Raw genomic sequence first — 72,089 nt, forward strand, 5'->3', positions numbered from 1 at the left:
GGAGTCCCAGATGGCACCCCAGCCTAACAGACTGGCGTCGGTCGTTACAATGATCCACTCCGGTCTGCGGAAGCACATTCCCTGAGACAGGTGATCCTGAGACAACCACCAGAGAAGAGAATCTCTGGTCTTTTGGTCCAGTTGGATTTGAGGAGACAAATCTGCATAATCCCCATTCCACTGTTTGAGCATGCACAATTGCAGTGGCCTGAGATTAATTCGAGCAAAAGGGACTACGTCCATAGCTGCTACCATTAAGCCGATTACCTCCATGCACTGAGCTACAGATGGCCGAGGAATGGAATGAAGAGCTCGGCAAGTAGTTAAAAGCTTTAACCTTCTGACCTCCATCAGAAATATTTTCATTTCTACCGAGTCTATTAGTGTTCCCAGGAAGGGAACCCTTGTGAGCGGGGACAGAGAACTTTTTTCGGTGTTCACCTTCCACCCGTGAGACCTTAGAAAGGCCAGAACAATCTCCGTATGAGCCTTGGCTCTGGGAAAAGACGACGCCTGTATTAAGATGTCGTCCAGATAAGGTGCTACTGCAATGCCCCGCGGTCTTAGTACCGCTAGAAGGGACCCTAGCACCTTTGTGAAAATTCTGGGAGCGGTGGCCAACCCGAAGGGAAGGGCCACAAACTGGTAATGCTTGTCCAGAAAGGCGAACCTTAGGAACTGATGGTGATCTTTGTGGATAGGAATATGAAGGTACGCATCCTTTAGATCCACGGTAGTCATATATTGACCTTTCTGGATCATCGGTAAGATTGTCCGAATGGTCTCCATTTTGAATGATGGAACTCTGAGGAATTTGTTTAGAATTTTTAGATCCAGGATTGGCCTGAAAGTTCCTTCCTTTTTGGGAACCACAAACAGGTTTGAGTAAAAACCCAGACCTTGTTCTGTAATTGGAACTGGATATATCACTCCCATCTTGAGTAGATCTTCTACACAGCGTAAGAACGCCTCTTTCTTTGTCTGGTCTGTAGACAGACGAGAAATGTGGAACCTTCCCCTTGGAGGAGAGTCCTTGAATTCTAGAAGATATCCCTGAGCAACGATCTCTAATGCTCAGGGATCGGGAACATCTCTTGCCCAAGCCTGAGCAAAGAGAGAGAGTCTGCCCCTACCAGATCCGGTCCCAGATCGGGGGCTACCCCTTCATGCTGTCTTAGTAGCAGCCGCAGGCTTTTTGGCCTGTTTACCCTTGTTCCAGCCCTGCAAAGGCTTCCAGGTTGCCTTGGGCTGTGAAGCGTTACCCTCTTGCTTTGCGGTTGCAGAGGTTGAAGCAGGACCGCTCCTGAAGTTGCGAAAGGAACGAAAATTAGCATTGTTTTTAGCCTTAAAAGGCCTATCTTGCGGGAGGGCATGGCCCTTTCCCTCAGTGATATCCGAAATAATCTCTTTCAACTCGGGCCCGAAAAGGGTCTTTCCCTTGAAAGGAATATTTAGTAATTTTGTTTTGGACGATACGTCGGCCAACCATGACTTGAGCCAAAGTGCTCTGCACGCCATAATGGCAAAACCAGAATTTTTCGCCGCTAACTTAGCTAATTGCAAAGCGGCATCAGTGATAAAAGAATTAGCCAGTTTTAGAGCATTAATTCTATCCATGACCTCGTCATATGAAGTCTCCCTCTGGAGCGAATCCTCCAGCGCCTCAAACCAAAAAGCCGCTACAGTAGTTACAGGAATAATGCAGGCAATAGGTTGGAGAAGGAAACCTTGTTGAACAAATATTTTCTTTAGTAAACCTTCCAATTTTTTATCCATAGGATCTTTGAAAGCACAACTGTCTTCAATTGGTATGGTTGTGCGCTTGGCTAGTGTTGAAACTGCCCCCTCTACCTTAGGGACCGTCTGCCACGCGTCCCGCCTGGGATCAGTTATGGGGAACATTTTCTTAAAGATAGGGGGGGGAACAAAAGGTACACCTGGTCTCTCCCACTCCCTAGCAACAATATCCGCCACCCTCATAGGGATTGGAAACGCATCAGTGTATACAGGGACTTCTAGATATTTGTCCATTTTACACAATTTCTCTGGGACCACCATAGGGTCACAATCATCCAGAGTTGATAAAACCTCCCTAAGCAATACGCGGAGGTGTTCCAATTTAAATTTAAACAATAGTGAATCTGATTCTGCCCGCTGAGAAACTTTTCCTGAGTCAGAAATTTCTCCCTCAGACATTACATCCCTCGCCCCTACTTCAGACTGTTGTGAGGGTACATCAGATAAACCTCCCAAAGCTTCCGACTGCTCCTCATCTGTTCTTAAAACAGAGCTATTGCGCTTTTTAGGGAAAACTGGCAGTTTGGATAGAAAGGCCGCAAGGGAATTATCCATGACTGTCGCTAGTTGTTGCAATGTAATAGGTGCCAAAGCACTAGAGGTACTAGGTATCGCTTGAGCAGGCGTAACTGGTGATGACACATGGGGAGAGGAAGGTGGACTATCCTCATTACCTTCAGTCAAAGAATCATCTAGGGCTATATTTTTAAGTGACACAATATGATCTTTAAAGTGTATAGACACATTAGTGCACTTGGGGTTCCACCATGGCTTCTGAACACATAGAGCAAGGCTTTTCCTTAGTGTCAGACATGTTTAACAGATTAGTATTATACACAAGCAGGCTTGGAAAAACACTTTATCAAGTAAAAAACACAACTTGCAATAAATGGTACTGTGCCTTTAAGAAAATAAAAGCGCACACAATTTTACAAAACGGTGAAATATGAACCAAATCTTTTGAAATTTATGTATGTGCCTAATGCTTAGATATGATTGCACAGCAAGTTTCAGCCTGATTAACCCTTTAATGCCCAAACCGGAGCCGCCTAAAGCAAACAACCGTTTAATAAACTACAGCACCTTGCCACAGCAGCCTGCTGTGGCCCTACCTTCCCTTAAGGATTGGATTTGAGAAAAGCAAGCCTCCTGAAGTCCTCAAGCAGTCTCTGGACCCATGTGAAGCAGCATGCAAAGAAATCTGTCTGAATAAACTGCGTAACTGAGGCGCTAAATTAGGCCCCTCCCACTCCAGAGCTGTGGGGCCTTCAGAACCCAATTTAGGTGACTACAAATAATGCCATGTGGAATAAAACCCCAAATAAACACACCAAATGTGCTTTAAAAGTGTCAAAAAATGAGTATTTTGTCAAATAAAATAATCGATTGCCCTGTAAAAGTGTTAACCAGTCTATTGAGCCCTCTTAAATAAGCCTCTAGTTCTATACTAAGTCTCAGAACATGGCTTACCCTTCCCACATGGGGATTCTTGTCAGTCTTCTAGCATTACCTTGTCTTGACTAGAAAAAAATGACTGAAACATACCTCAAAACAGTTAAGCCTGCAAACTGTTCCCCCAACTGAAGTTTTCTGGTACTCCTCAGTCCTGTGTGGGAACAGCAATGGATTTTAGTTACAACATGCTAAAATCATTTTCCTCTCAGCAGAATTCTTCATCACATTTCTGCCAGAGAGTAAATAGCACAAACCGTTACTATTTTAAAATAACAAACTTTTGATTGAAGATATAAAACTACAAATCTAACACCACATTCACTTTACCCTCCCGTGGAGATGCCCTATCTGTTAGAGCGGCAAAGAGAATGACTGGGGGGTGGAGCTAGAGGGGGAGCTATATGGACAGCTTTGCTGTGTGCTCTCTTTGCCACTTCCTGTAGGGAATGAGAATATCCCACAAGTAAGGATGAATCCGTGGACTGGATACACCTTGCAAGAGAAAAAGGGATTATCTATCTTTTTAAACAACAAAAATTCTGGTGTTGACTGTCCCTTTAAGTACTATAGAGAGGTATAATCTATCGCACACACACACACACACAACCCCCTCCCCAGCACTTGATATATACAGATGCTAAAATCTAAGTTTAACATTCTAATTTATTTTCTCACTCAGGTTTTACCTATACAAATATATAATAATAATAATATAGAAAGGTTATATACAGATATATAATATTATAGATAGATTCCCTCTGCCTCACACACACACAGCCCCTCCCCTGCCCTTTATATACAGATATATAATATTATAGAGAGGTTCCCTCTGTATCACACACACAGCCCCCTCTCCAGTGCTTTATATACAGATATATAATATTATAGATAGATTCCCTCTGTATCACACACAGCCCCCTCTCCAGTACTTTATATACAGATATATAATATTATAGATAGATTCCCTCTGTATCACACACACACAGCCCCCTCTCCAGTGCTTTATATACAGATATATAATATTATAGATTCCCTCTGTATCACACACATAGCCCCTCTCCAGTGCTTTATATACAGATATATAATATTATAGAGAGATTCCCTCTGTATCACACACACAGCCCCCTCCCCAGTGCTTTATATACAGATATATAATATTATAGATATATTCTCTCTGTATCACACACACAGCCCCCTCTCCAGTGCTTTATATACAGATATATAATATTATAGATATATTCCCTCTGTATTACAGACACAGCCCCCTCTCCAGTGCTTTATATACATATATATAATATTATAAGAGAGGTTCCCTCTGTAGTACAGACACAGCTCCCTCTCCAGTGCTTTATATACAGATATATAATATTATAGAGAGATTCCCTCTGTATCACACACACACACAAAGCCCCCTCTCCAGTACCTTATATACAGATATATAATATTATAGATAGGTTCCCTCTGTATCACACACACAGCCCCGTCTCGGAGTGATTTATATACAGATATATAATATTATAGATAGATTCCCTCTGTATCACACACACAGCCCCTCTTCAGTGCTTTATATACAGATATATAATATTATAGATAGATTCCCTCTGTATCACACACACAGCCCCCTCTCCAGTGCTTTATATACAGATATATAATATTATAGAGGTTCCCTCTGTATCACACACACACACAGGCCCCTCTCCAGTGCTTTATATACAGATATATAATATTTTAGATTCCCTCTGTATCACACACACAGCCCCCTCTCCAGTGCTTTATATACAGATATATAATATTATAGATAGATTCCCTCTGTATCACACACACAGCTCCCTCTCCAGTGATTTATATACAGATATATAATATTATAGAGAGGTCCCTTCTGCCTCACACAAACAGCCCCTCCTCAGTACCTTATATAGATATATAATATTATAGAGAAGCAAATTATCGAGCCCAAAATACTATAGAAGGTTCCCTTTGCCTCCCACACAGCCCCTCTCCAGTACCTTATATACAGATATATAATAATATTATAGAGAGATTCCATCTGTATCACACACACAGCCCCTCTCCAGTACTTTATATACAGATATATAATATTATAGATAGATTCCCTCTGTATCACACACACACAGCCCCCTCTCCAGTGCTTTATATACATATATATAATATTATAGATTCCCTCTGTATCACACACACAGCCCCCTCTCCAGTACTTTATATACAGATATATAATATTATAGATAGATTCCCTCTGTATCACACACACAGCCCCCTCTCCAGTGCTTTATATACAGATATATAATAATATAGATTCCCTCTGTATCACACACACAGCCCCCTCTCCAGTGCTTTATATACAGATATATAATATTATAGGTAGATTCCCTCTGTATCACACACACAGCCCCCTCTCCAGTGCTTTATATACAGATATATACTATTATAGATAGATTCCCTCTGTATCACACACACACACACACAGCCCCCTCTCCAGTGCTTTATATACAGATATAGAATATTATAGATTCCCTCTGTATCACACACACAGCCCCTCTCCAGTGCTTTATATACAGATATATAATATTATAGATAGATTCCCTCTGTATCACACACATACAGCCCCCTCTCTAATGCTTTATATACAGATATTTAATATTATAGATTCCCTCTGTATCACTCACACACAGCCCCTCTCCAGTGCTTTATATACAGATATATAATATTATAGATTCCCTCTGTATCACACACACAGCCCCCTCTCCAGTGCTTTATATACAGATATATAATATTATATAGATAGATTCCCTCTGTATCACACACACAGCCTCCTTTCCAGTGCTTTATATACAGATATATAATATTATAGAGAGATTCCCTCTGTATCACTCACACACAGCCCCTCTCCAGTGCTTTATATACAGATATATAATATTATAGATTCCCTCTGTATCACACACACACAGTTCCCTCTCCAGTGCTTTATATACAGATATATAATATTATAGAGAGATTCCCTCTGTATCACACACACAGCCCCCTCTCCAGTACTTTATATACAGATAAATAATATTATAGATAGATTCCCTCTGTATCACACACACAGCCCCCTCTCCAGTACTTTATATACAGATATATAATATTATAGATTCCCTCTGTATCACACACACAGCCCCCTCTCCAGTACTTTATATACAGATATATAATATTATAGATAGATTCCCTCTGTATCACACACACAGCCTTCTCTCCAGTGCTTTATATACAGATATATAATATTATAGATAGATTCCCTCTGTATCACACACACACACAGCCCCTCCCCAGTGCTTTATATACAGATATATAATATTATAGATTCCCTCTGTATCACACACACAGCCTCCTCTCCAGTGCTTTATATACAGATATATAATATTATAGAGAGATTCCCTCTGTATCACACACACAGCTCCTCTCCAGTGCTTTATATACAGATATATAATATTATAGAGAGATTCCCTCTGTATCACACACACAGCTCCTCTCCAGTGCTTTATATACAGATATATAATATTATAGAGAGATTCCCTCTGTATCACACACACAGCTCCTCTCCAGTGCTTTATATATAGACTAGTCCTAAAGCCCGTGTACACAGGCCAATTTTTTTAAGTACCGCGGTTCCAACCTTCTCTCTCCCCCTTTCTTTTGCGCTCTCTCCCCCCTCTTTTGTGCTCTCTCCCCCCTCTTTTGAGCTCTCTATCCCCTCTTTTGCGCTCTCTCCCCCCTCTCTTTTGCTCTCTCTTTCCCCCCTCTTTTGCGCTCTCTCCCCCTTCTCTTTTGCGCTCTCTCTCCCCATCTTTGAAGCTCTCTCCCCATCTTTGACGCTCTCTCTCTCCCCCCTCTCTTTTGAGCTCTCTCTCCCCCTCTTTTGTGCTCTCTCTCCCCCTCGTTTGTGCTCTCTCCTCTCTCTTTTGCTCTCTCTCTTCCCTCCTCTTTTTGCTCTCTCCCCCCCCCCCTCTTTTGCTGTCTCTCTTTTGCTCTCTCAATGCCCCTCTTTTGCTGTCTCTCTCCCCTCTCTCTTTTGCTGTCTCTCCCCCTCTCTTTATCCCCCCTCTTTAGAGCTCTCTATCTCGACTCTCACGGCGCATCCGACCCCGCCCATGCCCAGCCCCGCCCACGCCAGTCTGGCCACGCCCACTCAACGCCAGATGCCAGGTGAGGTAGGCCAGTTGTGTTTGTCTTCACGCGCAGTCTCTACTGCGCATGACAGCTTCTGACAAACACACTTGGCCTTTTATTATATAGGATATATAATATTATAGAGAGGTTAACTCTGTATCACACACACACACACACAGCCCCTCTCCAGTACCTTATATACAGATATATAATATTATAGAGTTTCCCTCTGTATCACACACACACAGCCCCCTCTCCAGTGCTTTATATACAGATATATAATATTATAGATAGATTCCCTCTGTATCATACACACAGCCCCCTCTCTAGTGCTTTATATACAGATTTATAATATTATAGATAGATTCCCTCTGTATCACACACACAGCCCCCTCTCCAGTGCTTTATATACAGATATATAATATATAGAGAGATTCCCTCTGTATCACACACACAGCCCCCTCTCCAGTGCTTTATATACAGATATACTGTATAATATTATAGATAGATCCCCTCTGTATCACACACACAGCCCCCTCTCCAGTGCTTTATATACAGATATATAATATTATAGAGAGATTCCCTCTGTATCACACACACACACAGTCCCTCTCCAGTGCTTTATATACAGATATATAATATTATAGAGAGATTCACTCTGTATCACACACAGACCCCTCCTCTGCACCTTATATACAGACATGGGTCAACAACCTTGGCTCTCCTGATGTTTTAGAACTACATTTCCCATGATGCAAAGACATTCTTTAGGCTGTCTGAGCATCATGGGAAATGTAGTTCCAGAACATCTGGCGAGCCAAGGTTGCTGACCCATGCATACAGATATATAAAATTATAGATTCCCTCTGTATCACACACTCAGCCTCCTCTCCAGTACCTTATATACAGATATATAACATTATAGATAGATTCCCTCTGTATCACACACACAGCCTCCTCCCCAGTACTTTATATACAGAAATATAATATTATAGATAGATTCCCTCTGTATCACACACACAGCCCCCTCTCTCCAGTACTTTATATACAGATATATAATATTATAGATAGATTCCCTCTGTATCACTCACACACAGCCCCCTCTCTCCAGTACTTTATATACAGATATATAATATTATAGATATATTCCCACTGCATCACACACAGCCCCCTCTCCAGTACCTTATATACATAATATTATAGATTCCCTCTATATTACACACACAGCCACTCTCCAGTGCTTTATATACAGATATATAATATTATAGATTCACTTTGTATCACATATACACAGCCCCTACCCTGTACCTTATATACAGATATAATATTATACAGTAGGTACTTACAGGGTCTCCCAGCAGTGTGTGCCTGTACTGTAGATACTGACAGGGTCTCAGCAGTGTGTGCCTGTACAGTAGGTACTTACAGGGTCTCCCAGCAGTATATGCCTGTACTGTAGGCACTGACAGGGTCTCTCAGCAGTGTGTGTCTGTACAGTAGGCACTGACAGGGTCTCAGCAGTGTGTGTCTGTACAGTAGGTACTGACAGGGTCTCAGCAGTGTGTGTCTGTACAGTAGGTACTGACAGGGTCTCAGCAGTGTGTGTCTGTACAGTAGGTACTGACAGGGTCTTTCAGCAGTGTGTCTGTAGTGTAGGTACTAACGGGGTCTCTCAGCAGTGTGTGCCTGTACTGTAGGCACTGACAGGGTCTCTCAGCAGTGTGTGCTTGTACAGTAGGTACTTACAGGGTCTCTCAGCAGTGTGTGTCTGTACTGTAGGTACTGACAGGGTCTCTCAGTAGTGTGTGCCTGTACAGTAGGTACTGACAGGGTCTCTCAGCAGTGTGTGTTTGTACAGTAGGTACTTACAGGGTCTCTCAGCAGTGTGTGTCTGTACTGTAGGTACTGACAGGGTCTCTCAGTAGTGTGTGCCTGTACAGTAGGTACTGACAGGGTCTCTCAGTAGTGTGTGCCTGTACAGTATGTACTGACAGGGTCTCTCAGTAGTGTGTGCCTGTACTGCAGGAAGAGGATGTAGAGGAGGGGTGGTATGTAGAATCAAGAAACAAAAGAGGGAAAGAAAGGCACTGCTAAAAGCACATGAACAAAAAAATATTTAATATCTCACAGAAAGATCTCACCAAAAATGAAGAAATGTTGAGTAAGGGACTTTCAATTTCCCCAGATATAGCTCAAAATGATTTTGAGCTGTATATAGAAACCAAGAGACTTATCAGAAAACTAACCCTTTGCTAGACATTATAAACTGCAAAGTGAACCAACGGAAAGCAGTGAGGTCATAGTAGAAGGGGATTAATCTTTAGTTATTATTGAGAGTTTGGAAACTGAGGGAAATATTGAAGAAGGAGAGAGGGATATAGCCCTCATTAATATTTTACAGGAGTTAGGCCAAAAATATAACTATGAATCATAGCTCACTGAAAAGAAATTTGTCATTTTATCCCGTACAGTCAAAATGAAACTCTATTCTAGAATTCTATCAGCCAATCGGAATTAAGGTAGAAAAAATCCTATTGGCTGATGCAATCAGCCAATAGGATTAAGCTCAATGGAACAGCCAATAGAATGCGAGCTCAATAGAACTTCCAATAGGATTTTTTCTACCTTAATTCTGATTGGCTGATAGAATTCTATCAGCCAATCGGAATCTAAGGGACGCCATCTTTGATGACGTCATTTAAAGGAACCGTCATTCAGTAAGAAGACTCTGGATGAAGAGGATGCTCCGCGTCGGATGTCTTGAAGATGGAGCCGTTACGCATCGGATGGATGAAGATAGAAAATGCCGTCTGGATGAAGACTTCTGCCCGTCTGGAGGACCACTTCGCCCGGCATGGATGAAGACTTCTCCCGGCTTCATTGAGGACTTCGGCCCGGTTGGATGAAGACTTATGCCGCTTCCTTAAGGATGGATGTCCGGTCTTCAGAACAGTAAGTCGATCTTCAGGGGGGCTAGTGTTAGGTTTTTTTAAGGGTGTATTGGGTGGGTTTTATTTTTAGATTAGGGTTTGGGCCGCAATAGAGCTAAATGCCCTTTAAGGGCAATGCCCATCCAAATGCCCTTTTCAGGGCAATGGGGAGCTTAGCTTTTTTTAGTTAGTATTTTATTTGGGGGGTTGGTTGTGTGGGTGGTGGGTTTTACTGTTTGGGGGATTGTTTGTATTTTTTTTACAGGTAATAGAGCTGATTACTTTGGGGCAATGCCCTGCAAAAGGCCCTTTTATGGGCTATTGGTAGTTTAGTTTAGGCTAGTGGGTTTTTTATTTTGGGGGGGCTTTTTATTTTAATAGGGCTATTAGATTAGGTGTAATTAGTTTAAATATTTTGTAATTTGTTTTTTATTTTCTGTAATTTAGTGTTTGTTTTTTTGTGCTTTAAATAATTGTATATAATTTAGTTAATTGTATTTGATTTAGGTAATTGATTTAATTATAGTGTAGTGTTAGTGTAACTTAGGTTAGGTTTTATTTTACAGGTAAATTTGTATTTATTTTAACTAGGTAGTTAGTAAATAGTTAATAACTATTTAGTAACTATTCTAACTAGTTAAAATAAATACAAACTTGCCTGTAAAATAAAAAATAAACCCTAAGCTAGAATTATTTAGGTAATGATAGTAATTTTATTTAGATTTATTTAAATTATATTTCAATTAGGGGGTGTTAGGGTTAGACTTAGGTTTAGGGGTTAATAAATTTAATATAGTGGCAGCGAAGTTGGGGGAGGCAGATTAGGGGTTAATAAGTATAATGTAGGTGGTGGCGGTGTAGGGGGCGGCAGATTAGGGGTTAAGGACATAATGTAGGTGGCGGTGGGCTACGGGAGCGGCAGGATAGGGGTTAATAAGTTCATTAATAGGGTTTAGGGTTTAATAAGTGTATTAGAGTGGCGGTGGGCTCCGGGAGCGGCGGTTTAGGGTTTAATAACTTTATTTAGTTGCGGCAGGGTCCGTGAGCAGCGGGATAGGGGTTAAACGGTTTAGTATAGTGGCGGCGTTTAGTGAAAGTATACCAATAAAGCTGTGAAAAAGCCGGAGCAGCGAGATCGATGACTGTCAGTTAACAACAGTCCGCTGCTCATTGCCCCGTACTTGGTGCAAGGCTTTTTGACAGCCTTTTTGGTAACTTTGGAGAACGTATTCAGGTCCGCGGCAAGCGATGTTAGGCGATGTTAGGCAAGCGTATTGGTGCCGTCAAATGCAAGTAAGTTGACGGCTTGATATGTAGGTTTCTATGGCTTCACATTGAAGCCCGGCATTTGTTTATGTAATTCCAATAATTTGTTAAATTATTGGAATTACATAAATTCAGGAAAGTTAGTTTGATCTTACAGGGCTCACTCCAGTAATTGTTGAAGTTAGTACTCGTAATACGTGTGTTTAAGCACCTCCTTACACACTAATATTTTAGTGCAAGCTTGGTTAACAATCTCTTTATATAGATGACAGACCTTAGCTACAATTTTATCCAAATTGTTATCCAATTTTATCATAGTATTTTTTTTATCAGATCTCATGGCACTACTTTAGAAATGTGTTAATGGGCAATATGATACCAATCTAGAATCTGTTGGCACTCTACAAATAACCGATAATAATAATAATAATAATAATAACAGCTCCAGTAATCAAAATTCTTGTTAAGGAATAATAATAAAATTCAATGGCAGATAGATTTTGATACAGTTAAGCACATGAATATAGATATTATAGCACACTAATTCTCTATTATTTTAATTTTCTCATCCCATATTTTAAAGGGACAGTCTACTCCAGAATTTGTATTGTTTAAAAAATAAATAGATAATCCCTTTATTACCTATTCCCCAGTTTTGCATAACCAACAATTATAATAATATAGATTTTACCTCTGTGATTACCTTGTATCTAAGCCTCTGCAGACTGCCCCCTTATCTCAGTTCTTTTGACAGACTTGCATTTAAAGGGACACTGAACCCCAATTTTTTTCTTTTGTGATTCGGATAGAGTATGCAATTTTAAGAAATTTTCTAATTTACTCCTATTATCAAATTTTCTTCATTTTCTTGGTATCTTTATTTAAAAAGCAAGAATGTAAGTTAAGATGCCGGTCCATTTTGACAATCATTGTCACAATACAGATATGGCATCGGGTAAGGACATTTCTGACTGTACCTGATCCTTGCTGCCAGTTGTTTGAACTACCTAAGCTTACTACTGTCAACGATGCCTTTATTAGTTAGATGTTTTCTACCTCAAGTTCTAGAGTAGCACCCGATTACAAGACTCAGACTAAACAAAATAGGCATGGGGAAATCCTCTCTCAGCATGGGAACCCTTACACAGTTATTCTACAGAGTCTGCACATACTAGTTTATAAATATGCAGATGCCCTATCTCTGTTTTTGTTCTTTTTTTTGTTTTCAAGGTTTACTTCTGCTGACATGCTTATGTCAGTCATTTCAAGCTACACACTCAGCAATCTACTCTGTGACTAACCTCGATTAGTTAAACATTCAAGTTTGTCCATCCTATGGCTCTGGAGAATCGGAGTGGGCTATAGTTTACCGGACACTAGTTTTGGGTTGTGTCAGGTGAACTTTATTATTCCAGCAGGAAGACATGTTAAAATGACTGCTAAATGTGTAGGGTACACTGCTAGTTGCAGACAGTTCCCCCCTCTATGTTATGCGTATTATTGATTTACTACATGTGTTGTTCTTTTTCTCTAATTTTTCACAGGTTATTTTATGTTTATCAGTCCTGCAGGCTGCTAGTCTATTCTATGATAACCTTTATATTGATTGGTGCTCTGATATATCATTGGCGACATGTCTGTATTACCTAGTTAGAAAATGTTTGCTTCTCTGTTTGTGAACATATTAATATCTGTGCATACAGTCTATTTTACTATACAAAAATTGCTGAGAATTCCGCTAGGCTTATTAATAACAAAGTTCTCTCATAAAAAATAGGTACTGTTGAATGTACATTATATTTTGTCTGATATTTTGGCCTTCTAGATAACTCAGATTGTGGGCTCATATATTGCACGGGCCAATACCTTGCATTGAACAATGCCCTGTTATGCTCCAATATTAATTTTATCCTTTTATTACTTTATAGTTAACGAGCATTATGGTTGATGTTATAGGATAGTATATTCATATATATTATTGGCTTATACAGATTACTCTGATAGAGGACGGTACATTTTTGAGATCCAATACGCTTTCTAGATGTCACCATAGCCTAACTCACGATACCTAAGAGGCCATTTTCAAAATAATGTGTTATTTCTCCCTGAAACATATACATGTGTTAATGGTGGAAGTTTATTTGCTGAAGGATAGGTGAAGTGACACAATGTTAATTCTATCTAGGTCTGAACACGTGAACCGCCTTGTTGCGTGGCATAGGGCCCATGTCCACGCGATGGGGGGGTTTGACTTAAGTATAGACGACATTCACATACTTCACCATAGCTCAAGCACAATAGTATCTGAATTTATAATTTCCCTGCAAATGTGTTTTATTGGATGTTACAATTGTACCCCCATCAAGTTCCTTAGACTGTTTAATTGTTAATATGTATGTATACCCAATGATCTTGTTGCTCTTAGCTCTCTATGTTTATTAACTCTTAAGATATGTAAATTGTTATTTAATGCCTGGCTGGCTGGCTCCGGTTTTCCCCCCCTAAGGGGTTTCCCCTTAGTAGTAGTTTAATTATTAAACATGGGAACACTGATTCCATTGAAAACCTCCCACTTATTATTCTTAAAGATGTGACAAGACAGCGGCTAATGATATTTTCCCCCCCTATTTGGTTTCAATCTGATAACTTATCTATCTATAAGCCTGAGGACCCAAAAAGAGTCCTATATGTTTGGTTTCAATCTGATAACTTATCTATCTATAAGCCTGAGGACCCAAAAAGAGTCCTATATGTTAAAGAACTAAAAAACCTGAGGCCAGCTGTTACGTTTCTTTTGACCACATAGAAATTACTACACTCCATGCAATATTTTTGTACCGATTTTAGGTATGGTTTGTTATGCTTAATGTATTGGAGGAGATGTATACTCTGGATAATTGTCCTTACGGGCTAAGGACATATGGTTGTGGTTGTATGGTTATGCACTGTATTGTTTCTTTTTTTTGCCTCAATAAAAATATTTAAAAATAAAAAAAAAAGATGCCGGTCCATTTTGGTGAACAACCAGGGTTGTTCTTGCTGATTGGTGGATAAATTCACCCACCAATAAACAAGTGCTGTCCAGGGGGGCTGAACCAAAAAATAGCTTAGATGCCTTCTTTTTCAAAGAAAGATAGCAAAAGAACAAAGAAAAAATGTTAATAGGAGTAAATTAGAAAGTTGCTTAAAATTGCCTAATCTATCTGAATCATTAAAGAATAAATGTGGGTTCAGTGTCCCTTTAAGCCAATCAGTGCTGGCTCATAAATAACTCCACGGGAGTGAGCACAATGTTATCAATAGGGAACACAAAGTAAATTGGAAAGTTGTTTAAAATTGCAAGCCCTGTCTTAATCATGAAAGTTAAATTTTGACTAGGCTGTCCCTTTAAGTTTAAGTTTTAAATAAAAGTTACGTTTTAATTTGTTCTGCCATTACTAGACTGGGCAGTGAGTGCCATACTGCATTCTTCAGTGGATATTCTCACTTTCTTTTCCATGCAATACTTTAATTTGTCTGGGCATTTTATCTAAACTCTCTTTCTCTCTCTATATATATACAGATATACTTGGCGTCTGCCCACCCCCTCTACAAACTATATGTATATATATAATATATGTGTGTGTATATATATATATATATATATATATATACACACACAGCTATTCATAGCCTCCACCCTAACACTATACACAGCTACACACACCCTCTAGACCCCACATCCATCACGACAAGGAAGTTGGTTTCTTATTCAAGCTGTTTCTTATTCGTGAAATTCTGTTTCTTATTCATGGAAGTTGGTTTCTTATTCAATTTTTTTGTCAGACTGCTTTAAATTGACTTTAAAATAAAAATATAGGTTTTATTAAAATAATAATATGATTCATATAATGTAGTTACACAGAGGTGGAATCTCTTTATATAACAATTAGATATACAAACTGTAAAAAAGGGCATTCGTTGGCACCAATACAAATATTACTATTTAGAATAAGTAACAGATATTTTCAAAGGGTTAATAACCATTGGGCCACTGATTTCACTATGAATATATACAGGGCAGATCCCCTTCCATGACATGCAATTGTTTTTAGCCTGGCCCAATGGTGTTTTTGGCACAGAAATTGATGCCAACCCTGGCATAGATAACATAATTCTCATTTTTGAATAAGTAACAGGTATTTTCAAAGGGTTAATAACCATTGGGCCACTGATTTCACTATGAATATCTACAGGGTAGATGCCCCTCCATGCCATGCAATTGATTTTAGCCTGGCCCAATGGTGTTTTTGGAACAGAAATTGATGCCAACCCTGGCATAGGTGACATAATTCTCATTTTTGAATAAGTAACAGATACTTTCAAAGGGTTAATAACAATTGGGCCACTGATTTCACTATGAATATATACAGGGCAGATCCCCCTCCATGCCATGCAATTGTTTTTAGCCTGGCCCAATGGTGTTTTTGGCACAGAAATTGATGCCAACCCTGGCATAGATAACATATTTCTCATTTTTGAATAAGTAACAGATACTTTCAAAGGGTTAATAACCATTGGGCCACTGATTTCACTATGAATATATACAGGGTAGATCCCCCTCCATGCCATGCAATTGTTTTTAGCCTGGCCCAATGGTGTTTTTGGCACGGAAATTGATGCCAACCCTGGCATAGGTGACATCATTCTAACTTTTGAAAAAGTAACAGATATTTTCAAAGGGTTAATAACCATTGGGCCACTGATTTTACTATGAATATCTACAGGGTAGATGCCCCTCCATGCCATGCAATTGTTTTTATCCTGGCCCAATGGTGTTTTTGGCAAATAAATTGATGCCAACCCTGGCATAGGTGACATAATTCTCATTTTTGAATAAGTAACAGATATTTTCAAAGGGTTAATAACCATTGTGCCACTGATTTCACTATGAATATATACAGGGTAGATCCCCCACCATGCCATGCAATTGTTTTCAGCCTGGCCCAATGGTGTTTTTGGCACAGAAATTGATGCCAACCCTGGCATAAGTGACATAATTCTCATTTTGAATAAGTAACAGATATTTTCAAAGGGTTAATAACCATTGGGCCACTGATTTCACTATGAATATATACAGGGCAGATCCCCTTCCATTACATGCAATTGTTTTTAGCCTGGCCCAATGGTGTTTTTGGCACAGAAATTGATGCCAACCCTGGCATAGATAACATAATTCTCATTTTTGAATAAGTAACAAATATTTTCAAAGGGTTAATAACCATTGGGCCACTGATTTCACTATGAATATCTACAGGGTAGATGCCCCTCCATGCCATGCAATTGATTTTAGCCTGGCCCAATGGTGTTTTTGGAACAGAAATTGATGCCAACCCTGGCATAGGTGACATAATTCTCATTTTTGAATAAGTAGCAGATACTTTCAAAGGGTTAATAACAATTGGGCCACTGATTTCACTATGAATATATACAGGGCAGATCCCCCTCCATGCCATGCAATTGTTTTTAGCCTGGCCCAATGGTGTTTTTGGCACAGAAATTGATGCCAACCCTGGCATAGATAACATATTTCTCATTTTTGAATAAGTAACAGATACTTTCAAAGGGTTAATAACCATTGGGCCACTGATTTCACTATGAATATATACAGGGTAGATCCCCCTCCATGCCATGCAATTGTTTTTAGACTGGCCCAATGGTGTTTTTGGCACAGAAATTGATGCCAACCCTGGCATAGGTGACATCATTCTAACTTTTGAAAAAGTAACAGATATTTTCAAAGGGTTAATAACCATGGGCCACTGATTTCACTATGAATATATACAGGGTAGATCCCCCTCCATGCCATGCAATTGTTTTTAGCCTGGCCCAATGGTGTTTTTGGCACGGAAATTGATGCCAACCCTGGCATAGGTGACATCATTCTAACTTTTGAAAAAGTAACAGATATTTTCAAAGGGTTAATAACCATTGGGCCACTGATTTTACTATGAATATCTACAGGGTAGATGCCCCTCCATGCCATGCAATTGTTTTTATCCTGGCCCAATGGTGTTTTTGGCACATAAATTGATGCCAACCCTGTCATAGGTGACATAATTCTCATTTTTTAATAAGTAACAGATACTTTCAAAGGGTTAATAACCATTGGGCCACTGATTTCACTATGAATATCTACAGGGTAGATGCCCCTCCATGCCATGCAATTGATTTTAGTCTGGCCCAATGGTGTTTTTGGAACAGAAATTGATGCCAACCCTGGCATAGGTGACATAATTCTCATTTTTGAATAAGTAGCAGATACTTTCAAAGGGTTAATAACAATTGGGCCACTGATTTCACTATGAATATATACAGGGCAGATCCCCCTCCATGCCATGCAATTGTTTTTAGCCTGGCCCAATGGTGTTTTTGGCACAGAAATTGATGCCAACCCTGGCATAGATAACATATTTCTCATTTTTGAATAAGTAACAGATGCTTTCAAAGGGTTAATAACCATTGGGCCACTGATTTCACTATGAATATATACAGGGTAGATCCCCCTCCATGCCATGCAATTGTTTTTAGACTGGCCCAATGGTGTTTTTGGCACAGAAATTGATGCCAACCCTGGCATAGGTGACATCATTCTAACTTTTGAAAAAGTAACAGATATTTTCAAAGGGTTAATAACCATTGGGCCACTGATTTTACTATGAATATCTACAGGGTAGATGCCCCTCCATGCCATGCAATTGTTTTTATCCTGGCCCAATGGTGTTTTTGGCAAATAAATTGATGCCAACCCTGGCATAGGTGACATAATTCTCATTTTTGAATAAGTAACAGATATTTTCAAAGGGTTAATAACCATTGTGCCACTGATTTCACTATGAATATATACAGGGCAGATCCCCTTCCATGACATGCAATTGTTTTTAGCCTGGCCCAATTGTGTTTCGGGCACAGAAATTGATGCCAACACTGGCATAGGTGACATAATTCTCATTTTTGAATAAGTAACAGATATTTTCAAAGGGTTAATAACCATTGGGCCACTGATTTCAATATAAATATATACAGGTTAGATCTTCCTCCATGACATGCAATTCTTTTTGGCCTGGCCCAATGGTGTTTCGGGCACAGAAATTGATGCCAACACTGGCATAGGTGACATAATTCTCATTTTTGAATAAGTAACAGATATTTTCAAAGGGTTAATAACCATTGTGCCACTGATTTCACTATGAATATATACAGGGCAGATCCCCTTCCATGACATGCAATTGTTTTTAGCCTGGCCCAATTGTGTTTCGGGCACAGAAATTGATGCCAACACTGGCATAGGTGACATAATTCTCATTTTTGAATAAGTAACAGATATTTTCAAAGGGTTAATAACCATTGGGCCACTGATTTCACTATGAATATATACAGGGCAGATCCCCTTCCATGACATGCAATTGTTTTTAGCCTGGACCAATTGTGTTTCGGGCACAGAAATTGATGCCAACACTGGCATAGGTGACATAATTCTCATTTTTGAATAAGTAACAGATATTTTCAAAGGGTTAATATCCATCGGGCCACTGATTTAACTATGCATATATACAGGGTAGATCCCCCTCCATGACATGCAATTGTTTTTAGCCTGGCCCAATACTGTTTCGGGCACAGAAATTGATGCCAACCCTGGCATTGGTGTTGTAATTCTCATTTTTGAATAAGTAACTGATATTTTCAAAGGATTAATAACCATTGGGCCACTGATTTCACTTTGAATATATACAGGGCAGATCCCCTTCCATGCCATGCAATTGTTTTTAGCCTGGCACAATTGTGTTTTGGCACAGAAATTGATGCCAACCCTGGCATAGGTGACATAATTCTCATTTTTGAATAAGTAACAGATAATTTCAAAGGGTTAATAACCATGGGCCACTGATTTCACTTTGAATATATACAGGGTAGACCCCCTTCCATGCCATGCAGTTATTTTTTGCCTGGCCCAATAGTGTTTTGGGCACAGAAATTGATGCCAACCCTGGCATAGGTGACATAATTCTCATTTTTGAATATGTAACAGATATTTTCAAAGTGTTAATAACCATTGAGCCACTGATTTCACTATGAATATACACAGGGTAGATCCTCCTCCATGACATGCAATTGTTTTTAGCCTGGCCCAATGGTGTTTTGGGCACAGAAATTGATGCCAACACTGGCATAGATAATATAATTCTCATTTTTGAATAAGTAACATATTTTCAAAGGGTTAATAACCATTGGGCCACTCATTTCACTGTGAATATATACAGGGTAGATCCCCCTCCATGCCATGCAATTGTTTTTAGCCTGGCCCAATGGTGTTTTTGGCACAGAAATTGATGCCAACCCTGGCATAGATAATACAATTCTCATTTTTGAATAAGTAACAGATACTTTCAAAGGGTTAATAACCTTTGGGCCACTGATTTCACTATGAATATATACAGGGCAGATCCCCTTCCATGACATGCAATTGTTTTTAGCCTGGCCCAATTGTGTTTCGGGCACAGAAATTTATGCCAACACTGGTATAGGTGACATAATAATCATTTTTGAATAAGTAACAGATATTTTCAAAGGGTTAATAACCATTGGGCCACTGATTTCACTATGAATTTATACAGTGTAGATCCCCCTCCATGTCATGCAATTGTTTTTAGCCTGGCCAAATGGTGTTTTTGGCACAGAAATTGATGCCAACCCTGGCATAGGTGACGTATTTCTCGTTTTGAATAAGTAACAGATATTTTCAAAGGGTTAATAACCATTGGGCCACTGATTTCAATATAAATATATACAGATTAGATCTCCCTCAATGACATGCAATTGTTTTTATCCGGACCCAATGGTGTTTTGGGCACAGAAATTTATGCCAACACTGGCATATGTGCTCTAATTCTCATTTTTGAATAAGTAACAGATATTTTCAAAGGGTTAATAACCATTGGGCCACTGATTTCACTATGCATATATACAGGGCAGATCCCCCTCCATGACATGAAATTGTTTTTAGCCTGGCCCAATGGTGTTTCGGGCACAGAAATTGATGCCAACACTGGCATAGGTGACATAATTCTCATTTTTGAATAAGTAACAGATATTTTCAAAGGGTTAATAAACATTGGGCCACTGATTTCACTATGAATATATACAGGGTAGATCCCCCTCCATGCCATGCAATTATTTTTAGCCTGGCCCAATGGTTTTTTTGGCACAGAAATTGATGCCAACCCTGGCATAGATAACATAATTCTCATTTTTGAATAAGTAACATATATTTTCGAAGGGTTTATAATTAGAATTAGAGCACCTATGCCAGTGTTGGCATCAATTTCTGTGCCAAAAAAACACCATTGGGCCAGGATAAAAACAATTGCATGGCATGGAGGGGGATCTACCCTGTATATATTCATAGTGAAATCAGTGGCCCAATGGTTATTAACCCTTTGAAAATATCTGTTACTTATTAAAAAATGAGAATTAGAGCACCTATGCCAGTGTTTGCATCAATTTCTGTGCCCAAGACACCATTGGGCCAGGCTAAAAACAATTGCATGTCATGGAGGGAGATCTAACCTGTATATATTTATATTGAAATCAGTGGCCCAATGGTTATTAACCCTTTAAAAATATCTGTTACTTATTCAAAAATGAGAATTATGTCACCTATGCCAGTGTTGGCATCAATTTCTGTGCCCAAAACACCATTGGGCCAGGCTAAAAGCAATTGCATGTCATGGAGGGAGATCTAACCTGTATATATTTATATTGAAATCAGTGGCCCAATGGTTACTAACCCTTTGAAAATATCTGTTACTTATTAAAAAATGAGAAATACAACACCAATGCCAGGGTTGGCATCAATTTATGTGCCAAAAACACCATTGGGCCAGGCTAAAAACAATTGCATGGCATGGAGGGGGATCTACCCTGTATATATGCATAGTGAAATCAGTGGCCCAATGGTTATTAACCCTTTGAAAATATGTTACTTATTCAAAAATGAGAATTAGAGCACCTATACCAGTGTTGGCATCAAATTCTGTGCCCAAAACACCATTGGGCCAGGCTAAAAACAATTGCATGTCATGAAGGAGGATCTACCCTGTGTATATTCATAGTGAAATCAGTGGCTCAATGGTTATTAACCCTTTGAAAATATCTGTTACATATTCGAAAATGAGAATTATGTCACCTATGCCAGGGTTGGCATCAATTTCTGTGCCCAAAACGCTATTGGGCCAGGCAAAAAATAACTGCATGGCATGGAGGGGGGGGGGGTCTACCCTGTATATATTCAAAGTGAAATCAGTGGCCCATGGTTATTAACCCTTTGAAATTATATGTTACTTATTCAAAAATGAGAATTATGTCACCTATGCCAGGGTTGGCATCAATTTCTGTGCCAAAACTCCATTGTGCCAGGCTACAAACAATTGCATGGCATGGAAGGGGATCTGACCTGTATATATTCAAAGTGAAATCAGTGGCCCAATGGTTATTAACCCTTTGAAAATATCTGTTACTTATTAAAAAATGAGAATTAGAGCGCCTATGCCAGGGCTGGCATCAATTTCTGTGCCCAAAACACCATTGGGCCAGGCTAAAAACAATTGCATGTCATGGAGGGAGATCTAACCTGTATATATTTATATTGAAATCAGTGGCCCAATGGTTATTAACCCTTTGAAAATATCTGTTACTTATTCAAAACGAGAAATATGTCACCTATGCCAGGGTTGGCATCAATTTCTGTGCCAAAAACACCATTGGGCCAGGCTAAAAACAATTGCATGACATGGAGGGGGATCTACCCTGTATAAATTCATAGTGAAATCAGTGGCCCAATGGTTATTAACCCTTTGAAAATATCTATTACTTATTCAAAAATGAGAATTATGTCACCTATGCCAGTGTTGGCATCAATTTCTGTGCCTGAAACACAATTGGGCCAGGCTAAAAACAATTGCATGTCATGGAAGGGGATCTACCCTGTATATATTCATAGTGAAATCAGTGACCCAATGGTTATTAACCCTTTGAAAATATCTGTTACTTATTCAAAAATGAGAATTATGTCACTTATGCCAGGGTTGGCATAAATTTCTGTGCCAAAAACACCATTGGGCCAGGCTAAAAACAATTGCATGGCATGGAGGGGCATCTACCCTGTAGATATACATAGTGAAATCAGTGGCCCAATGGTTATTAACCCTTTGAAAATATCTGTTACTTATTCAAAAATGAGAATTATGTTATCTATGCCAGGGTTGGCATCCATTTCTGTGCCAAAAACACCATTGGGCCAGGCTAAAAACAATTGCATGGCATGGAGGGGGATCTGCCCTGTATATATTCATAGTGAAATCAGTGGCCCAATGGTTATTAACCCTTTGAAAGTATCTGTTACTTATTCAAAAATGAGAATTATGTTATCTATGCCAGGGTTGGCATCAATTTCTGTGCCAAAAACACCATTGGGCCAGGCTAAAAACAATTGCATGGCATGAAGGGGGATCTACCCTGTAGATATTCATAGTGAAATCAGTGGCCCAATGGTTATTAACCTTTGAAAATATCTGTTACTTATTCAAAAATGAGAATTATGTTATCTATGCCAGTGTTGGCATCAATTTCTGTGCCCAAAACACCATTGGGCCAGGCTAAAAACAATTGCATGTCATGGAGGGAGATCTAACCTGTATATATTTATATTGAAATCAGTGGCCCAATGGTTATTAACCCTTTGAAAATATCTGTTACTTATTCAAAACGAGAAATATGTCACCTATGCCAGGGTTGGCATCAATTTATGTGCCAAAAACACCATTGGGCCAGGCTAAAAACAATTGCATGGCATGGAGGGGGATCTGCCCTGTATATATTCATAGTGAAATCAGTGGCCCAATGGTTATTAACCCTTTGAAAATATCTGTTACTTATTCAAAACGAGAAATATGTCACCTATGCCAGGGTTGGCATCAATTTCTGTGCCAAAAACACCATTGGGCCAGGCTAAAAACAATTGCATGGCATGGAGGGGGATCTGCCCTGTATATATTCATAGTGAAATCAGTGGCCCAATGGTTATTAACCCTTTGAAAGTATCTGTTACTTATTCAAAAATGAGAATTATGTCACCTATGCCAGGGTTGGCATCAATTTATGTGCCAAAACACCATTGGGCCAGGCTAAAAACAATTGCATTGCATGGAGGGGGATCTACCCTGTAGATATTCATAGTGAAATCAGTGGCCCAATGGTTATTAACCCTTTGAAAGTATCTGTTACTTATTCAAAAATGAGAATTATGTTATCTATGCCAGGGTTGGCATCAATTTCTGTGCCAAAAACACCATTGGGCCAGGCTATAAACAATTGCATGGCATGGAGGGGGATCTACCCTGTAGATATTCATAGTGAAATCAGTGGCCCAATGGTTATTAACCCTTTTAAAGTATCTGTTACTTATTCAAAAATGAGAATTATGTCACCTATGCCGGGGTTGGCATCAATTTATGTGCCAAAAACACCATTGGGCCAGGCTAAAAACAATTGCATGGCATGGAGGGGGATCTACCCTGTAGATATTCATAGTGAAATCAGTGGCCCAATGGTTATTAACCTTTGAAAATATCTGTTACTTATTCAAAAATGAGAATTATGTTATCTATGCCAGTGTTGGCATCAATTTCTGTGCCCAAAACACCATTGGGCCAGGCTAAAAACAATCGCATGTCATGGAGGGAGATCTACCCTGTATATATTTATATTGAAATCAGTGGCCCAATGGTTATTAACCCTTTGAAAATATCTGTTACTTATTCAAAAATGAGAATTATGTCACCTATGCCAGTGTTGGCATCAATTTCTGTGCCCGAAACACAATTGGGCCAGGCTAAAAACAATTGCATGTCATGGAAGGGGATCTGCCCTGTATATATTCATAGTGAAATCAGTGGCTCAATGGTTATTAACCCTTTGAAAATATCTGTTACATATTCGAAAATGAGAATTATGTCACCTATGCCAGGGTTGGCATCCATTTCTGTGCCCAAAACACTATTGGGCCAGGCAAAAAATAACTGCATGGCATGGAGGGGGGGGGGGGGTCTACCCTGTATATATTCAAAGTGAAATCAGTGGCCCATGGTTATTAACCCTTTGAAATTATATGTTACTTATTCAAAAATGAGAATTATGTCACCTATGCCAGGGTTGGCATCAATTTCTGTGCCAAAACTCCATTGTGCCAGGCTACAAACAATTGCATGGCATGGAAGGGGATCTGACCTGTATATATTCAAAGTGAAATCAGTGGCCCAATGGTTATTAACCCTTTGAAAATATCTGTTACTTATTAAAAAATGAGAATTAGAGCGCCTATGCCAGGGCTGGCATCAATTTCTGTGCCCAAAACACCATTGGGCCAGGCTAAAAACAATTGCATGTCATGGAGGGAGATCTAACCTGTATATATTTATATTGAAATCAGTGGCCCAATGGTTATTAACCCTTTGAAAATATCTGTTACTTATTCAAAACGAGAAATATGTCACCTATGCCAGGGTTGGCATCAATTTCTGTGCCAAAAACACCATTGGGCCAGGCTAAAAACAATTGCATGACATGGAGGGGGATCTACCCTGTATAAATTCATAGTGAAATCAGTGGCCCAATGGTTATTAACCCTTTGAAAATATCTATTACTTATTCAAAAATGAGAATTATGTCACCTATGCCAGTGTTGGCATCAATTTCTGTGCCTGAAACACAATTGGGCCAGGCTAAAAACAATTGCATGTCATGGAAGGGGATCTACCCTGTATATATTCATAGTGAAATCAGTGGCCCAATGGTTATTAACCCTTTGAAAATATCTGTTACTTATTAAAAAATGAGAATTATGTCACTTATGCCAGGGTTGGCATAAATTTCTGTGCCAAAAACACCATTGGGCCAGGCTAAAAACAATTGCATGGCATGGAGGGGCATCTACCCTGTAGATATACATAGTGAAATCAGTGGCCCAATGGTTATTAACCCTTTGAAAATATCTGTTACTTATTCAAAAATGAGAATTATGTTATCTATGCCAGGGTTGGCATCCATTTCTGTGCCAAAAACACCATTGGGCCAGGCTAAAAACAATTGCATGGCATGGAGGGGGATCTGCCCTGTATATATTCATAGTGAAATCAGTGGCCCAATGGTTATTAACCCTTTGAAAGTATCTGTTACTTATTCAAAAATGAGAATTATGTTATCTATGCCAGGGTTGGCATCAATTTCTGTGCCAAAAACACCATTGGGCCAGGCTAAAAACAATTGCATGGCATGGAGGGGGATCTACCCTGTAGATATTCATAGTGAAATCAGTGGCCCAATGGTTATTAACCTTTGAAAATATCTGTTACTTATTCAAAAATGAGAATTATGTTATCTATGCCAGTGTTGGCATCAATTTCTGTGCCCAAAACACCATTGGGCCAGGCTAAAAACAATTGCATGTCATGGAGGGAGATCTAACCTGTATATATTTATATTGAAATCAGTGGCCCAATGGTTATTAACCCTTTGAAAATATCTGTTACTTATTCAAAACGAGAAATATGTCACCTATGCCAGGGTTGGCATCAATTTCTGTGCCAAAAACACCATTGGGCCAGGCTAAAAACAATTGCATGGCATGGAGGGGGATCTGCCCTGTATATATTCATAGTGAAATCAGTGGCCCAATGGTTATTAACCCTTTGAAAATATCTGTTACTTATTCAAAACGAGAAATATGTCACCTATGCCAGGGTTGGCATCAATTTCTGTGCCAAAAACACCATTGGGCCAGGCTAAAAACAATTGCATGGCATGGAGGGGGATCTGCCCTGTATATATTCATAGTGAAATCAGTGGCCCAATGGTTATTAACCCTTTGAAAGTATCTGTTACTTATTCAAAAATGAGAATTATGTCACCTATGCCAGGGTTGGCATCAATTTATGTGCCAAAACACCATTGGGCCAGGCTAAAAACAATTGCATGGCATGGAGGGGGATCTACCCTGTAGATATTCATAGTGAAATCAGTGGCCCAATGGTTATTAACCCTTTGAAAGTATCTGTTACTTATTCAAAAATGAGAATTATGTTATCTATGCCAGGGTTGGCATCAATTTCTGTGCCAAAAACACCATTGGGCCAGGCTATAAACAATTGCATGGCATGGAGGGGGATCTACCCTGTAGATATTCATAGTGAAATCAGTGGCCCAATGGTTATTAACCCTTTTAAAGTATCTGTTACTTATTCAAAAATGAGAATTATGTCACCTATGCCGGGGTTGGCATCAATTTATGTGCCAAAAACACCATTGGGCCAGGCTAAAAACAATTGCATGGCATGGAGGGGGATCTACCCTGTAGATATTCATAGTGAAATCAGTGGCCCAATGGTTATTAACCTTTGAAAATATCTGTTACTTATTCAAAAATGAGAATTATGTTATCTATGCCAGTGTTGGCATCAATTTCTGTGCCCAAAACACCATTGGGCCAGGCTAAAAACAATCGCATGTCATGGAGGGAGATCTACCCTGTATATATTTATATTGAAATCAGTGGCCCAATGGTTATTAACCCTTTGAAAATATCTGTTACTTATTCAAAAATGAGAATTATGTCACCTATGCCAGTGTTGGCATCAATTTCTGTGCCCGAAACACAATTGGGCCAGGCTAAAAACAATTGCATGTCATGGAAGGGGATCTGCCCTGTATATATTCATAGTGAAATCAGTGGCCCAATGGTTATTAACCCTTTGAAAATATATGTTACTTATTCAAAAATGAGAATTATGTCACTTATGCCAGGGTTGGCATCAATTTCTGTGCCAAAAACACCATTGGGCCAGGCTAAAAACAATTGCATGGCATGGAGGGGCATCTACCCTGTAGATATTCATAGTGAAATCAGTGGCCCAATGGTTATTAACCCTTTGAAAATATCTGCTACTTATTAAAAAATGAGAATTATGTTATCTATGCCAGGGTTGGCATCAATTTCTGTGCCAAAAACACCATTGGGCCAGGCTAAAAACAATTGCATGGCATGGAGGGGGATCTACCCTGTATATATTCATAGTGAAATCAGTGGCCCAATGGTTATTAACCCTTTGAAAATATCTGTTACTTATTCAAAATAGTAATATTTGTAGTGGTGCCAACGTATGCCCTTTTTTCAAGTTTGTATATCTAATTGTTATATAAAGAGATTCCACCTCTGTGTAACTACATTATATGAATCATATTATTATTTTAATAAAACCTATTTTTTTTATTTTAAAGTCAATTTAAAGCAGTCTGACAAAAAAATTGAATAAGAAACCAACTTCCATGAATAAGAAACAGAATTTCACGAATAAGAAACAGCTTGAATAAGAAACCAACTTCCTTGTCGTGATGTGGGGTCTAGAGGGTGTGTGTAGCTGTGTATAGTGTTAGGGTGGAGGCTATGAATAGCTGTGTGTGTATATATATATATATATATATATATATATATATATATATATATATATATATATACACACACATATATTATATAAAATATTTAAAAAAAAAAAAAAAGAAACAGCTTGAATAAGAAACCAACTTCCTTTTCGTACATCCATCTATTAATACATTAATAGATTTATATTTACACTATAAATATACACATCACAAAATTGTGCAGTTTAATAAGATAGTCACCCACCTTCTAACTACACAGAATTCTCTCCCACACTCCATAGCTGATAATACAAGGTTATAGCACACGGCATTTTAATAGCAACATCTACCTTACCTAACACACATTCACGTTACATAATCATAGCAACCGTAACAGCGTCAGCTAATTCCCATCCAGCTAAAGCACTTGTGACGTCAGCAACACGTGTGAATGTTTCTCCGTCGTATTTGATCGCAGCAGACATGTGACTCACGGGTCCTTTTGCTGAATTGGAACTAGCCGCCACCCATTGTTTGGCGCTGTGTCGCGCCTCCTTGCTCCTGTAATTGTTTCTTATGTTTGGATCACCACAGTCACGAGACTAGCGTGACATCACAAGTCATTTAGCCGGATTGGAACAAGCAAGTGTGTGTGTAGGCTCCTGCTTTTGTTGATAAGTTTTGTTGTAAGCCTGTGTAAAGGGTATATTTGTCTGGGTTGTTTGTGTTGGGAGGTATTTATCTATATATGTGTGTGCATAGACAAATACCAGACAAATGTGTGTATAGAGGTGTATGCGTCTAGAGATCTGTGCTTGTATATAGACCGTGTATGTGTCTAGAGGTGTATGTGTCTAGAGGTGTATGTGTCTAGAGGTGTATGTGTCTAGAGATCTGTGTGTGTATATAGAGGTGTATGTGTCTAGAGATCTGTGTGTGTATATAGAGGTGTATGTGTCTAGAGATCTGTGTGTGTGTATATAGAGGTGTATGTGTCTAGAGATCTGTGTGTGTGTATATAGAGGTGTATGTGTCTAGAGATCTGTGTGTGTGTATATAGAGGTGTATGTGTCTAGAGATCTGTGTGTGTGTATATAGAGGTGTTTGTGTCTAGAGATCTGTGTGTGTATATAGAGGTGTATGTGTCTAGAGATCTGTGTGTGTGTATATAGAGGTGTGTGTGTATATAGAGGTGTATGTGTCTAGAGATCTGTGTGTGTATATAGAGGTGTATGTGTCTAGAGATCTGTGTGTGTATATAGAGGTGTATGTGTCTAGAGATCTGTGTGTGTATATAGAGGTGTATGTGTCTAGAGATCTGTGTGTGTATATAGAGGTGTATGTGTCTAGAGATCTGTGTGTGTATATAGAGGTGTATGTGTCTAGAGATCTGTGTGTGTGTATATAGAGGTGTATGTGTCTAGAGATCTGTGTGTGTGTATATAGAGGTGTATGTGTCTAGAGATCTGTGTGTGTGTATATAGAGGTGTATGTGTCTAGAGATCTGTGTGTGTGTATATAGAGGTGTATGTGTCTAGAGATCTGTGTGTGTGTGTGTGTATATAGAGGTGTATGTGTCTAGAGATCTGTGTGTGTGTATATAGAGGTGTTTGTGTCTAGAGATCTGTGTGTGTGTATATAGAGGTGTATGTGTCTAGAGATCTGTGTGTGTATAGAGGTGTATGTGTCTAGAGATCTGTGTGTGTGTATATAGAGGTGTATGTGTCTAGAGATCTGTGTGTGTGTATATAGAGGTGTATGTGTCTAGAGATCTGTGTGTGTGTATATAGAGGTGTATGTGTCTAGAGATGTGTGTGTGTGTATATAGAGGTGTATGTGTCTAGAGATCTGTGTGTGTGTATATAGAGGTGTATGTGTCTAGAGATCTGTGTGTGTGTATATAGAGGTGTATGTGTCTAGAGATCTGTGTGTGTGTATATAGAGGTGTATGTGTCTAGAGATCTGTGTGTGTGTATATAGAGGTGTATGTGTCTAGAGATCTGTGTGTGTGTATATAGAGGTGTATGTGTCTAGAGATCTGTGTGTGTGTATATAGAGGTGTATGTGTCTAGAGATCTGTGTGTGTGTATATAGAGGTGTATGTGTCTAGAGATCTGTGTGTGTGTATATAGAGGTGTATGTGTCTAGAGATCTGTGTGTGTGTATATAGAGGTGTATGTGTCTAGAGATCTGTGTGTGTGTATATAGAGGTGTATGTGTCTAGAGATCTGTGTGTGTGTATATAGAGGTGTATGTGTCTAGAGATCTGTGTGTGTGTATATAGAGGTGTATGTGTCTAGAGATCTGTGTGTGTGTATATAGAGGTGTATGTGTCTAGAGATCTGTGTGTGTGTATATAGAGGTGTATGTGTCTAGAGATCTGTGTGTGTGTATATAGAGGTGTATGTGTCTAGAGATCTGTGTGTGTGTATATAGAGGTGTATGTGTCTAGAGATCTGTGTGTGTATATAGAGGTGTATGTGTCTAGAGATCTGTGTGTGTATATAGAGGTGTATGTGTCTAGAGATCTGTGTGTGTGTATAGAGGTGTATGTGTCTAGAGATCTGTGTGTGTATATAGAGGTGTATGTGTCTAGAGATCTGTGTGTGTGTATATAGAGGTGTGTGTGTATATAGAGGTGTATGTGTCTAGAGATCTGTGTGTGTATATAGAGGTGTATGTGTCTAGAGATCTGTGTGTGTATAGAGGTGTATGTGTCTAGAGATCTGTGTGTGTGTATAGAGGTGTATGTGTCTAGTGATCTGTGTGTGTATATAGAGGTGTATGTGTCTAGAGATCTGTGTGTGTATATAGAGGTGTATGTGTCTAGAGAGCTGTGTGTGTATATAGAGGTGTATGTGTCTAGAGATCAGTGTGTGTGTGTATATAGAGGTGTATGTGTCTAGAGATCTGTGTGTGTATATAGGGGTGTATGTGTCTAGTGATCTGTGTGTGTATATAGAGGTGTGTGTATAGAGGTGTATGTGTCTAGAGATCTGTGTGTGTGTATAGAGGTGTATGTGTCTAGAGATCTGTGTGTGTGTATAGAGGTGTATGTGTCTAGAGATCTGTGTGTGTGTATATAGAGGTGTATGTGTCTAGAGATCTGTGTGTGTGTATATAGAGGTGTATGTGTCTAGAGATCTGTGTGTGTGTATATAGAGGTGTATGTGTCTAGAGATCTGTGTGTGTGTATAGAGGTGTATGTGTCTAGAGATCTGTGTGTGTATATAGAGGTGTATGTGTCTAGAGATCTGTGTGTGTGTATAGAGGTGTATGTGTCTAGAGATCTGTGTGTGTATATAGAGGTGTATGTGTCTAGAGATCTGTGTGTGTGTATATAGAGGTGTATGTGTCTAGAGATCTGTGTGTATAGGGGTGTATGTGTCTAGAGATCTGTGTGTGTATAGGGGTGTATGTGTCTAGAGATCTGTGTGTGTATATAGAGGTGTATGTGTCTAGAGATCTGTGTGTGTATATAGGTGTATGTGTCTATAGGTCGGTGTATGTGTCTAGAGATCTGTGTGTGTATATAGAGGTGTATGTGTCTAGAGATCTGTGTGTGTATATAGAGGTGTATGTGTCTAGAGATCTGTGTGTGTATAGAGGTGTATGTGTCTAGAGATCTGTGTGTGTGTATATAGAGGTGTATGTGTCTAGAGATCTGTGTGTGTATAGGGGTGTATGTGTCTATAGGTCTGTGTGTGTATATAGAGGTGTATGTGTCTATAGGTCTGTGTTTGTATATAGAGGTGTATGTGTCTAGAGAGCTGTGTGTGTATATAGAGGTGTATGTGTCTAGAGATCTGTGTGTGTATATAGAGGTGTATGTGTTTAGAGAGCTGTGTGTGTATAGAGGTGTATGTGTCTAGAGATCTGTGTGTGTATATAGAGGTGTATGTGTCTAGAGATCTGTGTGTGTATATAGAGGTGTATGTGTCTAGAGAGCTGTGTGTGTATATAGAGGTGTATGTGTCTAGAGATCAGTGTGTGTGTGTATATAGAGGTGTATGTGTCTAGAGATCTGTGTGTGTATATAGGGGTGTATGTGTCTAGTGATCTGTGTGTGTATATAGAGGTGTGTGTATAGAGGTGTATGTGTCTAGAGATCGGTGTATGTGTCTAGAGATCTGTGTGTGTGTATAGAGGTGTATGTGTCTAGAGATCTGTGTGTGTGTATATAGAGGTGTATGTGTCTAGAGATCTGTGTGTGTATATAGAGGTGTATGTGTCTAGAGATCTGTGTGTGTATATAGAGGTGTATGTGTCTAGAGATCTGTGTGTGTATATAGAGGTGTATGTGTCTAGAGATCTGTGTGTGTGTATAGAGGTGTATGTGTCTAGAGATCTGTGTGTGTATATAGAGGTGTATGTGTCTAGAGATCTGTGTGTGTATATAGAGGTGTATGTGTCTAGAGATCTGTGTGTGTGTATATAGAGGTGTATGTGTCTAGAGATCTGTGTGTGTGTATATAGAGGTGTATGTGTCTAGAGATCTGTGTGTGTATAGGGGTGTATGTGTCTAGAGATCTGTGTGTGTATAGGGGTGTATGTGTCTAGAGATCTGTGTGTGTATATAGAGGTGTATGTGTCTAGAGATCTGTGTGTGTATATAGGTGTATGTGTCTATAGGTCGGTGTATGTGTCTAGAGAGCTGTGTATGTGTCTAGAGATCTGTGTGTGTATATAGAGGTGTATGTGTCTAGAGATCTGTGTGTGTATATAGAGGTGTATGTGTCTAGAGATCTGTGTGTGTATAGAGGTGTATGTGTCTAGAGATCTGTGTGTGTGTATATAGAGGTGTATGTGTCTAGTGATCTGTGTGTGTATATAGAGGTGTATGTGTCTAGTGATCTGTGTGTGTATATAGAGGTGTATGTGTCTAGAGATCTGTGTGTGTGTATATAGAGGTGTATGTGTCTAGAGATCTGTGTGTGTGTATATAGAGGTGTATGTGTCTAGAGATCTGTGTGTGTATAGAGGTGTATGTGTCTATAGATCTGTGTGTGTGTATATAGAGGTGTATGTGTCTAGAGATCTGTGTGTGTGTATAGAGGTGTATGTGTCTAGAGATCTGTGTGTGTCTAGAGGTGTATGTGTCTAGAGATCTGTGTGTGTATATAGAGGTGTATGTGTCTAGAGATCTGTGTGTGTATAGAGGTGTATGTGTCTTTAGATCTGTGTGTGTATAGAGGTGTATGTGTCTAGAGATCTGTGTGTGTGTATAGGGGTGTATGTGTCTATAGGTCTGTATGTGTGTATAGAGGTGTATGTGTCTAGTGATCTGTGTGTGTGTATAGGGGTGTATGTGTCTATAGGTCTGTATGTGTGTATAGAGGTGTATGTGTCTAGTGATCTGTGTGTGTGTATAGAGGTGTATGTGTCTAGTGATCTGTGTGTGTGTATAGAGGTGTATGTGTCTAGTGATCTGTGTGTGTGTATAGAGGTGTATGTGTCTAGTGATCTGTGTGTGTGTATAGAGGTGTATGTGTCTAGTGATCTGTGTGTGTGTATAGAGGTGTATGTGTCTAGTGATCTGTGTGTGTGTATAGGGGTGTATGTGTCTAGTGATCTGTGTGTGTGTATAGGGGTGTATGTGTCTAGTGATCTGTGTGTGTGTATAGGGGTGTATGTGTCTATAGATCTGTATGTGTGTATAGAGGTGTATGTGTCTAGTGATCTGTGTGTGTGTATATAGAGGTGTATGTGTCTAGAGGTGTATGTGTCTAGAGATCTGTGTGTGTCTAGAGGTGTATGTGTCTAGAGATCTGTGTGTGTATATAGAGGTGTATGTGTCTAGAGATCTGTGTGTGTATATAGAGGTGTATGTGTCTATAGATCTGTGTGTGTTTAGGGGTGTATGTGTCTAGAGATCTGTGTGTGTTTAGGGGTGTATGTGTCTAGAGATCTGTGTGTGTATAGAGGTGTATGTGTCTAGAGATCTGTGTGTGTATAGAGGTGTATGTGTCTAGTGATCTGTGTGTGTATAGAGGTGTATGTGTCTAGAGATCTGTGTGTGTATAGAGGTGTATACTGTATATGAAAGGGGTGTGTTTGCTTCTTTATGTAGGAAGGTATTTGTCTGGATATGTGTGTTTATGTGTGCAGAGGGATATGTGTGTTGTGTATCTGTGCATATATGTGTAGGGGTGTATGCATCTGTGTATTTATATGTAGGGGTTTGTGCATAAATGTGTATATACGTATGTGTGAGTGAGTGTGTGTGTATAAGTGTACAGATGTATGTGTATTTAGCCATTATACCCATATGTGTACCTTCTATAATGTATGTTGCAGGTCTCAGTGTTGCACAATATCACTGACCATGAACAAGAAGCTGCCTGAGCGGATCCTGAATCACATCCTGGAGATTCTCTACCTGCTGACGGGAGAGGTGAGAAAACATCATAACGTCACCATGGTAACCTCCTGCAGTGATTATGTGTATTAGTTGCTTAGCAACAAGAGGTGACAGATGCTCAGAGGTAAAGAAAGAGCCGGTGTTTAAGGTAATATTCTGGGATACATGCGGTGCACAGTGCTGCAGAAATTCACTGGAGGACACAGTTATTTCCATCATCCCCATATACAGGCCAGCAATAGATATAGAAAAATGTTTACATGTTATGTAAAACTGGTAATTTATCCAGAACCAGAAGTGTTATTGTATTGAATAAACCTAGACAGCAAATATACGTCATGTATAGACATACGCAGGTATTCTGTGATCACATCCTGATACTATATTGTCTTAATTGACACTTCATTCTGTTGTGTTGTATAGATTTCACATTTTATTTTTGTTGTTATTATGATATCACCGGGTGCTTAATTATTGATATATACTGATGTTGATTATGTATGCTGACCTCTTCAGATGGGGCTGATATATTATTATATTATTAGTGCATATTAAGTGTACAGGGTTGATCTGGCCTACCATGACACCAGGAGATTTTCCTATGGGCAACAGCAGCTGGGGGCAGCTGATTCACTAAAGTTTATATAGTGAGAATGGAGAGGCTAATGGAGTTGGGTGAGCCCTTAGTAAGTCACTGGATACCCATATATGGAGTTATGTAGGGACTTCACACAACAGGGACAGAGCACAAGCCAAAACAGCATGTATAGTGTCAGCATTTGCCTGGAGGAGGCCTCAGCAGGTGGTTGTTAGGAAAGTGAACAATGATATGTGAAATGTCTACTTTAGCGCCAGCTGTCACCTGTAGGCCCGGGAGAGGTGAACCCTAGCTGTCACCAATAGATTATAGCTACAAAGGGTGGAATGCCCAGGCGCCAACTAACGGAGGCTAGGTGTTGATAAATAAAAAAGTAAAGGTCAATTTATTATATTAAAATGATATCAATAAAACCAATAAAACAGTTCACAATGCAGTATTATGGATCCATGATAATCAATTATACAATTAAATAGGGTTATCAATTCAAACAAATACAACCAATAAATACATTGTCTAAAAATACAATAAATAAACTGGCTTCAGATAACCTGCAAAGGAAGTGGATCTCGTGGGTTATACACAGACAAAATGTCCACGGAGCAGTGTCCTGGTATAGTGTCCAGCAGAGGATAGTTAGCCACTCTAAATAAATCAATCTAAATAAATCGTGGTGGAATTAAATCCAAAAAATGTGTCCAAAAAATGATTCCAAATAAAGCAAGTGTGTAGACAAATCAGCTGAGTTGTGAGGGTTAATTGAGGAAAAATGTAAAAGGACTCTGAAAAAAATCCAATAGGTGAAATAGTGTCCGGTAAAATATATAAATATTTTTTTAAAAAGGTGTATAAAAATATGAACCAAGAGAAAGGAAAATCTGTGAAGTATCAATTGATAAGTGTCTGCACAAAAAACTGATGTGATGCAATGTGTAGATAAACAAAAAACAATGTTACTCCAATCAAACGTGTCCAAGTGTTAAAAGGTATTGAGACATTTGTCTCCTTGGTGCAAAGGGTTCATTCATAAAACGGAAGAGAAAACCAAGATGAAAATGTTCCTGTGGAAAGAAAAATAGATCCAATGTGTAGCAAGTTCACAAATATTAGATTCAATGAAATCAGGCTTACCAGTGCAGGTCTATGCGTTTTGGCCCGTGATAGGCCTTTATCAAGACCCTTTATCAAGGTCCCTTGATAGGCCTTTATCAAGACCCTTTATCAAGGTCTTGATAAAGGCCTATCACGGGCCGAAATGCGTAGACCTGCACTGGTAAGCCTGATTTCATTGAATCTAATATTTGTGAACTTGCTACACATTGGATCTATTTTTCTTTCCACAGGAACATTTTCATCTTGGTTTTCTCTTCCGTTTTATGAATGAACCCTTTGCACCAAGGAGACAAATGTCTCAATACCTTTTAACACTTGGACACGTTTGATTGGAGTAACATTGTTTTTTGTTTATCTACACATCACATCAGTTTTTTGTGCAGACACTTATCAATTGATATTTCACAGATTTTCCTTTCTCTTGGTTCATATTTTTATACACCTTTTTAAATTTTTTTATATATTTTACCGGACACTATTTCACCTATTGGATTTTTTCAGAGTCCTTTTACATTTTTCTCAATTAACCCTCACAACTCAGCTGATTTGTCTACACACTTGCTTTATTTGGAATCATTTTTTGGACACATTTTTTGGATTTAATTCCACCACGATTTATTTAGATTGATTTATTTAGAGTGGCTAACTATCCTCTGCTGGACACTATACCAGGACACTGCTCCGTGGACATTTTGTCTGTGAATAACCCACGAGATCCACTTGCTTTGCAGGATTATCTGAAGCCAGTTCATTTATTGTATTTTTAGACATTGTATTTTTAGACTATGTATTTATTGGTTGTATTTGTTTGAATTGATAACCCTATTTAATTGTATAATTGATTATCATGGATCCATGATATTGCATTGTGAATTGTTTTATTGGTTTTATTGATATCATTTTAATATAATAAATTGACCTTTACTTTTTTTATATATCATTAACACCTAGCCTCCGTTAGTTGGCGCCTGGGCATTCCACCCTTTGTGGTTGTTAGGAAAGTGCTGGTTACTAAGGGCCCCAGGATTGCTAAGATCCACTTGGAAGTGGTGCACAGATGACTTCCGATTATCTTTGGTGTCTGGGATAATCATGTATGTCGCGTTTGAGGGTTATGAGCAGGATTATGCTGTGCTCACTGAAGAGAGGATCGGTAAGATCCCCAGGCTTATGGGAGGTAAAAGCTATGGGGATAGAATGAATAAGGGAACCTGGTGAATAATAGAGGCTGGGTGAGCATTAGAGGATGCTGGGGATATAGGACTGAGGCAGATGATTAAAGGCAGGAAGGGAAGAGAAACAAGGGATTGGTGGAGACATGTGAGAGTTAGAAAGGAGGAGCCTGGTGAGAGATTGAATGAGGAGATATGAGGGGATGCTGGGGAGGAGCAGAATGAGAGGCTATATGGAGGGGAGGCAGAAGGAAGGGAGGCTGAGGAGCAGAAGGAGCGGAGGCTGGAGGGGAAGCAGAAGGAAGGGAGGCTGATGAGCAGAAGGAGGGGAGTCAGGACGGGAAGCAGAAGGAAGGGAGGCTGAGGAGCAGAAGGAGGGGAGGCAGAAGGAAGGGAGGCTAAGGAGCGGAGGCTGGAGGGGAGGCAGAAGGAAGGGAGGCTGAGGAGCAGAAGGAGGAGAGGCTGGTGGGGAGGCAGAAGGAAGGGAGGCTGAGGAGCAGAGGCTGGAGGGGAGGCAGAAGGAAGGGAGGCTGAGGCGCAGAAGGAGTGGAGGCTGGGGGGGAGGCTGAGGAGCAGAAGGAGTGGAGGCTGGGGGGGGGGAGGCTGAGGAGCAGAAGGAGGGGAGGCTAGAGGGGAGGCCGAAGGAAAGGAGGCTGAGGAGCAGAAGAAGCGGAGGCTGGGGGGGAGGCAGAAGGAAGGGAGGCTGAGGAGCAGAAGGAGGAGAGGCTGGTGGGGAGGCAGAAGGAAGGGAGGCTGAGGAGCAGAGGCTGGAGGGGAGGCAGAAGGAAGGGAGGCTGAGGAGCAGAAGGAGTGGAGGCTGGGGGGGAGGCTGAGGAGCAGAAGGAGTGGAGGCTGGGGGGGGGAGGCTGAGGAGCAGAAGGAGGGGAGGCTAGAGGGGAGGCCGAAGGAAAGGAGGCTGAGGAGCAGAAGAAGCGGAGGCTGGGGGGGAGGCAGAAGGAAGGGAGGCTGAGGAGCAAGAGGAGGGGAGGCAGAAGGAAGGGAGGCAGAAGGAAGGGAGGCTTAGGAGCAGAAGGAGGAGAGGCTGGGGGGAGGCAGAAGGAAGGGAGGTTGAGGAGCGGAGGCTGGAGGGGAGGCAGAAGGAAGGGAGGCTGAGGAGCAGAAGGAGTGGAGGCTAGAGGGGAGGCTGAAGGAAGGAAGGGAGGCTGAGGAGCAGAAGGAGCGGAGGCTGGAGGGGAGGCAGAAGGAAGGGAGGCTGAGGAGCAGAAGGAGGGGAGGCTGGAGGGGAGGCCGAAGGAAGGGAGGCTGAGGAGCAGAAGGAGCGGAGGCTGGGGGGGAGGCAGAAGGAAGGGAGGCTGAGGAGCAAGAGGACGGGAGGCTGGAGGGGAGGCAGAAGGAAGGGAGGCTGAGGAGCAGAAGGAGGGGAGGCAGAAGGAAGGGAGGCTTAGGAGCAGAAGGAGGAGAGGCTGGGGGAGGCAGAAGGAAGGGAGGTTAAGGAGCGGAGGCTGGAGGGGAGGCAGATGGAAGGGAGGCTGAGGAGCAGAAGGAGTCGAGGCTAGAGGGGAGGCCGAAGGAAGGGAGGCTGAGGAGCAGAAGGAGCGGAGGCTGAGGGGAGCAGAATGAGGAAAGGCATGAAGGGAAGAGAACATAACACTAAGTAAAAATGAGTGTGTGAACTGAGAATAGGCTAAACCAGAAATGCCAATCCTCCTAATTGCACTTCTCACAACTAGTGCAGTTAAAATCAGGGAGTCCAATTGTTAGAAAAGGTTTAAGGTGGCGCCACAGGCTATCTGGTTACCAATTAATATCTAGATATATAATCTATGTAATCAAAAGGTAGGGTTACAATTTAACCTCCAATACAAAAATAGACAGTATATAGAAAAAATGTGCAAATTACTGGAGGGATATAATCTCTATAAAACGTATTTATTAATGCATGTATATACAATTAGTAGCAGAAAAAACATACACTTAGTCAATATAAATAAAACCAATTACTCTTATAAAAGTGTTACTCCTGTAAAAGTAAGACACCAGTGTCAGTCTATCTGGATAATTCTATAAAACTTGTTAAGCTAAAATCTCTGTGACAATATAATATATAAGGCATACAGATTTAAAAAAAATAATTCCTTAAGCGATTATATTCATATCATAAATCTCACTTTCTCATGTGCATCCGTTAAAATTATATGACTAGGCAGTGGATACACACTATATTAACCTTATTGTTAGAATGATAAATAGGACGTGCTGACAGTCCACATGAAGTAACAGTCTTAGGTTGTTGAGACTTTTGATATAACTTGATCAAAATAATGCTTGCACATTCATAGGTGTACTCAAGAAAGTTTGTTATAGATGGTGAGCAGTATTCCTTGAATTCTGGCTGTTAACTGCTTTTAAAGTATTTGCGATATTGCAATTTTCAAATGCAAAGTTTGTTTCCAGGTTGTACTTACCCGGGGTTCCGGTAATTGGGGCGGTCTCTTATCAATCCGCTTACCTGAATCCCACCGGGTGTAGGTTACGTTGTTTAATGGTCGTCTTTTAGGGAAGCTCCTTTGGTTCTTTCAAGTGTGCACACTCTTATTCCTCTGTTAGTTTGTGCTCCTACCGTCTACCCAGAGTTTCAATGAATTCACTTTAGTCTGGCGTGGCGGTCCTGGGAGCAAAGGTGTCTGTGTCTCTCAAACAAAGGCTCCCTGGAGAACTGAAACGCGTAGACCTGACCTGATCCAGCGTGTTTGAGAGACACAGACACCTTTGCTCCCAGGACCGCCACGCCAGACTAAAGTGAATTCATTGAAACTCTGGGTAGACGGTAGGAGCACAAACTAACAGAGGAATAAGAGTGTGCACACTTGAAAGAACCAAAGGAGCTTCCCTAAAAGACGACCATTAAACAACGTAACCTACACCCGGTGGGATTCAGGTAAGCGGATTGATAAGAGACCGCCCCAATTACCGGAACCCCGGGTAAGTACAACCTGGAAACAAACTTTGCATTTGAAAATTGCAATATCGCAAATACATTAAAAGCAGTTAACAGCCAGAATTCAAGGAATACTGCTCACCATCTATAACAAACTTTCTTGAGTACACCTATGAATGTGCAAGCATTATTTTGATCGTTATATCAAAAGTCTCAACAACCTAAGACTGTTACTTCATGTGGACTGTCAGCACGTCCTATTTATCATTCTAACGATAAGGTTAATATAGTGTGTATCCACTGCCTAGTCATATAATTTTAACGGATGCACATGAGAAAGTGAGATTTATGATATGAATATAATTGCTTAAGGAATTATTTTTTTTAAAATCTGTATGCCTTATATATTATATTGTCACAGAGATTTTAGCTTAACAAGTTTTATAGAATTATCCAGATAGACTGACACTAGTGTCTTACTTTTACAGGAGTAAAATTTTTATAAGAGTAATTGGTTTTATTTATATTGACTAAGTGTATGTTTTTTCTGCTACTAATTGTATATACATGCATTAATAAATACGTTTTATAGAGATTATATCCCTCCAGTAATTTGCACATTTTTTCTATATACTGTCTATTTTTGTATTGGAGGTTAAATTGTAACCCTACCTTTTTGATTACATAGATTATATATCTAGATATTAATTGGTAACCAGATAGCAAAGGTTGGAGGTGGCGCCACAGGCTAACAATAGGAAGGGACGAGAAACAAGGGATTGGTGGAGACATGTGAGAGTTAGAAAGGAGGAGCCTGGTGAGAGATTGAATGAAGAGATATGAGGGGAGGCTGGGGAGGAGCAGAATGAGAGGCTATATGGAGGGGAGGCAGAAGGAAGGGAGGCTGAGGAGCAGACAGAGCGGAGGCTGGAGGGGAAGCAGAAGGAGCGGAGGCTGAGGAGCAGAAGGAGGGGAGTCTGGAGGGGAAGCAGAAGGAAGGGAGGCTGAGGAGCAGAAGGAGGGGAGTCTGGAGGGGAAGCAGAAGGAAGGGAGGCTGAGGAGCAGAAGGAGGGGAGGCTAGAGGGGAGGCCGAAGGAAGGGAGGCTGAGGAGGAGGGGAGGCTGGAGGGGAGACAGAAGAAAGGGAGGCTGAGGAGCAGGAGGAGGGGAGGCTGAGGAGCAGGAGGAGGGGAGGCTGAGGAGCAGGAGGAGGGGAGGCTGAGGAGCAGGAGGAGGGGAGGCTGAGGAGCAGAAGGAGCGGAGGCTGAGGGGAGCAGAATGAGGAAAGGCTGAAGAGCAGAAGGAGCGGAGGCTGAGGGGAGCAGAAGGAAGGGAGGCTGAGGAGCTGAAGGAGCGGAGGCAGAAGAAAGGGAGGCTGAGGAGCTGAAGGAGCGGAGGCTGAGGAGCTGAAGGGGCGGAGGCTGGGGGGAGGCAGAAGGAAGGGAGGCGAAGGAGCGGAGGCTGAGGAGCTGAAGGAGCAGAGGCTGAGGAGCTGAAGGAGCAGAGGCTGGGGGAGAGGCAGAAGGAAGGGAGGCTGAGGAGCAGAAGGAGCGGAGGCTGGAGTGGAGGCAGAAGGAAGGAAGATTTAGGAGAAGATACCTCGGCATGTTTGTAACCTCACACAGGACTTTGTCTTATGCAAGTGCTCTAATTGGCTACACATATTCACTGTCTTGCTTTTTGACCATAATACTGAGAATGTGATATTAGGTTACAAGTGACAGGGTCATAGGTCTCATATTTCTATGGTTATCTCTTGCAGCGTTTGTCTTACACACTGATAACACCCAACATGACCAAGGACAAGACGACTGAGATGATACTGAATCACACCCTGGAGATCATGTGCCTGCTGACAGGGGAGGTGAGAGCTGATGTCATAATAAAATCTGCCCGTCCCTGGTTGCGCTCATTTACAGATCATCAGCGCTATAATTGTAGAATTAAACGTAAATGTTTGTAATTATATTTTGGGCAATAAACATTGAAACATTGTAATATTTGCTAATTTGAGCTTAAAATTGGCTAAAATTTAAGCCTGGTAGTGAGGTTAAAGAAAACAATTTGAGTATTTACTTCAACACAGAGTACCCCTCTAATGTTTCACTGAGGTTATGGTAGGGCCGGGTCTACAGTAAGTACTTAATAAAATAAAAATGCAGCATGTCTAGTTGGATATATGGTATAACTGGCATGGGGTGTAGATTTATGTTCACCGGTCTGGAACCAGGGACATAATAAATCCAGCTAAATAGGTGATTAAAATCGTCATCAATGACCAAGGACGTGCCTGGCATGTCCTCTGGGGTTTCAAGCGCTGGAAGCGATGGCCTCAACAGGAAGGTTTGTCTAACCTGATGGCAATAAACCTTCTAGAGTAATATGAGCTGGTTTACTATAAAGGGGAATAGACCAGATAGCAGGGAATCAGATTTGCTCATGCTCAGATCAGTCACAATGTAGCCAATTTGTCAGGTCTCTTATCTCCCTAAGGACAGGAGCTACACTGAGAATTTCTAAGTGCTCATTTTGCAAGAAAACGAGTAAGTTATTTGTTGTTGATTTTTTTTATTTTTTTAGGAGCACAGTTTAATATCTCTTTAAAACACTCAACATACACACTCCATATATGTGGAACAAAGACATTATGTCCATATTTTTGTGACACAGAATCCATCTCATTAGAGCATTTTATTTTTAAACATATACACCTGGAATAACCCCCATTCTGCTCTAGATAAGGGTACAGCAATTGCAGTATATGTATGTATGCCTACTTCTGATTGGCTCAGCAGTTGTATCCTCGTACCTATTTCTTAATCAGTTATTTCTAAGCAGATAGGTTTGCACTGCCAGGAAATATGACATTAACCCTTTCTCTTGCGCTGAATGAGCTGTGTGTGTATTTCAGGTGCCTATAAAGTATGATGATGTTGCCGTGTATTTCTCTATGGAGGAGTGGGATTATATAGAGGGACACAAGGAGCTTTACAAGGACGTCATGATGGAGACTCAGCAAGCACTAAGGACTATGGAGATCCCAGGAAACGAGAGCGCAGGTAACAAAGTTATTGGGGTCAATTTATCTAGCTCCATACGGAGCTCCTGCTCTGAGGCCGCGGACAGAAATCAACCTGATCGAATACGATTGGCCGAGAATCTGCAGGGGGCGGCACAAGAACTGCTGGTTCAATGAGATACGCTGTCGGCATTTATCGATGTGCAGCGGACATGATACGCTACATCGTATCATGTCTGCTCGCACTTTAGTAAATTGACCCCATTGTCTTTAAAACAGGCATGAAACCCAATATATTTATTTGGTGATTTAGATAGAGCAACAATTTTAAACAACTTTCTTTGTTCTATCTTTTGTTGAAAAGCACAGATATAATCTCACGTGTCTGGAGCACTATATGGCAGCAGAATGTTATCGAGTTGCAAGAGCACTATTTCCTGCCATGTAGTGCTCCAGATATCTCTTCAACAAAGAATATAAAGAGAACAAAACAAATTTGATAATATAAGTAATTGGAAACGTTTTTTTAAAATGGTTTGCTGTCATAAAAGAACATTTTTGGATTTCATATCGCTGCCATCTAGCGCTCTTAGCAGCAAAAGAGTTAAAATAATTTTACTTCACATTTTATTCATGCAAAGAAACTTTCAACTTGTTTAGAACATTGTTTCCCAACCGCGGTCCTCAAGTTCCCCCAACAGGCCAGGTTTTCATTAGCTGAACCAATGCACAGGTGAAATAATCAGCTGATGGGTGAGAGCTGGTTAGTTACCATGGTTACTGATCATCTGATTACTTCATCTGTGCTCTAGTTCAGCTATAATGAAAACCTGACCTGTTGGGGGTTACTTGAGGGCCGCGGTTGAGAAACACTGGTCTAGATGACGCTCTTTATTTAAATTCATAACTTGAATACAATGAACAATTTCAGATCATATTTAATTTAAATAAACGTTTCATTGCTTAAAAGTGTGGTTTGAGCAGTATTTAAAGGGACACTGAACCCAAATGTTTTCTTTCATGATTCAGATAGAGCAGCAATTTTAAAGGGACACAACCCAAATTTTTTATTTTGTGATTCAGATAGAGCAAGCAATTTTAAGCAACTTTCTAATTTACTCCTATTATCAATTTTTCTTCGTTCTCTTGCTTTCTTTATTTGAAAAAGAAGACATCTAAGCTAAGGAGCCAGCCAATTTGTGGTTCAGAACCATGGACAGCACTTGTTTATTGGTGCTGTTCAATCAGCAAGGACAACCCAGGTTGTTCACTTAAAATGGGCCGGCATCTAAACTTAAATTCTTGCTTTTCAAATAAAGATACCAAGAGAATAAAGAAAATTTGACAATAGGAGTAAATTAGAAAGATGCTTAAAATTGCATGCTCTATCTGAATCATGAAAGAAAAAATTTGGGTACAGTGTCCCTTTAAGCAACTTTCTAATTTACTCCTATTATCAAATTTTCTTCATTCTCTCGGTATCTTTATTTAGAAAGCAAGAATGCAAGTTTAGAAGCCGCCCCAATTTTGGTGAACAACCTGGGTTGTTCTTGCTGATTGGTGGATAAGGTCACCCACCAATAAACAAGCACTGTCCAGTGTACTGAACCAAAAATTGTCTGGCTCCTTAGCTTAGATGCCTTCTTTTTCAAATAAAGATAGCAAGAGAATGAAGAAAAATTGATAATAGGAGTAAATTAGAAAGTTGCTTAAAATTGCTGCTCTATCTGAATCATGAAATAAAAAAAATTGGGTTCAGTGTCCCTTTAATAGAGACAAAATAAAGCTTTCATGATTCAGACTTTTATTATCATATTTAATTTGTTCCTTGGTATCCTTTGTTGAAAAGTATAACTAGGTAGGCTAAAGAGTATCCGTGTACTGCTGCGCGCTAGCTACACACATATGCCTCTTGTCAGTGGTGCATTGCTGCTGTGGAGAAGTCAAAAGCCGCTCAACCAGACAAGCTGTATCAATTGGAGAGAGCAAATATGATTTTCAGTAGGTTAAAGGGACAGTCTAGAGCAGAAATTACAAGCTCTAGTTTGTTACAGCAAAACATTTTTGTATTTGTTACCTTAGCTTAATAAATGTTTTACCCCTGTAAAGCAGGAACTCTCCTTGCGCTTGATAAATCTAGCTCATGGGGTGAACCAATGACAAATGGTATATTAGTGCAATCACCAATCAGCAGCGTCAGTTCATTGCTACTCCCGCGCATACCTAGGTAGTTTTTCTTTTTTTATCAAAGGATACCAAGAAGACAAAGCAATTTAGATGAAAGAAATAAATTGGGAAGTTGTTTAAATGTCGTGTTCTATCTGAATCATGAAAGTTTAATTCATTTACTGTCCTTTCCCTAATTGGCTCCTCCAAATAATGCAAATGGTGGGTGTGGTTTTGTCTATTGAAAAACAATTGCAGCAGTATAGATATTGTTGCCCCAGTCGTGGATCCTGACCGTTATTTATGTGTATTGTAGTTTCATTTGTGTATCTTGACCTGTATGCATGTGTACTGCTGCACATATATTTATTAGATTCTGACATAAGTACACTCAAAACAAAACATAAAAGTAATTACATTTGTCTATACGACATCACATTTACTTCTATGATCTTATACACTGTTGCACAGTGGTTGATTCTGAACTGTAGGTGTGTGTGTGTGTGTGTGTGTGTGTGTGTGTTTTATTGACCAATGACAGATATTAACCAGTATGTGAGCGTTTTATTGACCAATGACAGATCTTAACCAGTATGTGAGCGTTTTATTGACCAATGACAAATCTTAACCAGTATGTATTCATTTTATTGACCAATAACAGATTGTAACCAGTATGTGTGTGTTATATTGTACAATGACAGTTCTTAACCAGTATGTATGCAGATTGTTGCCCAGTGACAGATTCTGACCCGTATGTGTGTGGATTGTTGCCCAGTGACAGATTATGACCCGTATGTATGCGGATTGTTGCCAAGTGACGGATTCTGACCCGTTTGTATGCGGATTGTTGCCAAGTGACAGATTCTGACCCGTATGTGTGCAGATTGTTGCCCAGTGACAGATTCTGACCCGTATGTGTGCAGATTGTTGCCCAGTGACAGATTCTGACCCGTATGTGTGCGGATTGTTGCCCAGTGACAGATTCTGACCCGTATGTGTGCGGATTGTTGCCCAGTGACAGATTCTGACCTGTATGTGTGCGGATTGTTGCCCAGTGACAGATTCTGACCCGTATGTGTGCGGATTGTTGCCCAGTGACAGATTCTGACCCGTATGTGTGCGGATTGTTGCCCAGTGACAGATTCTGACCCGTATGTGTGCGGATTGTTGCCCAGTGACAGATTCTGACCCGTATGTGTGCGGATTGTTGCCCAGTGACAGATTCTGACCCGTATGTGTGCGGATTGTTGCCCAGTGACAGATTCTGACCCGTATGTGTGCGGATTGTTGCCCAGTGACAGATTCTGACCCGTATGTGTGCGGATTGTTGCCCAGTGACAGATTCTGACCCGTATGTGTGCGGATTGTTGCCCAGTGACAGATTCTGACCCGTATGTGTGCGGATTGTTGCCCAATGGTGAATATTTTTTTTTAATCCTATAATTTAATTCCTAAAATACAGCTGCTGTTCTTTTACTGTGTATTCCTTGTTTACTTCATAAACGTAATATTCCTTAACTTCATTTGTGCAGGTGACGTATTAAATGCTAAACCTACAGAATACCTGTGTATTGGGAGTCAGCTGGAACCTCCGGAGCAGGAAATCTGTGTCCCTATAAATAAAGGTGAGTGGTGTTTGCACAATTTATTGACGTATCAAATTAAAATGGAATTTGCTAATGATCAACACTTCATCGTGCTGACGTCAGTTTTATTATTTTGTGCTGTTGCTTATAAAGTCCGATATCATCATTTACATTTAAGGAAGCATTAGTCATTTGCTGCATGCACAGTATAAAGAAGCTGCTGCTTGCTTGCAAAATGTCTTTCTACACAATGGGCTACAGTACAAGTGCAGCGCTAATTTATCGCGCGCCCGTAAACAGGCATATTCGGTGTGCAATAAATAACCAGCCATTACAAGTGGCTGGTTATTGCTACTGTGAGCTGGCGGTAGCAATAGGCGGTAGCGCTCAGAAAATTAACCAGAGATCAGATCTCTGGTTAATTTTCAAAATGTGCCCCCAAAATACAGTGTAGTTCTTAAAGGGACACTCAGCTCAAATTAAACTTTAATGATTCAGATAGAGCAGCAATTTCAAACAACTTTCCAAATTACTTCCATTAACAAAATGTGCTCAGTCTTTTTAGATTTACACTTTTTGAGTCACCAGCTCCTACTGAGCATGTGCAAGAATTCACAGAATATACGTATAGGCATTTGTGATTGGCTGATGGCTGTCACATGGTATAGGGGGAGTGGAAATAGACATAACTTTAAAATTTGTCAGGAAAAAAATCTACTACTCATGTGAAGTTCAGACTAAGTGCTATTGCATTGTCTTGTTATCTTGCATTTGTTGCTTATGCAAATTACTGTATTTACTGGTGCTTTAAGAAAATATCTAGCATTTTTATTAAAAATAACTGCACAAAGCATATTCTAGGGGTTACAGTTGGTGAGTGTGGGGTGTTAGACAACAAACGTCACTGAAAAGTGCCTTTACATCGCGGTCTATGGGGTCTGTTGTATTCCTGTAAATATATGTATATGCTTATATACATATACATTTATGTGTTCATATGTGTATACGGGTAAAGCCAGAAATGCCGGTAATCCTAGGAAAACACACCAAAAGTAAATGAAACATTTTTATTTTGGATTACACTTATGTTTCTTACAATGTTTTTGTTACAACAACAGGAAAGTAAACATTTTTACAACAACATAAAACATTTTTATTTTTCATATGTTTTCTACCATGTTTTTTTTACAACAGGAAATTAAATATTTTTGTGTTGTTGGATAGACCGGACTGTCTGTCGCACTTGCATTCTGAGAAACTTTAAAAGAACGTTGTGGGGAAGTGGGACCCATGGTTAGGTTTCCAGAGGCGGTTGCGGTGCCCGAAGGCTCTGATTAGAACAGAACTCTTTGGAGCGTATCTGCCCTCAGACATTAATGCATGATTTGATTGGCGCCGCAACAGCCTCTAAAAGCGAAATTTTGCGCTCCACTTGTAATCTGGCCTGATATGCTTTAGATATGCACAGTATGTATTAGTGGTTTAGTGCCATATTGCAAAGGTCTGCACACACAATAAGTATTTATACATTTATTAAAAGGCATAAAATCAAGAACACTTAGTCAACATAATCTAGATGACTAAAAAATTGCAACATGTTTCTCGGCACGCATGCCGTTTCATCCTGAATATTTCTCACAAACAAGTGTTCACAATTTAAAACACTTTAAAAACAATCAGATTGTGTGTACAGACAACTCCCATAAACTCCCCCTGCTTAAAGGGACATGATATCCAAATGTTGAAGCAAATGAAAGTGATGCAGAATAGCTGTAAAAAGCTGACTAGAAAATATCACCTGTGCATCTCTAAGTCCTAAGTATTTAACACCCCATTGTAAAGGACTTTAAGCAGCAAATCAGGATGTTAGTCCCAGGACAAGCTCATGTTATTTCCCTATTCATTTTAAGGAAGTTTACTATGAAATCTCATGAGATCACAGCAAAGGCAAAGCATGACCTCAACACTGCTGATGCTAATTGGCTATTTTTTATTTTTTTTAAAACTTGCAGCTTTACAGTAGCTGAAGTATATCTGTTTACACAGCACTTACTCTGGTGAGCTGAGGAAATTGTGAGGTAAAATATCTTCCTTTTTCACATAGAAATGCTCAGGTGATATTTTCATCTCAGCTTTTTACAGTTATGCTGCATCCCTTTCATGTATTTTAGCGTATGAGTATTATGTCCCTTTAAGGAACATTACAAAAGAAGCTAGTGACCCACCTTAATTAATCAAACCTTAAAGTGATGGTAAACTCTCCCTTTAAAAAAACAGATCTGGACTGCTAGTGATATTTTAGATGGAGTTTAATTAATCAGTTGTAATGAACATGTGCTATATCTTTCTTTTTAATAAGATATGAAAATCAAATACCCAGCGCTCTACCGCCCCATTCAAAAGTCAGTTTTTCGGTGAGCTAAAGGTTTGAATTGTTGTCCAACCAGCGCTCTAGCTACAACAAAAGTGCCATGTGGGGAGAGCACTGATTGGACAACAATACAAACCGTTGGCTCACAGAAAAGTTTCATTATTTAGTATTTGAAATTCATATTTCTATTAAAAAGTAAAGTATAGCGCAACTTCATTACAACTGATGAATCAAACTCCGTCTAAAATATCACCAACATTCCAGATCTATTCTTATAAAAAGGGAGAGTTTACCGTCACTTTATGTATGGAGATGGGTCACTAGCTTCTTTTGGGTTTAAAGTCTTAAATTTGTCATTACTGTCATATTAAAAAACTTCTTGAGCGTGTCCTTTTTACCTGCTTTGCTGTGGCCTTTGCTATATGTGTAGCATGTTGCAGGGACAGTTCTGGATTTTGACATATGGTGCTTCAGCCTCTCCTAACGGGACATTTTATACTAGATTTGTCTTTGCATAAATGTTTTGTAGATGATCCATTTATATAGCCCATCTGGGAGTGTTTTTGTAACAATGTATTGTTTTACTTACTTTTAACCCCTTAATGACAGAGGACGTGCAGGGTACGTCCTAAAAAAAAAGAGACAGTTAACGCCTGAGGACGTACCCTGCACGTCCTCGGTTTGGGAAAGCGATGGAAGCTATCATGATCGCTTCCAGCCGCTTTACGGTTATTGCAGTGATGCCTCTATATCGAGGCATCCTGCAATAACATCCGTTGGCCATCCGATGCTCTGTGGCCCTCTCTGCACCGGACATCGATGGCCGGTATCGTTGGTGGTGGGAGCCGTTCTGGGAGGCGGGTGGCGGCCATCAATGGGCCCAGTGATGTGGAGGGGGGTGGGATCGTGGGCCGGGGTAGCACGGGGAGGAAGCGGGTCTGAACCGCTACACTACAATAAATGTATTAAGTATAAAAGTGGGGGAATATTAAAAAAAAAAATCAGGGGGTGTTGGGTTGGTCTGTGGGGGGGAAGCTACACTACAGAAAACAAAAACGGGGAAAAAATATTAAAACCACTTTATTTTCTGCAAACTGGGTACTGGCAGACAGCTGCCAGTACCCAAGATGGCCCCCAAAAAGGCAGAGGGGGGGTTAGAGGGCTGTTTGGGGGGGGGGGGGATCAGGGAGGTTGGGGGCTAAGGGGGGATCCTACACAGCAGCATATGTAAATATGCTAAAAAAACAAAAAAACAAAGATACCTTTTATTTTAGTACTGGCAGACTTTCTGCCAGTACTTAAGATGGCGGGGACAATTGTGGGGTGGTGGAGGGAAGGGAGCTGTTTGGGAGTGATCAGGGGGGGTGATGTGTCAGATGGGAGGCTGATCTCTACACTAAAGCTAAAATTAACCCTGCAAGCTCTCTACAAACTACCTAATTAACCCCTTAACTGCTAGCCATAATACATATGTGATGCTCAGCGGTATTTAGTGGCCTTCTAATTACCAAAAAGCAACGCCAAAGCCATATATGTCTGCTATTTCTGAACAAAGGGGATCCCTGAGAAGCATTTACAACCATTTGTGATATAATTGCACAAGCTGTTTGTAAATAATTCCAGTGAGAAACCTAAAATTGTGAAAAATTTAAAAAAATTTTTTATTTGATCGCTTTTGGCGTGAAATGGTGGCATGAAATATACCAAAATGGGCCTAAATCAATACTTTGGGATTTCTTCTAAAAAAAATATATACATGTCAAGGGATATTCAGGGATTCCTGAAAGATTTCAGCGTTCCAATGTAACTAGCGCTAATTTTGAAAAAAAGTGGTTTGGAAATAGCAAAGTGCTACTTGTATTTATGGCCCTATAACTTGCATAAAAAGCAAAGAACATGTTAACATTGGGTATTTCTAAACTCAGGACAAAATTTAGTAACTATTTAACATGGGTGTTTTTTGGTGGTTGTTATACATTAGCAAGAGCGCTAGATGGCAGCAGTTTTATAATAATGTTATACATTAGCAAGAGCACTAGATGGCAGCAGTTTTATAACAATGTTATACATTAGCAAGAGCACTAGATGGCAGCAGTTTTATAATAATGTTATACATTAGCAAGAGCACTAGAGGGCAGCAGTTTGATAACAATGTTATACATTAGCAAGAACACTAGATGGCAGCAGTTATATAACAATGTTTTACATTAGCAAGAACACTAGATGGCAGCAGTTTTATAACAATGTTATACATTAGCAAGAGCACTAGATGGCAGCAGTTTTATAACAATGTTATACGTTAGCAAGAGCACTAGATGGCAGCAGTTTTATAACAATGATATACATTAGCAAGAGCACTAGATGGCAGCACTATTTCCTGTTATGTAGTGCTTTATACACATGCGCGCTACCTATCTAGGTATCTCTTCAACAAATAATAACATGAGAACATTGATTATAGAAGTAAATTGGAAACTTTTTTTTTTAAATTGTAATCTCTATCATGAAAGAAAAATGTGGGTTTCTATGTCCCTTTAATCATAAAATGCTATCTATCTACACACACTAATAGGGACGTCAACCTTAAAGGGACAGTCTACTCCTAAAAGATAGATAATCCCTTTATTACCCATTCCCCAGTTTTGCATAACCAACACTGTTATATTAATACACTTTTTACCTCTGTGATTACCTTGTATCTAAGCCTCTGCAGACTGCCCCCTTATCTCAGTTCTTTTGACAGACGTGCATTTTAGCCAATCAGTGCTGACTCCTAAAAAAACTCCAGAATACCAAGAGAACAAAGCAACTTTGATGATAAAAGTACATTTGAAAGTTGTTTAAGATTGCATTTCAATCATGAACATTTAATTTTGACTAGACTGTCCCTTTAAATCGTCACCACAAGTGCTAATTGTAGTTGATTAACCCCTTGATTGCTCATGTGTTTTGGACAAGCAGATGATAGATCCCTGATGTGGGAGTGGTCTGGGTAATCAAGGAGTTAATTCACTACTGCAAGTGAGGGGGTCCATACAGTTTGGTCTCCTAATTTTTATGTTGCTCTAGCAAATGTCTTTCATAGGATAATGCGCTGCTGTTTGGAGTAAAAGGAAACCAAATACTTATGTTGTCTTGTTATAGAATAACATCAGCCAATGGTAAACATTTTTAAAATAAATTAACATCTTAATTGGTTTTTTTAATAGCTTTTTTGGGGGGGGGGTTTCGGTAATGTATAAAGATGTTTTATATTCACTGTTACAAAATGATTATGCTTTTTTTTTTTTTCCTCCATTTAAGTTAACTCCGACATAATAAAAGTGGAGGAAATAGATCTGTGTATAGTAAACCCTATTGAAAGTGATGAAGATACCGACTTTGAAAACCAGGAGGATACAGACACAAGTAAGTTTGTGAGAGATATAGATCTACCTATCTCTATTTATAGCGATCTAGTTATGTCTGTCTGTCTGTCTATCTAGCTATCTGTCACAAACGCTAGGATTTACCATCACTTTAATAATAGGATTCCAAAAGATTTGGAATACTGTTTTGTTTTTTAAATATACTGTTATGAGTGATTTTAATAGGACAATGTCAACTAAATAAATACTGATTTATGAAAAACAAAAAAATTCTTATTTTCACTTTTATTGCTTCTATAGATTTTATTTTATATCATATGTGATGTTGTATATAAGATTATTTTGGTATTTTTCTAAGCTTCTAATCTATCTATTCCACCCATTCCAACCAACACAAGTAAAAATCTAGTCTATCCTAAGCCTGTTAAACCGCCTTCTCCATTGTAGAAATATAATCTCTCATAACCGCGATCTGTTGTTAGTTTCTAGAAACCTCAAAATGCTGAAATCAAAACATTTCCAGATTCTATGTTAAAGGGGCAGTAACTACCTTGAGATTTTAATATAAAAGGGGTTAGTTATCCATAATAAAACAACTTTGCAATATACTTTCATTGTTTATTTTGCCCACTTTTTATATAATTTAGGAAGATAGTTTATCTTAAAATTTCCGCAGTAGCCACATCCTACTGTAGAGGAACTTTAAAATATCCAATTAGGATTCTTGGACCGTTATACGTTTGTTTGGCACTCACTTATACTCTAGTATTAAAGGGACAGGATGCCCAATTTTTTTTTTTTCATGATTCAGATAGAGCATACATATTAACGACTTTCCAATTTACTTCTTTTATCTAATTTGCTTCATTATTTAGGTATCCTTTGTTGAAAAGCATAGCTAGATAGGTTTAACACCTGAGTGCTATTTGCTGATTGGTGGTTGCACATTTCATACTGCTCCTTCAACAAATGATACCAAGAGATTCAATCTAATTAGATAATAGAAGTCAATTGGGAAGTTGTTTAAAATTGTACGCTCTAGCTGAATCATGAAAGAAAATATTTGTATTTCCTGTCCCTTTAAGTTTCTATCTTTAAATAAATACAGATTCTCGTCATTGTTAAATATATTGACAACCTTATTTTAAATTTGATTATAACTAATAATTTGTAAGATAACAACTTTACTCTTAATCTGTTTATTTGCAGCAGATCTATCTTTGAGTTGGGATATTCCTAGTCAAGGTCAAAGTGTAGACGCTTCCTTCAGTCCTTTCAAAGATCAACCAAGTCACGTGGGAAATAAATTATATCCATGTTCTGTATGTGGTAAACGCTTTTCCCAAAAATCGCATCTTGTTGCTCATCAGAAAATTCACACAGGAGAAAGAGAATTTGCCTGCCCTATATGTGGGAAATGTTTTATCCGGCAATCAAATCTTATTTCTCATCAAAAAATACATATAGGGGAGAAAGCATTTTCATGTTCTGATTGTGGAAAGTGTTTTAAATGGAAATCGAATCTTATTACTCATCAGAAAATTCATACCGGAGTGAAATCTTTCTTGTGTCTTCAGTGTGGGAAATGTTTTACCCAACAATCAGGTTTAATAATACACCAGAAAATTCATACAGGAGAGAAAGCATTTTCATGCTCTGAATGTGGGAAATGTTTTAACCGGAAATCACATCTTATTGCACATCAGAAAAGACATACCGGAGAAAAAGAATTTGTATGTGATGAATGTGGCAAATGTTTTACCCAGCAATCAAGTCTTATAAGACACCGGAATATTCATAAAGACGAGAAAGCGTTTTCGTGTTCTGAATGTGATAAATGTTTTGACCGTAAGTCAAGTCTTATTTCTCATCAAAAAAATCATACAGGAGAGGAAACATTACCATGTTCTAAATTAGGGTAATGTGTTTTTTTATGATGAAAAATAAGAATTGGCTTACTGCTACAACAGCATATAGAACTAAGTACACATCAGAGGACACAACGAAACAGAAGTGGACACTTTAAAGAAACACTAAAGTCAAAACTAAACGTTTATGATTCAGATAGAGCACACAAATTTAAACAACTTTCCAGTTAATTTCCATTATTTAAATATGCACATTTTTTTATTTGCACACTTTTTGAGGCACCATCTCCTACTGAGCATGTGCAAGAAATTACAGAATATATGTATATGCATTTTGTGATTGGCTAGGGGCTGTCACATGATGCAGTAGGAGGGAAAAATATAGCTGACTTTAAAATTTGTCAGAAAGAAATCTACTACTCATTTGAAATTCAAACTAAGTGACTTTGCATTGTCTGTTTATTATGCATTTACTGATTATACAATTCCGCTGTGTTTAGTGGTCCTTTAATAGATGCTAAGCTCGTTGAGTATTCTTCCTCTTTGTCTAAGGGGAATAAAACTAGAATTTGTAAATGCTTTACAGCCACAAATAAAGTATTTATTGTTTTTTAAATTATGTTTGTAGATAGAGACTTTGAGGCCGATTTATCAATGTCTGTCTGACATAATACGATGTAGCGTATCATGTTCGACAGACATCGCTTGAACTGCTTGTGCAATGCCGCCTCTGCAGATTCGCTGCCAATCGGCCGCTAGCAGGGGTCGCAGCCTCAGAGGCAGTGGACCAGTTAAGGTGCAGCAGTCTTAAGAAGGCTCGCGCGGCATCAGGGGGGCCATTCCGCCCTTGATAAATCGGCCCCATAGAGTAATCTATGCATAATTAAACATTTTATAATTGAATAACTATCCTTATTTATTTTGCCCCCTTCCTTTTAGTTAACTGTAAGTTTTGCCATTTTTAAGATATGAAATGCACATTACAGACTTCTCAAGTCTAACTCTGCTACATATCTGACCCTAATTGGTCCCAGCAGCTGTAAAAAGAACTACAAATCAGTATATATTTTGCAAACAAAAATATACATATCCTGATTGGCTACTCCTAATAAGGAAATGTTAGGTGGAGTTAAGCTTTGGATAAACAATTGCAGCAAATAAAGTTATTGTGCTAAAAGAAATTACACTCTACTAGAATGTTAATTTATTGCAATACAGCAGAAAATTACTGTAATCACAATGTGTTTACTAAACACTAAATAAATACTAGATAGAATGATGCAGCCAGAAAAAACCCGATCAATTTGAGAATAACATGTAGATATATTTTTTTTCAACGTTTCATTAGTTGTTAAATGTTGACAAAATAAGTGTAAATTTTTAGTGTCTATAAAACAATGGGAGCTGCCATGTTGTAACATTTATAAATAGGTCACTAGAGTGTGCAGCCAATAGCTGTGTGTAATATAACAGTGTTCTGCGCTTCCATTTCTAACAGGAACTGAAAAGCTCACAATGTCAGAATGGAATTACATGAAAAGGGGACAAAACAAATAAAGTATATTTTGTTTATATATATATATACACACACACAATTTATCATGTTATATTACCATCTCAAAGTGTTTAATGCTCCTTTTAATACTATATATAACTTTTATTTCAGCTCAGTGATTGTACCAATCTCTAGTAGCATGGAATAGGACTTTTGGCTGATCAACATTTTAAATAAGGAACTCTCCGTTGTTCAATGTCAATCATTTAATGTGTTAACGATTTTTGGGGTCACCCATGTCCTCGGACTCGCTCACAGTACAATATTTACTTGTATATATAAGTTCCCCATCACTGTGCATCCTGCGAGCTCCACAGCGTCATCCATGCACAACTGCGCATGCGCATAAGTGTGGAGCGTTCAAGCATTCATACCTAAAAAGTAAAAACCAAACCAACTCTCTAAAAAAGCCTGGCACACTAGAGTAATCTAGTAGCAGTGTATCCGTAACATATTTAACGCCTATAACTGCAGTTCACGCTATACTAATACTACAAGTTTACTGAAAACGGACCAAAATCTCAAATGTTTACCTAATCTCCTGAATCATACAGAGTGCGCTCACTAGTATTCCTTTAAGTTCACATTACATAAGTTCATTCACTGAACCCTTTCAACAGCCGCCATAGTTCACAACCCTTACACTAAACCTCATACCAAATTTTATCTTCTTAAATTCTACACTGTCCCAATATGGACTAACTTCCTAAGACAATACCAGCCCCCTTCACATTACTCAACTAATTCATAGAAAACAATGAAAATCCAACTGCATATTCAGCCCATTTTGGGCTTGAAGTATCCAAATTATAAATTGATTTGGATTCCCTCTGCAATAGAAGCTTCCCCCTCTAGGAAGGGGGCATGGTCAATAATGATATATCTCAAATCAGCTACTTTGATGGCAGCCTGGATAGCTGATTGGTGGTTAGCCATTCTGGTTTGTAGATCATCCTGGGTCTTACCCACACAAAATTTTCCACATGGACAGTGTAACATATAAATTATGTACCTGGTGGTGCATGTGACCCTTTATCTGATCTCATATCTCTTGTTCTTCCACAGATGTGATGGGGAACTTATATATGTAAGTAAATATTGTACTGTGAGTGTGTCTTGAATAATGAAGAGTGCCTTCTTTATACAGTTTTATTATTCATTTTTTGAAGCGCACCCCACCGGTTAATGAGTGAAAGTGAGTGCTGGATCCAAGAGGTGTGTATATATATATATATAAATGTAATTTGATGCAATGTTATTGTAGGTCAGAAAAATATTATAGTATGTCTCCCATGTTGTATATTGGACCATGGTGTTATTGTATTACTTGCTTTTTGCAAAACCTTGCAATTAAAAAGGTAAAAAAATATTTATTTTTTTTATATACGTTTTGTATTCTTCATAAAAGTATTTTTAAATGTACAGGCTTGATAACCTTTAATTGGTGCAGATCCATAAAGAAATTTCTTTCATGTAATTAGCAAGAGTCCATGAGCTAGTGACGTATGGGATATACATTCCTACCAGGAGGGGCAAAGTTTCCCAAACCTCAAAATGCCTATAAATACACCCCTCACCACACCCACAATTCAGTTTTACAAACTTTGCCTCCTATGGAGGTGGTGAAGTAAGTTTGTGCTAGATTCTACGTTGATATGCGCTCCGCAGCAAGTTGGAGCCCGGTTTTCCTCTCAGCGTGCAGTGAATGTCAGAGGGATGTGAGGAGAGTATTGCCTATTTGAATGCAGTGATCTCCTTCTACGGGGTCTATTTCATAGGTTCTCTGTTATCGGTCGTAGAGATTCATCTCTTACCTCCCTTTTCAGATCGACGATATACTCTTATTTATATACCATTTCCTCTGCTGATTCTCGTTTCAGTACTGGTTTGGCTTTCTACAAACATGTAGATGAGTGTCCTGGGGTAAGTAATTCTTATTTTTTGTGACACTCTAAGCTATGGTTGGGCACTTTGTTTATAAAGTTCTAAATATATGTATTCAAACATTTATTTGCCTTGACTCAGAATGTTCAACATTCCTTATTTTTCAGACAGTCAGTTTCATATTTGGGATAATGCATTTGAATTAATCATTTTTTCTTACCTTCAAAAATTTGACTCTTTTTCCCTGTGGGCTGTTAGGCTCGCGGGGGCTGAAAATGCTTCATTTTATTGCGTCATTCTTGGCGCGGACTTTTTTGGAGCAAAAAATCTTTTCCGTTTCCGGCGTCATACGTGTCGCCGGAAGTTGGGTCATTTTTTGACGTTATTTTGCGCCAAAAATGTCGGCGTTCCGGATGTGGCGTCATTTTTGGCGCCAAAAGCATTTAGGCGCCAAATAATGTGGGCGTCTTATTTGGCGCTAAAAAATATGGGCGTCGCTTTTGTCTCCACATTATTTTAGTCTCATTTTTCATTGCTTCTGGTTGCTAGAAGCTTGTTCTTTGGCATTTTTTCCCATTCCTGAAACTGTCATTTAAGGAATTTGATCAATTTTGCTTTATATGTTGTTTTTTTCTCTTACATATTGCAAGATGTCTCACGTTGCATCTGAGTCAGAAGATACTTCAGGAAAATCGCTGTCTAGTGCTGGATCTACCAAAGCTAAGTGTATCTGCTGTAAACTTTTGGTAGCTATTCCTCCGGCTGTTGTTTGTATTAATTGTCATGACAAACTTGTTAATGCAGATAATATTTCCTTTAGTAAAGTACCATTGCCTGTTGCAGTTCCTTCAACATCTAAGGTGCAGAATGTTCCTGATAACATAAGAGATTTTGTTTCTGAATCCATCAAGAAGGCTATGTCTGTTATTTCTCCTTCTAGTAAACGTAAAAAATCTTTTAAAACTTCTCTCCCTACAGATGAATTTTTAAATGAACATCATCATTCTGATTCTGATGACTCTTCTGGTTCAGAGGATTCTGTCTCAGAGATTGATGCTGATAAATCTTCATATTTATTTAAAATGGAATTTATTCGTTCTTTACTTAAAGAAGTACTAATTGCTTTAGAAATAGAGGATTCTGGTCCTCTTGATACTAATTCTAAACGTTTAGATAAGGTATTTAAATCTCCTGTGGTTATTCCAGAAGTTTTTCCTATTCCTAATGCTATTTCTGAAGTAATTTCCAAAGAATGGGATAAATTGGGTAATTCATTTACTCCTTCTAAACGTTTTAAGCAATTATATCCTGTGCCGTCTGACAGATTAGAATTTTGGGACAAAATCCCTAAAGTTGATGGGGCTATTTCTACCCTTGCTAAACGTACTACTATTCCTACGTCAGATGGTACTTCGTTTAAGGATCCTTTAGATAGGAAAATTGAATCCTTTCTAAGAAAAGCTTATCTGTGTTCAGGTAATCTTCTTAGACCTGCTATATCATTGGCTGATGTTGCTGCAGCTTCAACTTTTTGGTTGGAAATTTTAGCGCAACAAGTAACAGATCATGATTCTCATGATGTTATTATTCTTCTTCAGCATTCTAATAATTTTATCTGTGATGCCATTTTTTATATTATCAGAGTTGATGTCAGGTTTATGTCTCTAGCTATTTTAGCTAGAAGAGCTTTATGGCTTAAAACTTGGAATGCTGATATGGCTTCTAAATCAACTCTACTTTCCATTTCTTTCCAGGGTAACAAATTATTTGGTTCTCAGTTGGATTCTATTATCTCAACTGTTACTGGTGGGAAATGAACTTTTTTACCACAGGATAAAAAATCTAAGGGTAAAAACAGGGCTAATAATCGTTTTCGTTCCTTTCGTTTCAACAAAGAACAAAAGCCTATTCCTTCATCCTCAGGAGCAGTTTCAGTTTGGAAACCATCTCCAGTCTGGAATAAATCCAAGCCTGCTAGAAAGGCAAAGCCTGCTTCTAAGTCCACATGAAGGTGCGGCCCTCATTCCAGCTCAGCTGGTAGGGGGCAGGTTACGTTTTTTCAAAGAAATTTGGATCAATTCTGTTCACAATCTTTGGATTCAGAACATTGTTTCAGAAGGGTACAGAATTGGTTTCAAGATGAGACCTCCTGCAAAGAGATTTTTTCTTTCCCGTGTCCCAGTAAATCCAGTGAAAGCTCAAGCATTTCTGAATTGTGTTTCAGATCTAGAGTTGGCTGGAGTAATTATGCCAGTTCCAGTTCCGGAACAGGGGATGGGGTTTTATTCAAATCTCTTCATTGTACCAAAGAAGGAGAATTCCTTCAGACCAGTTCTGGATCTAAAAATATTGAATCGTTATGTAAGGATACCAACGTTCAAGATGGTAACTGTAAGGACTATCTTGCCTTTTGTTCAGCAAGGGCATTATATGTCCACAATAGATTTACAGGATGCATATCTGCATATTCCGATTCATCCAGATCATTATCAGTTCCTGAGATTCTCTTTTCTGGACAAGCATTACCAGTTTGTGGCTCTGCCGTTAGGCCTAGCTACAGCTCCAAGAATTTTTACAAAGGTTCTCGGTGCCCTTCTGTCTGTAATCAGAGAACAGGGTATTGTGGTATTTCCTTATTTGGACGATATCTTGGTACTTGCTCAGTCTTTACATTTAGCAGAATCTCATACGAACCGACTTGTGTTGTTTCTTCAAGATCATGGTTGGAGGATCAATTTACCAAAAAGTTCATTGATTCCTCAGACAAGGGTAACCTTTCTGGGTTTCCAGATAGATTCAGTGTCCATGACTCTGTCTTTAACAGACAAGAGATGTCTAAAATTGATTTCAGCTTGTCGAAACCTTCAGTCACAATCATTCCCTTCGGTAGCCTTATGCATGGAAATTCTAGGTCTTATGACTGCTGCATCGGACGCGATCCCCTTTGCTCGTTTTCACATGCGACCTCTTCAGCTCTGTATGCTGAATCAATGGTGCAAGGATTACACAAAGATATCTCAATTAATATCTTTAAAACCGATTGTTCGACGCTCTCTAACGTGGTGGACAGATCACCATCGTTTAATTCAGGGGGCTTCTTTTGTGCTTCCGACCTGGACTGTAATTTCAACAGATGCAAGTCTCACAGGTTGGGGAGCTGTGTGGGGATCTCTGACGGCACAAGGAGTTTGGGAATCTCAGGAGGTGAGATTACCGATCAATATTTTGGAACTCCGTGCAATTTTCAGAGCTCTTCAGTTTTGGCCTCTTCTGAAGAGAGAATCGTTCATTTGTTTTCAGACAGACAATGTCACAACTGTGGCATACATCAATCATCAAGGAGGGACTCACAGTCCTCTGGCTATGAAAGAAGTATCTCGAATTTTGGTTTGGGCGGAATCCAGCTCCTGTCTAATCTCTGCGGTTCATATCCCAGGTATAGACAATTGGGAAGCGGATTATCTCAGTCGCCAAACGTTGCATCCGGGCGAATGGTCTCTTCACCCAGAGGTATTTCTTCAGATTGTTCAAATGTGGGAACTTCCAGAAATAGATCTGATGGCGTCTCATCTAAACAAGAAACTTCCCAGGTATCTGTCCAGATCCCGGGATCCTCAGGCGGAGGCAGTGGATGCATTATCACTTCCTTGGAAGTATCATCCTGCCTATATCTTTCCGCCTCTAGTTCTTCTTCCAAGAGTAATCTCCAAGATTCTGAAGGAATGCTCGTTTGTTCTGCTGGTAGCTCCGGCATGGCCTCACAGGTTTTGGTATGCGGATCTTGTCCGGATGGCCTCTTGCCAACCGTGGACTCTTCCGTTAAGACCAGACCTTCTGTCGCAAGGTCCTTTTTTCCATCAGGATCTGAAATCCTTAAATTTAAAGGTATGGAGATTGAACGCTTGATTCTTGGTCAAAGAGGTTTCTCTGACTCTGTGATTAATACTATGTTACAGGCGCGTAAATCTGTATCTAGAGAGATATATTATAGAGTCTGGAAGACTTATATTTCTTGGTGTCTTTCTCATCATTTTTCTTGGCATTCTTTTAGAATACCGAGAATTTTACAGTTTCTTCAGGATGGTTTAGATAAGGGTTTGTCCACAAGTTCCTTGAAAGGACAAATCTCTGCTCTTTCTGTTCTTTTTCACAGAAAGATTGCTATTCTTCCTGATATTCATTGTTTTGTACAAGCTTTGGTTTGTATAAAACCTGTCATTAAGTCAATTTCTCCTCCTTGGAGTTTGAATTTGGTTCTGGGAGCTCTTCAAGCTCCTCCGTTTGAACCTATGCATTCATTGGACATTAAATTACTTTCTTGGTAAGTTTTGTTCCTTTTGGCAATCTCTTCTGCCAGAATAGTTTCTGAATTATCTGCTCTTTCTTGTGAGACTCCTTTTCTGATTTTTCATCAGGATAAGGCGGTGTTGCGAACTTCTTTTGAATTTTTACCTAAAGTTGTGAATTCCAACAACATTAGTAGAGAAATTGTGGTTCCTTCATTATGCCCTAATCATAAGAATTCTAAGGAGAAATCGTTGCATTCTTTGGATGTTGTTAGAGCTTTGAAATATTATGTTGAAGCTACTAAGTCTTTCCGAAAGACTTCTAGTCTATTTGTTATCTTTTCCGGTTCTAGAAAAGGCCAGAAAGCTTCTGCCATTTCTTTGGCATCTTGGTTGAAATCTTTAATTCATCTTGCCTATGTTGAGTCGGGTAAAACTCCGCCTCAAAGGATTACAGCTCATTCTACTAGGTCAGTTTCTACTTCCTGGGCGTTTAAGAATGAAGCTTCGGTTGATCAGATTTGCAAAGCAGCAACTTGGTCCTCTTTGCATACTTTTACTAAATTCTACCATTTTGATGTATTTTCTTCTTCTGAAGCAGTTTTTGGTAGAAAAGTACTTCAGGCAGCGGTTTCAGTTTGAATCTTCTGCTTATGTTTTTCATTAAACTTTATTTTGGGTGTGGATTATTTTCAGCAGGAATTGGCTGTCTTTATTTTATCCCTCCCTCTCTAGTGACTCTTGTGTGGAAAGATCCACATCTTGGGTAATCATTATCCCATACGTCACTAGCTCATGGACTCTTGCTAATTACATGAAAGAAAACATAATTTATGTAAGAACTTACCTGATAAATTCATTTCTTTCATATTAGCAAGAGTCCATGAGGCCCGCCCTTTTTTGTGGTGGTTATGATTTTTGTATAAAGCACAATTATTCCAATTCCTTATTTTTTATATGCTTTCGCACTTTTTTATCACCCCACTTCTTGGCTATTCGTTAAACTGAATTGTGGGTGTGGTGAGGGGTGTATTTATAGGCATTTTGAGGTATGGGAAACTTTGCCCCTCCTGGTAGGAATGTATATCCCATACGTCACTAGCTCATGGACTCTTGCTAATATGAAAGAAATGAATTTATCTGGTAAGTTCTTACATAAATTATGTTTTTTAGTTCTAGACTATTAGAAAAGAGAAAATAGGACTTAAAACTGTTAACGAGTCCTATAAAAAGACAGGGGGAATACAACACTCATTATGTGTCAATAAACACTTATTTTATTTAGTTCATACAGTTCCAGACTCCTGAACTGAATAGAAAAGCATAAACAGGTGTAGCAAAAAGGTATTTCACATACATACACTTCTCAAAAACACCCAGAGCAGTCATTCCTTATGCATGCACATACACCCTAAAAATGCTTCTAAGTCAGCAAAACCTTGTGTGCACACAAAAAAGCCTTGGCAATTCATATTGGAGACCTAAAGTGGCCAGCGCTGGTACACAAAACCAAACAAAAAAAGCCTGCTGTTTTGAAAAAAATGTCCAGTAACATTAATAGTAGCAAGTTCAGTTAGTATCTGCAGCAATGTGTCAAGTTAGTCACAGATATGATTCCTTATATCACGCATTTCGCGTGAGTAGTTGAAAGTAAGCAAACAGGTTAGCTCACAATAGCCAGTCAATAGCCGGTCAACTGTGTGAGTATACAACCCCTCTGAGATGTTTAAACTATCCCTCTGTGTTATGTGTCGCTACTTGCTTTCTTTTTTCTGTGACCATAAATGTTTTTATTCCACTCCGGAACTCTTGTAACTTGACTCTTTCAAAGACCGCATCCAGGTGAATTACTTTCAAACAAACCAGGGATCGTTGGTGAGTAACCTCAGGACAGATGCACATGAGGATTAAAGTACTGCAGTTTGATTTAAAGAAGGTGCGGTGAACTAAACACTTTGAAACAAAGGAGGGAATAAAGGCTATCAGGTAGGATGTATGTATCCCATTTCTATTGAAGCAGTGTGACCGAAGAAGCCAAGTTGTGGAAGGTAACTTTCCCTGCCATAAATATTTGTACTGCAAGAACTTTAAACATCTAAGAGGGGTTGTATACTCACACAGTTGACCGGCTATTGTGATCTAACCTGTTTGCTTACTTGCTTGCTTTCAACTACTGATGCGAAATGCGTGATATAAGGAATCATATCTGTGACTAACTTGACACATTGCTGCACATACTAACTGAACTTGCTCCTATTAATGTTACTGGACATTTTTTCAAAACAGTAGGCTTTTTTTGTTGTGTTTTGTGTACCATCACTGGCCACGTTAACCTTTAAAGCCGCAATGCCGTTCTATTCCGTCATAATTACACTGGGCTTTAGAGCCGTTATGACGGAATAGAACGTCATAGCCAACGGCTGTCCTGAAGCCTTCTGCGCTTCCTGGATTTGATTGCGGTCTCGAGGGCGTTCCTAAGGTTATAGGGACATCCTCCAGACCTGATCCAATAATTGAAATCTTGCAATCGTGTGCACGCTTAACCCCTTAACACTTTAACCCTGGCAGGAAAGGGTTAAGTCTCCAATACGAATTGCCAAAGGCTTTTTTGTGTGCACACAAGGTTTTGCTGAAGCATTTTTAGGGTGTATGTGCATGTATAAGGAATGACTGCTCTGGGTATTTTTGAGAAGTGTATGTATGTGAAATATCTTTTTGCTACACCTGTTCACGCTTTTCTATTCAGTTCAGGAGTCTGAAACTGTATGAACTAAATAAAATAAGTGTTTATTGACACATAAAAATAGTCCTGTATTCCTTGTCTTTTTATAGGACTCGTTAACAGTTTTAAGTCCTATTTCTCTTTTCTAATAGTCTAGAACAGTGTTTTTCAACCAGTGTGCCGTGAGAGAGCCTCAGGTGTGCCGCAGCAGACTGACAACAGTGCGGGGGTGTCCCTCTTTCAAATTTTGAAATATTGGTAGGTATGTGACAGGCTCATCAGGCATCATTGACATTCATTCACAGACAATCATTATGATTGTTTGTGAATGAATGTCAATATGTCATGTATAGTTTGTAGGAGGCATGGCATCACAGCACAGTACAGTGTGTGTGTGTATATGTATATATATATATATATGTGTATATATATATATATATATATATATACACACACTGTATATATATATATCCTGTTTAGGCTACAATGTGTGATTTTGTAAAATTTTGGGATGGTGGTGTGCCACAGGATTTTTTAATGTAAAAAAGTGTGTCACGGCCTAAAAGAAGGTTGCAAATCCCTGGTCTAGAACTGGTAAAAAAAAAATGTGTTTAGGTGTGTTACTTTTTAAAGGATTTGACACACTGCAAGCGGAGCAGCGCGCAGTGTGTAGATGTGGCTGTGTGCGCTCAGTGTGTCCTGCCTTTTCATCTCTGAGCACTCTGCTGCGTCAGGTCGTGTAGCTGAGCGCTCAGAGATGAAATATCTGAACTTCAGAAGCAATGCAACGCGAAGCAGCTGCTTCGCCTCACGCCGCATCGCTTGCAGTGTGTCACAGCCTTAAAGGGACACTCAGGCTTTATTAAATTTTCATGATTCAGATAGAGCATGCCATTTTAAACAACTTTCCAATTTACTTCCATTAAAAAAAATGTGCACAGTCTTTTATATTTACACTTTTTTTGAGTCACCAGCTCCTACTGAGCATGTGCAAGAACTCAGACTATACGTATATGCATTTGTGATTGTCTGATTGCTATCACATGGTAGTTCTGTTAATAGGGATGATCTGTGTATTTTGTCTACATCCCTTTTAGCTTTTCTGATGATCTTTTTGGAATACCCCCTCTCCTTTAATCTGTTTTCCAAGTCACTTGCTTCCCGTAAGAAATCACTCTCAAGTGTGCAGTTTCTTTTTAAGCGGATAAACTCTCCCTTGGCCACTGCACTAGCTGTGTGTTTAGGGTGACAGCTCTTCCCGTGAAGCAATGAGTTGCCAGATATTGCTTTCCTATAGATCTTGGTGATCACTTGTTCACCATCAATGCCTTTAAGGGTCCCATCTAAGTAATTGATTTCATCTCAAAGGTAAATTTCAAGCCTACTTGATTATTACTTAGCATATTTACAAATTTAGTCACATCCTCTGCCTCCCCTTTCCATATAAAGAGGAGGTCATCGATATATCTTACATACAAAAGGATGTCCTCCCTGTATTCATTTCCATCTCCAAAGATGTGGAACTGCTCCCACCAACCTAAAAATAGGTTGGCATATGAGGGGGCAAATTTGGCCCCCATAGCAGTTCCACACCTTTGGAGATAGAAAATGTCTTGAAACCGAAAAAAGTTGTGAGAAAGTAAAAAACGTGTAACTATGATAATATATTTCCGGAAATCCAGGGAAAAGTCAGAGTAATGTCTCAGAAAAAATTAAATTGCTCTTATACCTTCATCATGAGGTATCGAGGAGTATAACGCCACTGCATCTACAGTGACCCAACAATAGTTGTTACTCCACTTCACATCTTTCATTATATTTAACACAGATTTGGTATCCCTGATGTAAGAGGGTAAGGTTTTTACAAATGGGTTCAGGATAAAGTCTAGCCATTGAGATAAATTTTCAAAAATGGACCCGATCCCACTAACAATTGGATGTCCCTGGATGTTATCCAGAGACTTGTGCACCTTTGGAAGGTGATGGAACTGGGGTGTTTTTGGATGTTCTACATAAAGGCATAATGCTGTCTCATTGTCAATACACCCCTGCTCCACACCGTCATCCAATAGGTGACCAAGTTCCTCTGCAAATTGTTTGGTGGGATCCTTTTGCAAGACAATGTAATTAGCCCTGTTGTTTAATTGTCTCATTGCCTCATTTATATACATGGATTTGTCCATTACAACCTCGGTACCACCCTTGTCTGCATTTTTTATGATTATGTTGTTATCATGTTGTAGTGTCTTTATAGCCATTCTTTCTTTGAGGGAAATGTGTTTTAATGTGCCACCTTTAGTTTTCAGACTGATAAGATCTTTTTCCACCCTTGAATGAAAGGTTTCAATGATGTCCCCCCTTGACTGAATGGGATAAAATTTAGATTTAGACTTCATGAGTTTCCCCCTTGTAATGTTGCCTTCCTCACTGGCTGTGTCCAGTCTCAATTCATCTAAAGCTACAACATCACATGTTTCTTGAAAACTGAGTCTATCTGTATTGGTACTGATACTACTGGTTGATTCAGGAATACCCTGGTTAATGTTATCCTGTCCTGCAAAGTGTTTTAGAGTGATGTTCCTAACTAACCGGTTTACATCAATCATAGTTTGAAAAATATCAAATTCCTCAGTAGGACCAAACGTTAAGCCTAAACTTAACACCTTTATTTGTTCTTTACTCAAGATATTTTTCGAAAGATTAATTACATTACCTATTTGTACTTGCTGGTTACCTTCTGTCCCCTCAATGGGTACCTGTCCTGTGATTTGTGTTGTGGCTCTGGAACGGCCGATAATGCTGAATCCCTGGGAAAAACCTGTTCTATATCAGATGTATGTGATCCTTGCACATTGGTGGCTACAGGGGTATATTTAGTTCCACTATTTTTGCTAGAGTTTGACCGTTGTTCTTTTGGTCTGACAACTAGTTGTTCAGTGGCTTACACAGTGCTAACATTTTTAAGTATTCCTACAATGGAGTCATGTTGTCCCTCACTCCCTGATGATCTATCCTCTGAAGATAAATCAGGTTCGCTATCTGAAAAGGAAACCATTTTCCCTCTTTTACTAGATTGTTTGTTTTTATTTTTATTCTTGTTTTTATTTTTACCCTTGCTGGAATAGTTAGATCTCTGTCTGAAGCTGGCCCTTTGTTTCCTATTCCAAATATAAACTGTTTTTGTATCATAATCTTCCTTATCTCTAAGGTACTTGGAATGTTTATTTTCCATTACTGCTCTCTTATTGGCGGCTAATGTCTGCCTAAGTAAATCATCATATTTTAGAAAATTAGCATCATCCATCCTTTTGTTCATTTCCAAATGCAAAACATCAATTTATTTTCTAACATGCAATAACTGATTTTTCTTGTAATTAACAAGTAACAGCATTAAGCTGGATGCACATTCTGAGAGGACTTCATTCCATGTTTCTACAAAATCAGTGTCATTTACATCCACCTCAAAGGTGGGAAACTTGTAGACTCTCAGTCCTCTAGGTATCATTTTCATTTGAATGTACTTTTCTAAAGTCCAGAGATCCCATTGCAACCTTGTTTCTTTCAATAGCAAGTTTTCCATGCCGTCAAACAGGTTACTAAGCGTTAAAATGCCTTTGTCATTAGAAAAGATCAGTTCACAGTCCACAGTGTTAGCAATTCTGTCAGACGCCAGCATGAGTGAAAAAAAGTTGGGGTTACTGCTGTCCATGTCTATATAAAGTCGCAAAAAGTAACCTTGCTAAGGTGTTTGCCGAAACATCTGAGAATAAATTCAAGTAGCAAAAAGTATATAGCAAGGATATTTACTGTGAAATATATCCAATACGCTAGAAAATGCGTTTGACTTATACAGTTAGGATAGGCGGTCTTATAGCAATTTGTCTTAGGTTATGGCAATCAGTCCTGTTATCCAACAGCAGAAGCACTGTTTTAACAAAGTTCTTTTAGGTCGGTATGTAGCGGTAAGAAACTCATGTGCTGACTATAACATAAATCCCAAATTTCTGGCTTGACAGCCGTTCCGGATCAATACAGTTATCAGTCACTATGCACCAAATTGAGAAATATTGCCACGGTGGGCCCTCGCTACATACCTGTTCCCATACTGTAATTCCGTGTGTAGATGGATCCTCCTCTGGGTAGCGTGTACGGGTATCTCCGGAGACCAACAGGAAACCAGGTTCCGCTCCTAAACCCTTCCACTTGCTTGTACTCCTGAGCCCAGGATCACCTCTCCGATCCGACTTGCGGCACGTCAGTGACGTCACGGGTAGGTGTGTGCTCGCCTGCCAATCCTATTGCGACTTTGAAAGACCAGTTAAGCGTGGTGCAACGGCAATTAAATAATTTTCAAAAAACTGGGGAACACCACCGCTTGTAAGTTAAAACAAGAATCTTTATTCCAAAAAAAGTTAAAAACGATACAGGACAGCAGTACCCTGTAATTAGTTAGAATAAGTGTAGCAAAATTGGCTTACGCGTTTCAGCATATAGCCGTAGTCATAGCCTGTCATTCTGTTATACACCTTGATTTAAAAAGCACTGCCTAAAATTTGATTGGGTATCAAAACTCCACCTCTAACTAATTAACCAATGCCCTGCATGTGATTTGGTTGTCAAAGTACAGCACAAAATGTTTTTACAAAACTGTATGTAAACTTTAGTCCTAATACTTAGGAACATATGTGCTGAAAGTTTGAACAAAACAAATCCAACTGCAAAAAGACACTGTGGACATATGTTGATGTAGAATATAGAAAAGAACAGTAACTTTTTCCATCTCCCTTTAGTATTAGCATCTTACAACCAATAGTCAGTATAGTATGTGCAATAAAGTGTTCCAATATATATCGTATACAGCATTGGATTATTTATACATGTATACTGAGCAAGTACTAGATTAGAGAATTAGGAATAACTAGGGAATATGATATATAGGTCACTGTCAAGCTGCTAATTTTATTGCAATATTGTCAGGTTGATGGAAATATCATACATACTGTTCTTTTCTATATTCTACATCAACATATGTCCACAGTGTCTTTTTGCAGTTGGATTTGTTTTGTTCAAACTTTCAGCACATATGTTCCTAAGTATTAGGACTAAAGTTTACATACAGTTTTGTAAAAACATTTTGTGCTGTACTTTGACAACCAAATCACATGCAGGGCATTGGTTAATTAGTTAGAGGTGGAGTTTTGATACCCAATCAAATTTTAGGCAGTGCTTTTTAAATCAAGGTGTATAACAGAATGACAGGCTATGACTACGGCTAATTTTGCTACACTTATTCTAACTAAGTACAGGGTACTGCTGTCCTGTATCGTTTTTAACTTTTTTTGGAATAAAGATTCTTGTTTTAACTTACAAGCGGTGGTGTTCCCCAGTTTTTTTTTAATTATTTAATTGCCGTTGCACCACGCTTAACTGGTCTATCAAAGTCGCAATAGGATTGGCAGGCGAGCACACACCTACCCGTGACGTCACTGACGTGCCGCAAGTTGGATCGGAGAGGTGATCCTGGGCTCAGGAGTGCAAGCAAGCGGAAGGGTTTAGGAGCGGAACCTGGTTTCCTGTTGGCCTCTGGAGATACCCGTACACGCTACCCAGAGGAGGATCCATCTACACACGGAATTACAGTATGGGAACAGGTATGTAGCGAGGGCCCGCCGTGGCAATATTTCTTAATTTGGTGCATAGTGACTGATAACTGTATTGATCAGGAACGGCTGTCAAGCCAGAAATTTGGGATTTATGTTATAGTCAGCACATGAGTTTCTTATCGCTACATACCGACCTAAAAAAACAGTGCTTCTGCTGTTGGATAACAGGACTGGTTGCCATAACGTAAGACAAATTGCTATAAGACCGCCTATCCTAACTGTATAAGTCAAACGCATTTTCTAGCGTATTGGATAAATTTCACAGTAAATATCCTTGCTATATACTTTTTGCTACTTGAATGATCTAGTTTGTTACATAAACTTTATGTGACTGCAAGTCACTCAGTGTGAGCAGTACAAAAGGGGTAGCAGTGATATCATGACATGATCTAGTATGTTACATAAACTTTATGTAACTGCAAGTCACTCAGTGCGAGCAGTACATAAGGGGTAGCAGTGATATCATGACATGATCTAGTTTGTTACATAAACTTTATGTAACTGCAAGTCACTCAGTGCGAGCAGTACATAAGGGGTAGCAGTGATATCATGACATGATCTAGTTTGTTACATAAACTTTATGTAACTGCAAGTCACTCAGTGTGAGCAGTACATAAGGGGTAGCAATGATATCATGACATGATCTAGTTTGTTACATAAACTTTATGTAACTGCAAGTCACTCAGTGTGAGCAGTACATAAGGGGTAGCAGTGATATCATGACATGATCTAGTTTGTTACATAAACTTTATGTGACTGCAAGTCACTCAGTGCGAGCAGTACATAAGGGGTAGCAGTGATATCATGACATGATCTAGTTTGTTACATAAACTTTATGTAACTGCAAGTCACTCAGTGTGAGCAGTACATAAGGGGTAGCAATGATATCATGACATGATCTAGTTTGTTACATAAACTTTATGTAACTGCAAGTCACTCAGTTTGAGCAGTACATAAGGGGTAGCAGTGATATCATGACATGATCTAGTTTGTGCAGTAGATAAGGGGTAGCAGTGATATGATCTAGTTTGTTACATAAACTTTATGTGACTGCAAGTCACTCAGTGTGAGCAGTACATAAGGGGTAGCAATGATATCATGACATGATCTAGTATGTTACATAAACTTTATGTAACTGCAAGTCACTCAGTGTGAGCAGTACATAAGGGGTAGCAGTGATATCATGACATGATCTAGTTTGTTACATAAACTTTATACTGCAAGTCATTCAGTGTGAGCAGTACATAAGGGGTAGCAGTTATATCACGACATGATCTAGTTTGTGCAGTAGATAAGGGGTAGCAATGATATCATGACATGATCTAGTTTGTTACATAA

At 39.3% G+C, this 72,089-nt stretch overlaps 1 protein-coding gene across 2 annotated transcripts; it reads left to right on the forward strand.

Annotated features, from left to right (window-relative positions):
* The first annotated feature begins 28,633 nt into the window (after window positions 1–28,633).
* LOC128666769 (oocyte zinc finger protein XlCOF6.1) lies at window positions 28,634–57,565 on the forward strand. 2 transcript variants are annotated; one of them, XM_053721554.1, is made up of 7 exons: window positions 28,634–28,767; window positions 34,419–34,515; window positions 42,026–42,127; window positions 43,175–43,322; window positions 46,981–47,073; window positions 52,709–52,813; window positions 53,983–57,565. In XM_053721554.1, the coding sequence occupies exons 2-7, from the start codon at window positions 34,447–34,449 to the stop codon at window positions 54,693–54,695; spliced, it is 1,230 nt and encodes a 409-aa protein (XP_053577529.1). In that variant the 5' UTR covers window positions 28,634–28,767; window positions 34,419–34,446; the 3' UTR covers window positions 54,696–57,565. The 2 variants fall into 2 exon arrangements, with proteins under 2 accessions (XP_053577529.1, XP_053577530.1); XM_053721555.1 differs by having other exon boundaries at window positions 53,986–57,565.
* Window positions 57,566–72,089: the final 14,524 nt, after the last annotated feature.

This window comes from Bombina bombina, chromosome 7 (genome assembly GCF_027579735.1).
Source record: "Bombina bombina isolate aBomBom1 chromosome 7, aBomBom1.pri, whole genome shotgun sequence".
Lineage (NCBI taxonomy): Eukaryota > Metazoa > Chordata > Amphibia > Anura > Bombinatoridae > Bombina > Bombina bombina.

What these genes read in the sequence shown, in the direction of transcription:
- LOC128666769 (XM_053721554.1), top strand. Translation starts at nt 34,447, where the DNA reads ATGAACAAGAAGCTGCCTGAGCGGATCCTGAATCACATCCTGGAGATT. An exon ending in TCTACCTGCTGACGGGAGAG is followed by an intron (nt 34,516 to 42,025) that starts GTGAGAAAACAT and finishes TATCTCTTGCAG; the next exon opens with CGTTTGTCTTACACACTGAT. An exon ending in CCAGGAGGATACAGACACAA is followed by an intron (nt 52,814 to 53,982) that starts GTAAGTTTGTGA and finishes GTTTATTTGCAG; the next exon opens with CAGATCTATCTTTGAGTTGG.